Genomic DNA, 72,089 nt, shown 5'->3' on the forward strand with positions numbered 1-72,089 from the left:
AAAAAATCTGTTCAGGCTTTTCAGAACAATGTTTGAACTCTGGCATCTTAGTAATTTACTGTCACCATAACTGTTAAAGGCATGTTTTGTTCATTTTGGTCTTTGGAATCATCTCTGGATCTTGTTCATTGTAGACTTGTTTTTAGGAGGGGAAGAGTCATCCTCTGGAAGTGCCTGTGTCTCTGTGTTGACCACAGAAAGAGTCAGTCTGAGACCAGCTAAGACTTGTATAACCAGCTTCTGAGTTAAGTGAGAAAAATATACATTTTTATGGCTAGGGAAGCTTTTAATCCATCACAATTGGAATTTTCCAAAATCTCACTTTCCTACTTGACATTTTTTCTTCCTTAGCAAGCATAGTCCCCTTAGTTTTAAACTTCTCCTTATGGACCTTCTCCTTTTCCTCATGGAAGTAAGAAAAACTTTCTGTTGTTATTGTTTACCTGGGAAAAGATGTTCTTTGACGTCTTTGTAAATTGTCATTAAGTGCAGAATGGACCTAAACAGGGAATGCCCGTAAGACGGCACCATTCGTGATCCTGTGCCATGCCCTGCTTACCACTTTTACAATGCACAGGCATACACCAAATCTGCTTTCTATCATGACGGCAGATGACTAAATGCAGTTGTGAAATAGGTTGTCTACAAAGCAATCCAGTAAAGATCAAAGAAGATCTTGGGCTGGCTTTGTGTTATGAAAGCTCTTAAACACATTCCCTTTTGGCTGTGTGTTCAACCTTACACAGACTTCTATGATGCAGAAGTCTGATGACTTTTTAATTATATCTGGGACTGAATTTCTAAGAAAATCATCGTTCTAACAAGGCCAAACCTCAGAAAAGAGCTTTCATTGTCTTTTTTCCAGCAATAATCTGAGATCATTTTCCTTTGCGGCACCACAGCCGTTCTTCCATAGATCTGACTTTTGGAGGCCATATGTCTAAGGCAGTTGGAAGCTACCGAATTTCCTGGCAGAACTAATCCCTGCAGATTTATATGATAAGGTCAGACTGTGTCCTACCGGGAGCAGAAGTCACTATTGGATGTGTAAATGAAAGATGATAGACAGTCTCTTCACTGAGATAGTAGCAATGGTCAATGAACAACTTGTATACCTATGGCTACACCACTGACATCATTAGCTAGATGTTTTCAAGGTTGTTTGAACTACAACCCCTGTAAGCATAATTGTTAGTGTTTCTCTGTGATGTTTAAAGCTGTCAACCTGCTGATCGTCCCATAGCAGTCTTCTAAGCGACACACAACAACACAGAGACACATAACTCAAATTTACACTGCGTTCACGCCGGGCTGATGCGCACCTCTGAGGAGAAAGCAGCATGAAAACGCAAGCTTATGCTTCAGCATCAAAAAGCAGCTCTGTAAGAGCCACTTGGGCCATGTGGTGCAAATAACCTCATCCTCTGGTTACGTGCCACTCATCAACTCCCTTCAGAAGGTGGTTTAAGAGACTTGGCTGAACATATCCTACTCCATAGTCCATATAACCCTACACGGAACCCCAAGCTGGCTAAAGAGATTGCACCATTTCCAATTAGAGTGAATTCCTATTTTATAGGCGGTGCCTAGCTTTACTTTACAATCCAAGAGGCTGAAATAGTAATTCTAAACAAAGGACAGGTGGTTAGGTTTTATTAATTACTAAAAACCTGGTTTCCAACAAAGAACGAAGCTCAATCTAATTTTGGCACAGAAAATGTACACGCAACTATTCATGCTCCAAATATTCCACTAATTTACATATATTGGAAATGAATCCGAGAAAATCATGACAACAAGAAAGCACTGAAGAATTTAATAAAGGACACAAATCAGAACTTAGTTAACTATCTGTGATGGTGCAAAAAATAATCAACTTTTAAATATCTAATAACCTTTCACTCGATTTGAAAATATAAACATTGATTGTTATATTGAAAAAGGCTTCTCGTTACACATAAGAATGTGGCCTCAAGGAGACCTACACGGGTATTACTGAAAGCTACAGCTGTAGTTCTTAGTCAAAGAGGTTGACGCAGGGAATATACCTACTGCCTACTTTCTGCCTGAAAAGAAATGCATTACAGCTGATCAAGAACGTTTCTTCAAGATCAAGCCTGAAGAGGGCTATGGACTATCTACTAACATGTTCTTATCTCAGTAATATTATGCAAGCCATACAGAAAACTGAAATTTAAAACTAAGTCTAAAAGCCTTTGAAAGGAGTTAGGCTAAACTGCCATCTCGTTTTTCACCTAGTATCCAAAATTCAGTGACAGAAATACCACTTTCCCTCCCAAGTTCTATAAAGAAATTGAAAAATAATCCCACACAGAAGTTTATTTCTAATGACTTACAGAATTACATCTCCACAGACTTATCCTCTAGGAACTAGTCCCTCTGAAGGCATGGCATATTAGTTAAAAAACAGAGACCCAATTACTATTTGCTTTTGAATGTGGGAGCCAACGGCATTTTAGTACGATTTTGGATGTCTGAAATAATTAAAGATATATAGCCAGCTTTATGTAAAAAGGTCTTCAGTTCTGCTGGCTTGCCAGGGTGGTAGTTGGGTACCTCCCTCTGCCATCCCTAAGTACATCAAACTGCCACAGTAATTCTGGGGCCCAAAGGAAGGAAGAAGCTGAACAACAGCTAATCTAAGAGAGCATTTGTATAACTTAACAAAAGTATTTATCAAAGTTACACTATTTACTTTGGGAGAAAAATATGGTTGACTTTTTCTTTCTCGATATTAAGAGAGCACTTAGTACGAAATTTAGTAGGAGAGCTAGTATGAATATATATTCTCTTCTTATTTTCTATATGGGTATTTCTTATGCAAGCCCATAGCTTTACTTACGCAGCAAGTTCCATTTCAGTCAGAGACTAGAATATCTATGTGTACACAGAGCCATCAAGGCCTTCTCTTGAGAAGTGTGACAGGTGTAACTGTACATAATTAAAATGATTTAGATTTTCAGAGCATCTTCCGCCTCAGCATATAAAAACACCCTCAGGCATGACTAATCTATGAAATAAATAGTTCCGTGAGGGAAGTAAGAAATATTACAGACATGGTGGAAAGGAGTAGATCTTGTCAAATGCGAGGAAGATTTATAACAAAAAAAGGTGGGTTTTTTTTCCTATTTTCCTTTCAGATTATAACATACAAATTTAGCAATGTTTTATGTTTCAGAATTTTTGCATTAGCTCAAGGACAGGAATTTAGTTTTCCTTGAGAGCAGAATCAAGATAATAACAAAATGTTTTTCTGAGCTGTCACGTATATTAAGTGTCTGTCAGTTATTTTCCCTAGAACCTTTTCATCATAGATCCATCATAGATACGAAGCAGCTGTAAATAGAAATAGAGCATATAACTGTTGTAGTAATAGTTGTAAGTGAAAGAACTTCACTGTGGGTGGCTGAAGAGTTGGTAACGCAGAGAGGTCCTACAAGGGGCTCTTCTCCATACAACTCTGCTCAGTAGTTGTATGAACCTGAAGCAATATACTAAAACTGCTGAGGTTTTCAGATGACATAAAAATTTGAGGTGGTCTCCCTTAAGAACACATATGTAAATTCAATGAAATGTGAGAACATAGGAAGTATTGACTCTAATAAAGATTTGTAAAGGGTCATGATGCACTAATTAATTGAACAATGTATCCAACGCTATGTTAGGATTACGAAAAAGCACATAAACCTCACATACATAGGCAAATACCGAGTAGAACAGGGAACATATTTTATCACTCATTTGACTAGAAAGCTATATCCATTTCTGGTGTTCATATTTCAAAAATACATATTGATTTTGAACACAAGGGAAACAAAAGAAAAAAAAGAAGAAAACAAAAGAAAATTAAATGGGAAAAGGAATAAAGGGTATTGAAAAAGAATGAGAACATCTGAGGTGGAAGAAAAGCCCAGACTCCCAGACTCAGACATGCTCAAAAATTACATCACCAAATAATCTCTGTACCGTGACTCTGAAGGAACTGGCATGGGAGGTTCCAAACCCAGTTGCAAGTAACTTGAGTGAATCTGTCCCACCTGGGACAGTCCCACAGGAAATTGGGAGAACTAATATAAATATATTTCATAAAGGAGAAGAGAGAGCAAATCAGATCTCAATAATGCACAAGGAATTCAGAGTAAAAACTGAAACAAAGATTAAGTGAAGATAGGGACAAAGACTGGATAAAAGCAAGATGGATTTACCAAAAGAAGCTCATGGTAGGTGCCTTTTATGCTAAGACAGAAAAATGTAAAGAAGAAAAGAATGTAAATGTAAAGAAGAAAAATGCAAAATATCTAATTCTGTAGTTGTCAGCAAAACCTTAAGCCCAGTGGAAAATGGAGAATTAATAGTTAAACTGCAGGAAATGAAGAGTGTTACAAGAGCTGGACTTTTGACTCTGCCATCCAGTCGGCAGATAAGTAGCTAGCAAGCTGCCTCGGACAAGGCATTGTCTGAAGGTAGTTATTGAGCTGTTTTCTAGATGGTTTTTGGATGAAGTTTGATGAATATGCAAGGGATTAGACCTATAGGTGGCCATCTAGAGGTGAATCCAGATTTTCTATATTTTTAGTGACTGTTAAACGTCAACTTCATTAGGGCTTTGCAGACAGAAGAATGAGGAATAACAGTAAGCACAGTTCAGCTTAGTGAAGAATTGCTTGTTTGCTTTTTAGTTTTGAGAAAAACTTATTAATAAAAATGAAGGGCCATATTTGAACAAGGGATGGCTGATGACAAGATTAACATGTAGTATATGATTAACCAAAACAAACAGACGTAAAGCTATACATTTTTACCCAAGCTGGGTCTGAACTTCAGCGTCTTTAGTCTAGCATAACACAGGTAGCTTCCAGGAGTACCGGAGTGAGGGACACATTTTTGAACAGCCACACACTTATGCTTACATTTGCATTAATAGAACACCGTGCCGATCCACGACTGGTGGTATGAACACGGGCTCATCCCCACCTCTGCAAAAACATTCACCCAATTGCAAAAATGCCACAACCATCAACTTTACTTCTTCTTTTTTCACTTAATATTGTGAACCACGCAAATTACCATGCAAATTTAAGATGCGTTATGTGGTGAGCTGAGAGAAAAATGAGACAGCTTCTGGTCAGAAGAGCTTTTTCTTGAAAAAGCAGAACCAGCTTTGTTCTTGTGTGTTTTCCTAGAAGAGAATATTCTCAAAAGATAAAATAAATAGCTAAATAAATGCAAGACAACAATAAATATTAATGTCCCTCTGCATTTGATGGATATCAGTCCATTCCTGTGCCTCCTTTTCCAGCACATCATTGTGAGCATTCATGGAAAGGAAAATGAAGCAATGTTAAGAAAATAATATCACTAGGGAGAAATGCAGTAAACTGCTGTAAGAAAAGTACACAAGCAAGAATACTAATATCAGTAAACCATGTATAGGCTGAATTATACCACTGTTGATGAGCTTATAATTTTTATTGCCAGAGGACATGGATAGAAATAGGAAAAGTATCTTTTGTAGGAAGGGGAACAAATTGCAGTGTCCTTAATAGTCTTTTGACTGATGTGAAGCCAATCAGTTCCTGAATAGAGTGAAACATAGAACTAATTACAACTAACTAACTAACTAAATTAAAAGCTAATAACTTGCAAGAACGGGCAAGCCTGCAACAAATCTGTGTGGAGTTACATTGTTTTGTTTCTGGTGTATGCTGTAATAGATATTTTCCCCATTGTTCTAGTTTCCCCAGCATTTTATCATATGACTATATCAGACCGAGTAGTCTATGGTTATCATCAGAGCAAATTTCTTCCTGTTCACTTTTCAAGAGTACCAGAGACACCCACAGTGGAACAAGAAACGTAACGGCAAAACCAATTTCCTTCACCTTTGAACTATTTCAGAGAGGTTTTTGAAATTATTTAATTCCATGTGGATGACGGCTTTCAGAGCCATTTCAGAGCTAAATGGATGCTTATAAGCATGAGGAGTATAAGAGGCCCCAACTTTCAACATGTATGCCCAAGTATTTGCTCAGGAAGTGATGGTGTGCTGACTGGGGACTGGGTTGTGGTCAACAGGGAAGAGTCTGGATTGAGGCCTGTCACTAGTGGTGTTCCCCAGGGGTCTGTGCTGGGACCAGTCCTGTTTAAAATATTCATCAATGACCTGGATGATGGGACAGAGCGTAACCTCAGCAAGTTCGCTGACAATACCAAGCTGGGAGGAGCGGCTGATACGCCAGAAGGCTGTGCTGGCATCCAGCGAGAGCTGGCCAGGCTGGAGAGCTGGGCCCAGGGGAACCTCAGGGAATCCAACACGACCAAGTGCCAGGTCCTGCCCCTGGGGAGGAACAACCCCCCGCACCAGCACAGGCTGGGGGGGACCTGCTGGAGAGCGGCTCTGCTGAGAAGGCCCTGGGGGTGCTGGGGGGCAGCGAGGTGACCCTGAGCCAGCACCGGGCCCTTGGGGCCAAGGGGGCCAGCGGTGCCCTGGGGGGGCATGGAAAGGAGTGTGGCCAGCAGGGCGAGGGAGGTTCTCCTCCCCCTCTGCTCTGCCCCAGTGAGGCCACTCCTGCAGGGCTGCGGCCAGTTCTGGGCCCCCCAGGTCAAGAAGGGCAGGGAGCTGCTGGAGCAAGGCCAGGGCAGAGCTGCCAAGGGGATCAGGGGCTGGAGCATCTCCCTGGTGAGGAAAGGCTGAGAGACCTGGGTCTATTCAGGCTGGAGAAGAGAAGGCTGAGGGGGGTCTCATCAGTGCTTATAAATACCTGAAGGGCGGGTGTCAGGACGATGGGGCCGGGCTCTTTTCAGTGGTGCCCAACGCCAGGCCAAGGGGCCACGGGCACAAGCTGGAACACGGGAAGCTCCACCTGAACATGAGGACAAACCCCTTCCCTGTGCGGGTGCCAGAGCAGGGGCACAGGCTGCCCAGAGAGGCTGTGGGGTCCCTTCCCTGGAGACATTCACCCCCCGCCTGGACGCGGCCCTGCGCCCCTGCTCTGGGGGTGCCTGCTCACAGCAGGGGTGGGACGGGGTGAGCTCCAGAGGTGCCTCCCAACCCCCGCCACTCTGGGATTCTGTGATTCTGTAAATGCTGCCATCTGACTCCTCTGACCATTCAGAGCTAAGCAAGATGTTTTGGATTTTAAATATTCATCAACAATGCAAGTAATGGCTATATAAGCACACCCAAGTAATTAATGGGCTAGGGGAAGCTGTGGTCTGTCTGTGGATGTTCTTATGAGGGGGAAAAGAGGCAAAACACTTATTAGAGTAAAAAAAAAATATGGGAATTATTTGTTCAGCTTTAATCATTGTAATCATTATCAGGCCACAGTTGAATGACACTCTTTCTCCCAGTTACAGACCCACAGGCAGCTGTAGTAGTTTCATCAATTGCTTTCTTTCATCTCTTCACTTCATCCTGTGGGACCCATGACTCCATCTGTGGGAGTTTTGAACATATGGAGAGATATCAACCCCCCAGACTGTTTTCTGTGGCCCTTCACATTTTTTGCAATAAAATTCAAATCTTTTTAGTGTTTTTTTTTTCTTGTCCTGTTGGGGCTTTCATCCATTTGGCTTCTTGTTCCAGTTGTGCCTCCTGATCTCTTCAGACTCTGTGAACCCCATGTTTCAGGGACACACTGTACCTGGTAAGACCGTACTTTGCCGTTGGCCAGCCACCCTGATGTACCTATAGAAAAATGGAGGGCAAGGGGAAGGGTGCAGATGCCCAGGCCCTTGCCTGGAGGCAGCACCTTTGGGCATGGGGCTGCAGGTATGCCCAGGAGAGGGGCTCCCATCCAGTGTTTGCACCTGAAGACCCCTCAGGCTGGGCCCCCCCAGCAGTCAACACATGCAGGATTGGGAATAATCCACATTTCATGGGGCAGTTGTATGGATAAGGCAAGGACCTGGCATGATTCTGGTGGAACATGTTCATGGGAGTCATTGCAATAAAAAATTCTTTTAAGACTGAGATCCCTCAAATATTTGCTATAACTTGTTAAGCCCTCAATAAGCATTTCGTATTTTATTTCACCTAAAGAAGTGAAAAGAAGCTAGGCCCAAGACTTCAAAGGGAGTTTGGCTCTACCTCCTCCTGAAATGAATGGCATCTGGTCCTCTGAACAACTTTTATAATCCAGCTGTACCACTGAGGTTATCATTTTAGTTGTATTCACTTGCTCCTCAGCTAAAACTACTATCAACTTCAGTATGTTTTACTTCTAAATAGGTATTGAATCCAAACCATCTAAAAGCTTTGAGATTTGGGCCGTCTTTGAACATACGTAAATACCACAGACAACATTCTGTTTGACATACAGAAAGCACAGTACTGCAAAGAAAACAAAAATTATAATATTGCAGCCTGGATAATAAAGATAGTCTCAGCTGTTTGAAAATCAGTGCGGGAGTGATGTATTCTTTACCTGTTATAAGGGAAAATATCAATACCTTTGATTTAGAATGTGCAGCTATGAAACAAAGCTGTAATAAAAGCAGGTCTTTGGGTAACAAATCTGTTCTGAATTTAGTAAAAGGGGTTTTTTGGAACCCAGAGCAACAACGTGGGATTTACTGAGCATTTTCAGTGCTCATTTGCATTGCACTTGGTAGGGGAATGTTCCTTTTTGGAGGCTGAAAATATTTGGCAGCCCAAACATGTTTAGCAGCTCACATGTGGGGAAAGAATACAAAAACTTTGAAACACGGTTAAAGACACATTTAACTGTTTGTAGAAGGATATTTGTTTTGTTGTATGTACTGTAAGGACAGGGAAAAAGCAGTTTCCAGATTAAAGTTTCCAACCGTGAGTTAGAAGCCTAGGGCTCCACTTACAGCCCTTTCCATAAGTTATTGTGTGACACCAGTTAAATCATGTAGGAACCAATTTAGCAAAACACTTAAACTGGGCTTTAGTTCTCCTCTCTTGAGGAGAGCCTAAAGTTCTCCTGCCAACACCACTGAAAAAGCCTGTATGTATGAGTACTTTGCTAAGCGAAGTCAAGGTTTGTAAACGGGTGGTAGTAAGATTTCCCTCTTTGACAAGATCATAGTAAAAGTACACCAGCTGGTACTGGTACAGCCCATCGCCATTTGTCCTGACAGAATGTGTTCGTGTTTGTACCTGGATATATTTTATACCTGGAAATTATTAAAGGAAGGTTGGAAATGAACTTCTGAATCAAAGAACAAAAAGCTAAGTACCTGATTATGATGCCCATTTTTTTTCTGAGTACTTCTGCCCCAGAACTTAAACTAAAGCATACGTAAAGCTTTGCCAAAAATAAGCTTCTCCCTCATCACAGATGAATTCACTGTCCCTTGTGGACATTGTGGACTGGAATATTATTCCAGTATTCAAAATCTGCATTTAGCTGCAGTACTTACAGCATGTTGCCTGAGGAACCACCCAGGTCTCCCTCCCTATCACTACAAGCTCTTTCAGAAAACTGCATGGTTGAGTCACGTGCTAATCTGAATTCATCTCTTTCAGTTTTGGAACCCAAATATGGTGAATTATAAAAATCAAACCTCACCACAGGAAGAAGAAACTGAAAAATTCTTTATGTCTGTGGGACAGCATTTAAGAACAAATGTTTATCAGCATCAGGTGAACATCCAGGACTTCAGGATAAGACCTGAAGGACTCCTCACCGTATTAGTGCAGTTAGATCCATTTCAATTAGTGGGGATGCTTTTGTGGGAAAAGAGAAAAAAAGTCAATCAGGATTTCACCCAGCAAAACTCATGCAATTAATCTTCTGGCATCATGCCACAGTAGCTTCAATTTTATCAGAAAAGCAGTCAAAACACATTTCTGGTATGCATAGCATGTTCCACTTCTTTAGTGGGGCTTCTTCTAATGAAGGAGAGTTCAAGTCTTACCCCAGGCTAAGCTAAGTCCAAATGTCAGTGACAAACTCCTAGGCAAAACCAAGGATTATTTGGTGGAGATCCATCAAACCACAGCTCTTTTTAAGATAGTGCCGTACCAGAATCCTGCCATTCCCCGGTGATTTTCAGTAATGCATGTTACCTTGCACACTGCTCACATGATCCAAAATGTAAGTTCCCTAGGGCTGGTGCAGAAGAGAAGAAAAAAAGCAGAAACCCAAAGCGTGGACTGGAAAAGGCAAAGGGAGGTGCGTAAAGAAATGTGAAGTTAAGGACCTGTGCCCATGCCTGTTGCGTCAGTCTGAAGCAAAACACAATCAAAGGTAAAACATTACAGAAAACCATTAGTATGAGAACTACTGTTACCTCACTAGCGTTCCTAAAAGTTAGTAAATCTGACTTTATTATCTGTCTAATTACCATTGCTCACTTTCACCTTGTACTAAAAAAGCGGGTAGACTGAGAAACGTGAACATAATTGCAATAGTTGCGTGTGTACGTTGGCCAGCTGGGGAAAGCAGAGGGCGTGTTCGCTCCTGTGAGCCTTTCTGCCACGAGCCTGGGAAAGAGGAGGATGTTCACCTCTTCCACGGTGGGGCAGGGAAAGTGAGCAGCGAGCATTTTCACACTTGTGGAAAAAACAGAACCAAACCTGTCTTCTCAAAGGTCATCATCCTGTATATAAATCACTCAGCTTGAAACAATATGCTATCAATCCTTCATTCCTGCAACGCCCAGAGAGACGGAAAGAGTGTTGTTATGAGGTAGCTGGTTAAAAGCAATTGTGATCAAATTTGCCTCTTTACTTCGCACTGTCCTTTTACTGACTTAAAAATTTCCACTGTAAAAAGTGTTCGTATATGAACGTATCAATAGTAAACTGCACTATCTCAAAGACAATCTTCTAGGTGTCTTAAACACTTTGCTGCCCTCTCTTCTCCTGCTTTACATCCAGAGCAGCTTCTTGGTGAGAGCTGTGCCAGTGCTGTTCAAAGGCTTGTGGAAAACACACCATACAGCTACATATATAGATATAAAGACTAAGTCTTAATATAGTGGGGGGAATGAGTAAACTCAGTAGAATTTGAGGTTTTCGTGAACTTCATTAGCTATTTTTTTAAATTCTTGAGGTTTCGCAAAACTGAAAACCAAATGTCTTAGGAAGACAAAAAAGCCCTCTCCCCCCTAGCTTGGCTCAGTCCCCTGGACCCTGTGAGAAAGGGGAAGGCTCCTTGGCTCCTGCTACGCTGCACGGCCAAGGCCAGCCAAGTTGGAAGGAGCTTCCATGGCAAGAGGAAAGGCAGCGATGCTTGCGTTGGCATTTTCTCCTCTAGTGACAGATTGAGACTTTCAAAGTCTTCCGAGTTCTGAAACATCAACACCTTTTTCTACTGGAATTTCAAATGGTGATGAGCAAAGTTGATTACTTCCTATGCTGTTTTTACTTTATCCTTTTATTCGCCCCCCCCCCCACCCCCCCCCCCATCTGTGGTGTTTATCCACCTATTCATTTGACAGGGCTCCGTTTCTTGGGTTCTGCAGGCAACTCAGCCAAATCCACACCTCTTTGCTTCAGCTGCAGGATCCTTCCACAGATATGCTGCAACTCCAGTTCGGGCCTCAGCAGTGGGGATCCCGGACTTCTGAAATGTTTCCGCGTGTCAGGGCAGGTTCTGTGGACCCACCGCATGGTTCCATTCTTCTGCTCCCCGCAGCGCTTGGTGCCTTCAGCCATGCTGGCTGCTCCTCAGCAGGGCTTCTGGAGCCCTTGCTTGTGGAGGTACTTTCTAGTCCTCCCAACGAGACCGGCAGCAGTGTGAGATTTCTTGCGTGCTGCTTTCATTAGGCTGAGGCAAGGCTCCCTCCATCAAGAGTGTGTCTAACCAAGCCCACTGTGCCTTCACTGAGACCAAAGGGGATGATTTAATACATTCATCAATGACCTGGATGATGGGACAGAGCGTAACCTCAGCAAGTTCACTGACGATACCAAGCTGGGAGGAGCGGCTGATACGCCAGAAGGCTGTGCTGGCATCCAGCGAGAGCTGGCCAGGCTGGAGAGCTGGGCCCAGGGGAACCTCAGGGAATCCAACACGACCAAGTGCCAGGTCCTGCCCCTGGGGAGGAACAACCCCCCGCACCATCACAGGCTGGGGGGGACCTGCTGGAGAGCGGCTCTGCTGAGAAGGCCCTGGGGGTGCTGGGGGGCAGCGAGGTGACCCTGAGCCAGCACCGGGCCCTTGGGGCCAAGGGGGCCAGCGGTGCCCTGGGGGGCATGGAAAGGAGTGTGGCCAGCAGGGCGAGGGAGGTTCTCCTCCCCCTCTGCTCTGCCACAGTGAGGCCACACCTGCAGGGCTGCGGCCAGTTCTGGGCCCCCCAGGTCAAGAAGGGCAGGGAACTGCTGGAGCAAGGCCAGGGCAGAGCTGCCAAGGGGATCAGGGGCTGGAGCATCTCCCTGGTGAGGAAAGGCCGAGAGACCTGGGTCTGTTCAGCCTGGAGAAGAGAAGCCTGAGGGGGGATCTCATCAATGCCTATAAATATCTGTAGGGCGGGTGTCAGGGGGATGGGGCCGGACTCTTTTCAGCGGTGCCCAACGCCAGGCCAAGGGGCCACGGGCACAAGCTGGAACACGGGAAGCTCCACCTGAACATGAGGACAAACCCCTTCCCTGTGCGGGTGCCAGAGCAGGGGCACAGGCTGCCCAGAGAGGCTGTGGGGTCCCTTCCCTGGAGACATTCACCCCCCGCCTGGACGCGGCCCTGCGCCCCTGCTCTGGGGGTGCCTGCTCCAGCAGGGGTGGGACGGGATGAGCTCCAGAGGCGCCTCCCAACCCCCGCCAGTCTGTGATTATGGCAGCATCCCACGAGGAAAGAGGGACCGGGGTGCGGCGGCTCACTTAGGAAGCTGCTCCCGTAAGCGCTTTACAAACGGGGGGGGGGGGGGGGAGATGACTGAGAGTGTCTCGTTTAAAAGGAAAAAGTATAGAAATGAGAGGATTCGGTCCTCGGGAAGGCCGCGTTCTGCCGCAGCGGCGGCAGGAACATCGAGCTCTCAGCCGGCGCTGTTTCGCGAAGCCCCGGGCCGGAGGGGCCGGAAGGGCCGGAGGGGCCGGAGGGGCCGGAGGGGCCGGAGGGGCCGGAGGGGCCGGAGCCGCACTGCCCGCCCGCGGGGACCGGGCCCGGCAGGCCCCGTTGGCGGGTCCGGGCCGCGCAGGGAGCCCCGCTGCTGGGGCCTGGCGCCGCCTCCCGGGGGCTCTGCCGCGCCGGGGCGGCCGCGCTCCTCCCGACGCGAAACCGCGGGCAAGTCAGGGGCGCGACGGCCGCTCCCGGCCGCCTCCCCCCGCCCCTCCTCCGCTCCTCTCCGCGCCGCTCCCTGCGGGGCGGCCCCGGCCGCCGGGCCCGCCTCCCGCCCCGCCCCGGGGAGGGCCCGCCGCCGGGATGGCCTCGCAGGTAGGCGAGTGCCGGCCGCCCGGTGGGGAGGGGGCGGCGGGGGGGTTATGTCACCGCCGCGGAGGGGCGAGCCGGGGGCGCGCCCCGGCGCCGCTGATTGACAGCGGGGCCCGGCCCGCAGCCCATAAAGGCGGCGGCGCGGGGCGCGGGGCCGCGGAGGGACTTGCGACGGCGGCAGGGCAGCGCGCTCCGCTCCCCACCGGCATCGCCCCGGCAGAGCCTCAGCGCCCCGTCGGCTCCCCTCATGCCAGGTGAGGCGCAAGGCGGGAAGGCGCCGTGCCCCGCCGCGAAGTCCCCCTCCGGAGGCCGCCCGGCGGGGCCGGGGGGAAGCGGCGGGGGCTGCTCCGTCTCGCCGCCCGGCCGGAGCTCGGTGTGCGCGGGCGGCCGGGTGGGAGCCCCGCGCTCCCGCCCCCCGCGGGGTGCTCGGGGGGTGCCCGAGGGGGAAGGGACGTGTCCCGGGGAATGCCCGCCGTGCCCGCAGCCCCGGCGGGGGCTGAGCCGGAGCCGCCCGCGCTGGGTCTGAGAGGTGACAGAGGCTTCCCGGCGTTTGCCGGTAGTTGGTGTCGGCGGTGAGACGTGGGAGTGACAGATAATAATGGCAAAAAACCAAACCATTGGCAGTAAGAGGTGGCATCCCTGCGCCTCTGCAGACACGTGCGGAGTTAGCGCAGCGCTGAGGGGCCACGGCTGTGTACTGGGGAATGGATGGCTGCGCGGTCCGCTCCGTCCTTGCGGGCGCACACGCATGTGGAGATGCAGTTATGGGCTTATAACCGCCTAGTGCTGCAGGGCGAACCTGGCTTCACGTTAAAAGTCGCTTTAGCCAGCTGTGGGGTTAGCTCTTGGGTACAGCGGGTCGTAAGAATGGGTAAATGCTACGTATAGGGCTATATCCAAGAAAGAGAGAGGAGTTTGTGCGGTGGCGCTGAAAAAGGTACTGAAAAGTCCCCCTCACACTCCGAACCAGCATCTGCTGAGATCCCCTTATCCTACAAAGAACTTCAGCTGAATATCGTTCTCCAAAGTCAAGATGCAGTTACTGGTGTGCTGCATCTCATGTAGTGTCACGTGGGTCCCTATGCCAGCCGCTGGAAAATCACGGAGGAAATAATAGCATGTGGTTTCTGTACGTTTTTCCTCTTCGTTATTAGGGATATTTGCATAAAAAGGAGCTTTATTGTCAAGAATTCCTATTCCCTTCACTTGATCTCATGTTGTACTTCTGGCATCAGGAGTAACCCCAGAACAGGTATTACAAGAATCAGACAAGATAGAAGTTCTGATTTTATACACACAGGTGCTTCTAATGAGAGTTCTGTTTATGGCATTTCGTGAGGTAAATTAAAATACTTGTAGTTGATAAATATTATTTCCCTAATACTTACTACTTTTGGATTTATTCTTAGGAGTTATGCTGCAGAGGAGTGGGCTGTTGTGGCTTGCTGTGTTGATAACCCTGTGGGTTTCCTCAGATGCTCAGGGTAAGTTCTGACACTTCTTCATTAGATATAGAGTAACGCCCAAAGCTAAAAGTTGGGGTAAAACATTGGCTTACCTGAGCTACGGCAGGCAAAGTAATCACCTCTGGTTTTTTTTAGAAGTGCCTGGAATAGCAGTGCTGGGGTTTTTTTGGAAGATACATCTTACTTAGATGAAGATGCCCCAATAAAGAGCAAAAAATTGTTTTCTTTAGAAATTGTTGATCAAAATGTGTATAATCTCATAAATAATTGCTGTTATGCTTCCCTCTGCAGTGGAAATGTATGGTGAAAGTAACATAAACAGAATCATTGAGTGGGGTGAATGTTTTAAAAAGACCGAGGTAGAGAGGTAGACCTCTACAGACCAAATATAAGTAGGCATGGTGCCAGGCCCTCTTTTACATCTGACTTCTTGGCCTGAACCTTTAAAAAGCTAACCTCTTGCTTCCTGTTGCCATGTAGCCACATGGCTTCTCATAATTTGGTTTTTATTAGCTGGAGGTCAAAGTATAGAAATTAGCTCAACTTCCTTATCCATTCATATCTATTAAAAATATTTAATGGTTACATTGTTACATGCAGCCATGCATAGGCATGTACAGGAACATACAGCATGTATATATATAAGTGTGTATTGTATATTGCTATAAAATAGCCATATGTTTAGTTATGTAATTAAACACGTTTATACCTACACACAGAGAAGGCCAGAGTTGTCACGTAAATGAAAATGGCAGGTGGAAAATACGATTCACTTGCATGCTAGCAGGGGCAGTTCTGTTTGTGGAAGTAGGAAAGTACTGGGTTTACTCTGCTGACCTTCACGTTGGTCGTATCATTGCAGTTACTAAGCATAGTGTGCGGAGTTGTTGTTTCTTATAACACTTTTCGTAGACACATTGTCACACACTGTTAACTTTTTCAGATGGTGACAAGGAAGAGGAGACTACCTTTGATTTACTTCAAATCAGTAACATAAACCGAAAGACAGTTGGAGCAAAATTGTTTCGGGGTCCAGACCCCGCTATCCCAGCATATCGTTTCATTCGGTTTGACCACATACCTCCGTGTAAACCAGAGAAATTAAAAAAAATTGTCAAACTTATACGGCAAAATGAGGGCTTTATCCTTTCAGCCACCCTGAGACAGGACAGGCAATCTAGAGGCACTATCCTTGCTTTAGAGGGTCCTGGCATCAGTGAGAGGCAGTTCGAGATCATTTCCAATGGCCGGGCCAACACCCTGGACCTTATCTATTGGGTGGATGGCTTCCAGAACGTGATTTCCCTGGAGGATGTGGACCTTGCCGACTCGCAGTGGAAGAACCTCACCGTGCAAATAACAGGGGAGAACTACAACCTCTATGTTGGCTGTGACCTTATTGACAGCTTCATCCTGGAGGAGCCCTTCTATGAGCAGCTGAAAGCAGAGAACAGCAGAATGTATGTGGCGAAAGGGTCCATTCGGGAGAATCATTTCAGGGTAGGTAACCTGGAGGAGCTTGGGTCACTGGTGAGGTAAGGACGTAGCTGCAGCTAGTTTGAGAAGATGCAATAGATGTAGGTTTGTTCTCCCCACGCCTCTTGGATTTGGTGGGGTCGTAGGTGTTCCCAAGCAGAATTTTAATTTTAGTTTTTATTCTGTGTGTTTTTATTCATTGCTGGATCCATATGGTGTGAATTTGGGGGTTCCTGAAAACAAAGGACTAGTAAAGCAAAGTCTAAGGCCAGGAAAAAGGAAGAAAACCAGTTTACAGGCTTTCCTATGCAACCATCTGCCTTCTTTTCCAGGTTTAAGGCTTCTGAACATGTTGCATTTTTGTGGTGGTTTGTAGAATTCTTTGGAAATTTCTTGAAGACCTATTTTTCTGTTGAAATACATCTGTTCAAGTCATAGGAACCCGTCAATATGTGTTAAATTTTATTTGAAAAAGAAAGATGGAGGAAAGAAAGAATTTTTAATGGAGCTGAAGCATGTGGTGTTGGCCCATCCCCTACAAGAGTATCTTGGTTTGCCGTTCTGAATAAACTTTTATTTCAAATTAAAAAAAAAAAGGAAATATTTGAAAAAAAAAAAAACAAACAAAATGTTATGAGTCCTGTAAATGAGATTTTTTCTTTTTTTGGTGGAAAACATTTATTGTTTCTCTTTTGTTTTAAAATGAAGCAATTAGAAACTTTCTGGTTTTCCTATAAAATGAAAATTTCTTCCTACCACATACAGTGATGTGGTCTGGCCCAAGTGCTTTAAGGGTGTCTTCTTTTCACTCACAGCTGAAATCAGGCTTGAACTCGTGGCTTCAAAGATTTGAAAAGCCCTTTCTTTCTCATCCTGTTGTGCCATCTAGTTGTCAGCCAGAGTGTGACATGCTGGAGTGCGGTTCCGTAGGGTGACCAGTTTTGGCAGGAAAGGCAGAAGCTCTTGCCTACTTCACCTCCATTCCTGCCTCCCTTCCTTGTGCTCTTAGAACTGGTTTTGGAGCTGTACTATTAAGTGGGTCACTGAAGTAATCTTTTTAAAGTAATTTTTTTCTTTTTTGAGAGTTTTTTTTTTTTGTTTTCTTTTTTTAAGCAAAACAGAAACTGGTCTGGTTTTATAGTGTTGTCTCAGTGTAGTGCCAGCACAACTGAGGTGACAGTGAAGTACAGCGCATGGCAATGACTGGCTAAGGACGGAAGTGCGATGGGGCAGGAACTTCAAAAGTTGGCTTTGACCTCATGATGAATGTCTCCCAGAACTACAATCTAAAATGAGCTCTATGGAAATGGAGACCTGAGCTCATTGCTCATCAGTATCTGTTTTATTATGACCTATTTCAGAACATACCTGATTTTATTGTTTACAATATTGAAATTGTGTGTAGCAAAACTATCAACAGATTTTTTTTTTTTCAGTGTGTGTCAGGTTGAATGCTTTGCAGATTATTTTTTACATACTTATGGCTAATCCAGCCGGTAGCGTGGGTTTGAGACAGACTAGTTATTGGTTAATCCTTAATTGATCTAACTGGTTTCTAATTTATTTTTTTAATTATTATTACAGGGTCTTTTGCAAAATATTCAGTTAATCTTTGATACTTCAATAGAGGATGTTCTGCGTAAAAAAGGATGCCAGAGGAGCCAGTCAAGTAAGGCTTTTTTACCTCATTAATGCTATTCAGTTGACTCTGACAATGAGAAATGACAATGGCGACATATTATCCTAAAAGTATGCAACAGATCCCTCTGAAATGGTAGAGGAATCTTATTTTAAAAAGGAAAATAAAATTCAGTTTCTTTTTGGTGGTAATAGGAAAATATTTGTTAGCTATGATTTCTACTCTCTAGGCTGGTATTTTATTTCTTATTGCTTAGGTTTGTAACTCTGAGCCTCTGTTTTTAAGTTGGGAGAAAAGCTGTTCAAGCAAGAAATTATTAGAAATAGAAGGAAAAATGCATATGTACGAAAATATCGACATTATTCCATGAGATGTCCATGATTTTTTGAGCGCAAGACTGGGAACTTTGCTTCTGAATTCGGCTCCTGACTCTCAATGGGCCCATGAGCAAGTCTGCAAGTCTTAAAGATACTGAGTTCCTCGACAATAAGTTTGACTGAAAGAGGCTTTGGGTTTGAAACCCAAAGTGTTGTTAACCAAAAAAACCTAAGGAAAATAAGAAAAAACCCAAGAGACTTATGGAAGGCACATATGTGACAAGCTGCCCTGTGTTCTTTCTAGTCCGGTTCATGCTGACCTCACCAGGAGGGGAGCCCTCTGTGTGTGGGAATATATTGGATTCGTCATGAAAGAGTTATGAAAATTTGTCAAGTATGCACTAAGATCTTGTACTTCAGCTCATGGGAGGTGCTGGCTGTCTTACTTTCCAGTGTCTGTAACTGGCAGGAGCTCAGTCAAGAATCAGAGACAGCTGATTCCACCAAGGAATGTAGGTACGCCAGGCAGTCAGGACTTTGGGGTTTTATTTGAAACTCCTGCCATCTAAAATGCCATTATTTCTGTCACTTCACCAAAACGTATGACATAGAGTAAATCAGTTAAGCAAACTTTTTTCCTTATTTATGCAAAACCCAATAATTAAGCAGTAGCAGGTCTTAACTTCTTCAAAGGAGGCCAGAATATTGAGATTTTGTAACGAAAACTCTCTATAAGATATATAAATGTGTGTATATATATGTATATATAAAAATGTGTATGTATATATCTATATAGGGGGGTGTGTATATGTATGTGCACAAAACATTTAGCTGAGCTTGCTAGTCTGTTTTTAAGTCTCGATAAAGGATATTGGTTGGTTATTTCATGCGTCCCAGAGGTGTGCCCTGCTGCAGGACCTCAGACACAAGTGTGATGATGCGTTAGAAAAGAGTCATGATGTGGGCTGGAATGAAAGTGGCCTTAGATGGCATAGGCAAGAAGATACGTCTTCATTTGTTGGTTGTCGTCTACCCCAGCCAAGCTGTATTCTGTACTCAGAAACTACTGAGAAACTGCTGAGAAGTACTTATTACTGGTTTTCTGGTTTTCAGCTTTGTTAGTGGGAGGAAACGCTTGAGGAGCGGAGCTGCTGTGGGAAAATAGAATGTGTATTTAGGTTTGATTGTAACCTGAATAAAAGAGAAGGATGGCTTCAGGAAGGATACAGTTCAGCTATCCTGCTTCATTTACCAGTGGAAACAAAATTCCCAGATGTCAAAGTAGAACCTTGAGGGCACATTCAGTGATCAGAGGCAGAACAGTCGCCTTCAAGAGGAAGAAGTCCCTAGGTATAGATAGACTGAACCAGCAAAACCAGCAAAAGAGGGTGTCTTCAAATGTTTTACATTATTATTGGTTGATCACTACAAAGGGAAATTGTTTGGCCAAATGTTTAGAAATATCATCAAGTAAAAATGGGAGGTTACAGACTTCTGCTCTAAAGAGGAAGCCAATGGGAACATAAAGGGATAATTGAGTCCTGCATGCTGATACTTACCTTATACCCTTCAGCTCTTGCAGCTAATAATCAACAGATGATTTTTTTTAATGTATTTTTTATCACATCTGTCAACTACCAAATTTTCAGGTCCAATAAATTATATAGGTTTAGGGTTTTTTTTGTTTTATCCTTCTTGGGAAGTAGTAGCAAATAGTTAAATTCACAGTATTTTTACTTTTACTTTGCAACACCAAGAGAACACTACAAGATGGAAACTCCTTGTGCAACAACAGAAGAGGGCTAATGGCACACTGTGGCTTGAGGCCATCAAAATGACTTGAGCGGCTTCTTAATGCATGGCTGATTTTCTGGCATTGCCTTTCCAGCTTAATTACCACAGATGAAAAGCCAGGGGTGATACGTTACTGACCACAAGGTACATAAGTATGTTTCCATTTTGATGGCCCGACCCTTGAGCTGTGGTACAGACGCTAAGATGCCATATTTACATGTCAGTGTCCCACATGGCAGATGTTACCAGCAAAGTGCCCTCAGCTCTGAGGACACAAAAAGCCTGCTGCTTTTTCAGAGACAGGACTGTGTTTTCCTACTCTGTCTTTAATCCTAGTATGAGAACGTGAGGTATGGCGAAATGGTAGCGTGGGATTGCTGTTGGGTTGAGGGTAGGAAAGTATCCCTGTAGTGTGGTGGCTGCAAATACCTGAGGCAGGACTTACACACAGGGCTGGGTAGGAGAGATGACAAAAACATGCCTAAACAGGCACACCAATAAAACCCCCTTTTTCAGCTAGATCAACAGAATGACATTTGCATATGTGAAAGGATGCACATTCTGCTCTTCTGGTTTCTCGTTTTAAGGATAATCATGTGGTCCTTAGGAAATTAGCAGGAAGCCAGCAGCAGAGAACTGATTTCCCAGTGATCCCCAGGCATCTTCTTTCAGTCACTGCCAAGTATCGGTAGGAAGTGTGGATTTAGTTCTTCTAACATAGTTTTGGTTTATGTTTCCTGCTGAGATTGCAGCTTTATTAATGTCCTCAGAATGTTCCGGTCAAGGCACACTCCATGTTGGCTTGAAAAATATGAAATTAATGACCTGAGAAGTGCTATGGGGGAATCTGAGAAACCTAGTCTTTCAGTGCGGTAGGAAAATTGCGTTCTTTCCAGGGAATCAAAAAGCAGCTGAAGTAAACAGTTATGACACAGAGTTCTGGTCCGCTGTGTGGTATATCAGTTTTCTCCTATCCTGTAAGTGAAGCTGGACAATTGGTTCCACTCTGGAATACTGCAGACAATTTATTGTAGACCTCGGCTAGCGGCAGATACTTCACAGCTAATTGAAAAGCACATCAAGCCAATCATTTTAAGTATGACTGAGAAGTAATTATTTACGGTCATCTTATGGGTTGGTCCTTTGTTCTTTTATTTTTAGCCCTCTAAATGAATTAAGAATACTCCTGCTCCCATATTCATTGCTTGTACATTTAAATATTACACTTTATATTGGATAATCAAGCCCTCAAAAATTTTAAAGCGTTGCCACCTTCTGTGTCATGTCCCCACTGAATGGTATTGGGGTGTTTTGAAGCATATGTGTTATGGGTCTCATTCCTGTGCTGATTTCTTCTTTTTAAGTTGCTATATCCTTCGCTTCTCCTTTCTGTTTGGTAACCTTGAGTTATTACAACATTACTAAGTCCGATAAACAAGTCTTTATTGAGAGGCAGGGTAGGATGGACTTCTGTATACCTGATACCAAAGTTGAGTGTACCATGGAGTCCTCAGAGAAAGTTTCCATGGAATCCATAAGACATTTACTATATCTGTTCTTTTTTAAATTAATTACTGCTGATGCTGTCTGTTATATTCCTCTTCAAGAATTTGCTATAGACAGGGAGGTCTTTTAAACTGATATTAGAACAAGTCCTATTCTCCATGTATAATGCATGCAAAGTTCAGTTTTAATTATGATATGCCTGATGGAGTGTTTAGAGTGACAAATCAAGTATTCAGCCTGATCTGAGCTTGACCTCCATTTCACTTTAGAATTAAACTGTCATTATAGCAGCTCCTCTGAGTTTAACGCCAGGCAGTGGAACACAGAGCAGCCCAGAGTTTGGTATAGATTGAATAATGGTCTGAATCTGAGCCAAATAACCATGGAATTTATAGGCAGAACAAGGACAATGACTCGCTTCAGGGAAACCCTTTCTTCTGCCTTTTTCTCTGCATCAAGAAAATGTGATAGGTCATGAAAAAATCCGAAACCTGTCAAGGTTCTGAGTGGATAAAATGTGTTTGCTTTTTTGATACTCTGTCCTTTCACTATGTCTTCTTCATAAATTGATATGTTGCAGTGCCAACAATGTTTTAAAGTGAGGGCCATGTGAGACACAGCTTGGCCCTTAATTTTGAAAAGGGAAAGCCTATAATAGGAACCAGCTGACATCCAACCCTCTCTTTTATTCATGGGTATAATCTACCATGAAGCTCTGCCAACATAGATGTGTTTAAACCCTACCCATGGGTGCCAGTCTGTGATTTCAGCAGGAATCCATAATATGTGGAAGAACTTTGTATATACATCTCTTCTTTTTTCCTCTCTCGCTACCAGCTGAAGTGAACACCATCAACGAGAGCACTGAAATCCTTCACTTAAGCCCTGCCGTCACAACTGAGTATGTGGGCGAGAAGCCAGAGAAGAAGGCTGAGTTCTGTGACCGTTCCTGTGAAGAGCTGGGAACGATGTTCACGGAGCTCACCGGCCTGCGCATCGTGGTGAACAACTTAGCTGATAACCTTCAAAAAGTGGTAGGTACCTGTAAGTCTGAAGAACCAAAAGGTCTGTTGTACAGTACTCTTTCCTTCTTTGTTTTATGCCACGGGCAGTTAATAGATGTTTCTGTATATATGCGTGCATACCTGTTGGTATATCTACATAATGTAGAGATGATCTACGTTTTCGGAGTGAGTAGGCAGGTAGCTCTTGAGTATAACACTTCAGTGAAGGCTTGGTTTTGACAGACTGGGTTTAAAAGAACACATACACATGCACTCGTACACAGAGGAAATCAATCCTCCTAAAGGTACTGCAGGTTTGGAAATCGAAAGCTAACAAACCCAGCCTTGCCTGTATAATGCTGGAGCTTGTTACCATGCTTTTACCATTTGTGAATCCGTCAGCAAGTGGCTACGCAGGGTACCTAAACTGTGAGTAAATGTCTGGGGTTTTCATACTTGAAGTAAGATGGTGACATGTTACTGAAGTCTGTTGCTCTTCTTGTTCAGAGCAGGTTAATCCTTTCTGAAGGAAATTTATTACTATGCCGTGTCTCAGGACTAGAATCTTCCCATCTGAAGATGAGTTGTATTGGAGGAGAGCTAAATTGTGAAGAACAGATTTCCCTTAGTATTGTGTGACAGTGTTTGTACTATTAGCTGAGTGATTGCTATGCAGTATTGCAGTACCTGAGATCTTCTACTTTATGGACATAAATATGTAAAAAATACACTTTTTTTTTTTTAATGGAAGAATGAAATCCAGTAGTGTCTCAATTTTGTCTTCTTTAAAATGGTTTGTTTACAAAGTACACAATTTTTTTTCATTTGCTTCTTCTTCTAGTCTGAAGAGAACCAAATCATGTGGGAACTGATTGGCCCTAACAAAACACTGAAGAACCAGTCAGTCTGCTGGCAGGATGGCCGTGTCTTTGCAGATAATGAAAGCTGGATTGTAGATAGCTGCACCAAATGCACCTGCCAGGTAAGGCTTTGGAAACGTTCTTCTCTGCAAAAATGGATGGTGGGTTTGCTCCGGGTCAGGTCACACTTTACTCAGAGCTTGGCCTAGATGTACTGATATTTATAAAAAGTAACCCCCATGTCCATGACATTTAGAATAAATCAAAGAACTTCCACAGATGAAACTTTCCCCGTATGCTCACCTTTATGTGCCTCTGTATGTGAGCATAAGTCAGTAAGTTGATTTCTTTGCTTGTAGGATTCTAAAATTGTGTGCCATCAAATCACCTGCCCGGCAGTCTCCTGTGCCGATCCATCTTTTGTTGAAGGCGAATGCTGTCCAGTCTGCTCTCACTGTGAGTATTTGGCCAAAGAGAAAGATACTCTTTGGCAATATTTAAAATCACTACTACTGTGCTGGAGAGGTCAAAACAAGAGGTTGACTCGGGTAAGATCATATAAAAAAATCTATATGTATACAAGGATCTTGTGAAGTAACTTGGCTGCTTGAAGTTACCTTCTGGAGGAGTTCTCTCTTCAGTGACTATATTGGTTGCTTAGAAGTAAGCTGATAATTTGCCTAGCTAAGTTGGACACTAAAGGTTAGAGGCATACCTCTCCCTCGCCGAGTTTTCCCAGGCTGGACATTCTGATTTTTGTTGGTTTGCAATAGCACTGTGCACTATTATTTCTTTTCCATATTGCCTGGTTAAAACAGACTAACATAGGTTAGGATGTCTTCTTGCCTCCTTGTGGAGCATGTTGAAGCTCCAGAGGAAAAGTTTCACGTGGTTTGATGCAATATTTATTAAAAGTGCAAGTTACTTTTTCTTCTCTGTTGTTGTCACTCTATTACTCTGTTTTATTTCTTCTCTGTCATATATCCTCTTTTGGTATAATGCTTTATTTATGTGGAATAGATTGTCAAGGCATTTAAGACATCATTGCAGGCTATGAACTAGACTTTGGAGTGACAATAGTGTTAGTAATGTCACTAATTAAGTGACTTCAGTGTGGATTCAGTACATTTCACTCCGTACTAGACAGGTCTATTACAGAAGAAAACAGTTACTTAGATGTTCTAAATAAAAATGCATTGGAATATGCTCAGAGTTTTTTGCCTATTCAAGGGCATATTTTTAAAATGTGCTCTTGAACGTGTTCACTGTTACGTTGCATTCAGAGGTGGGCCACATCTCATTGTACTGACCTATATTCTGAAGTCAAAGGCAGTTGGAACTCAAGTTTTTGGCTCAGCCTATTCTAGAGATAAGCCCTTCTTCTTCCTCCAGTGGTCAGCGCCTAGTGCCAAAGCCCTGCATGCAAGTTCATGAAGATCCAGGATTCTTATCTGTGCTAACCTCTTGTTGCATTAAACCATCATTCCCTAACTTCAGTGGCAGCTTGGGAAAGCAAAATTAGACAAAGAAAGGATAAAGCATACGTTCTACAGACAAAGAGAAGTTAAAATCATCTGAGTAGGATAGTAGAGCAACTTTCAATGCTAAATACCTTTTTGCACCGTTTGCTCTGCAGCTGATGACAGTGAGGAAGGGTGGTCACCGTGGTCAGACTGGACAAAGTGCTCAGTTACCTGTGGCTCTGGGACTCAGATGCGAGGAAGGTCGTGTGATGTCACCAGGAGCGCTTGTACAGGCCCACACATCCAGACAAGGATGTGCAGCTTTAAGAAGTGTGACCATCGCAGTAAGTAATAAAATTTCTTACTTTTTTTAAAGCTTCTTCGAACTTCTCTAAGCAAAACCAAGCTTAGCCTGGATTCGCTATGAACACTCACTAAATCAGACCAGTATGTATTTGAACACTCATATATGCATAATTAAAGTAGCTATCATTAGATTCTTTGCTGTCTCCCCCTTTCAAGTATTTTTCGTTTTCCTGACAATTTAATAGGTATGTGGATTCCAGGCTCAGCCTTGTTAAACAAAAGGCTAGTGAGGGATCTTTTCATAAACATTACGAACGGGGGTCTCTTGTTTAATGTCAGTTTGGAGACAACACTCGGTTCATAATCATGATACATGGGGCCATGTTTTGATCTGGAATTAATTCATGATTATTTGCCCATTCCATTAGTATTAGTATTTTTTAGGAATACAGTGATCATAGAAGACTTTTGCAAAATATCAAACTGCTTTTATATTTAAGGCACATAGAAGTATCATAGTCTTCTCCAGACCTGTAGTTAATACTATATGCAGGTAGCTGCTATATCTAGGCTGCTCTAGTACCTAAGGCTCTTGCTGAAGCTGCTACATGTCCAAATGTGCATTTTAAACAAGTATTTAATTGGAACACGTTTGTTTTTAAGTAAATTATCTAGCACGCATGTTAGTCATGTGTTGGTCACTGAGATTCTTAAGCAAGCTGCACTTGAATGTATGAGCTGGAATTCTGGGCTTTGTAAGTGACAGCGGTAGGAAAGAGATGGGACATTCGTCAGGTGTGGCGAGAGGCTTATTAGAAGGTTGACTTCACCAGTGAGTTTGTATTACTGCTGCGGGTGGGCTCCTCCTTCAGTTTTGCTCTTTTCTCTGGCAGTACGTCAAGATGGTGGCTGGAGTCACTGGTCTCCCTGGTCTTCCTGTTCGGTTACCTGCGGAGTAGGAAATATCACCCGCATCCGCCTCTGCAATTCCCCTATCCCCCAGATGGGTGGGAAAAACTGTGTGGGGAATGGGCGTGAAACAGAGAAGTGTGAGAAGGTTCCATGTCCAGGTATGTCTGTCGTCTTGAATCCAAGGTTGCACAATGATATTCCAGCTGAATTTCTTCTCTTTTCTGTGATGGAAAATATCATTTGTAGCTTTGGGGTGAAATAACACACAAGGGTGCTTTTAAAATTAAGACAAGAATGCAGTCAGAGGTTTTTCTAAACCTCCCAAGTTATGATTTGGCTTTAAATATTAAAAGTTTGAGATATTTTCATTTTATAACTTAGTGATTTATCTCTGTATATCAAAAATATAAGCTTTCTATCTAAAAGGAAGCTGATACCGTACGTGTTAGTAGACATACAGTCCCTGAACAGTCAGGTTCTTTGAAAGTATGCATGCATATTTTATACATATTCAACACATTTAATTGTTTCTTCCTCATCTACACTTTTTAACCTTTTAGAGACCATTCATTCACTCACTTTCACTTCCCTTTCATATAATTTTCCTTCCCTTTTTCCCTTTGTATATCTTTCTTCATTCCCTCCTCTGTTCTGCCTTTCCTTTCTACTTACAGAATAAAAGCTTAAAACTGATGTCAAGCTTCTAACCCAATAGTACTTAAATAGCTATACACACTTCATCTATTTTTTGATCTACTTGTGCATGCAAAGTTAGTGAAAATGTTATTTATTTAAGGACATACAGCATTGCCCTTACATTTTTTTTTTTTTTGCAGTACCAAGAGCAGACACAGAGTTTGCTTCAAAGATGTTTGTATTTCAAGAAAATTCAGGGTTGATGGCAACAGTATCGGTAGAGTTGTACCAATGTGAAACGTGCAGGAGAATCATTGAAATGCATTACTTACACTGGGTCAAGCAACACTATTGAAGAGTGTCATGATTTTAGCTGTGGCTGCGTGGCACCTGGTTGCTGACTAGGGCTAAGCCATGACAAAGAGACACTGATGAATGGATTACAAAGCAAGAATAACAGCTGCAAGCTTACTAAGCATACTGTTGCCATAAAAACAGCCGTAAAGCTCAGGTTTAGCTCAGCAGAAGTTTGTATCCTGTGGTCACACCCTGCTTTCCCTACAAAATGAAAGCTTAGAGGGGAGCTTTGAAGGCACTGTACTTAAATGGAAATGCACCATGCCAGTGGGCACGGCATGTTGTTTCAATTATTGGCCAAAAAATGCCTATAAAGCAGTTGGGTATTTTTTATTTGTTTGTTTGTTTCTGAAATATTGCTCTCTCAGGGTAAGGCTTTGCCAGCATCTTTCTTCCTATGTGTGTAGTAAGAAACTGTCTCCAGTCAGGGATCTGGAGAAAGGGTTGTTGTCATTGGCGTCAAATGTTGTCCCCACTGTGCTGCCTGTGATGCCCTTCTCCCCTCTTCTGCATATCCTAGTGAACGGCCAGTGGGGTCCTTGGTCTCCGTGGTCTGCCTGCACTGTTACCTGTGGAGGAGGAATTCGTGAGAGGTCTCGCCTCTGTAACAGTCCAGAGCCACAGTATGGAGGAAAGCCATGTGTGGGAGATATCAAGCAGCACGATATGTGCAATAAGAAGGATTGCCCAATTGGTTGGTATTTAGTCATTCTTTAATCAGCCTGAATAATTATTATTGCTGTCGTTTCTTTAATGGATAATTACAAATCGACACTACAGAAGTCTATTAATTACACCTTGGTTTCAGGGAAGCACATTTGACTGTTTTGGGTGCTGGTTAGGTCAGTGGGATTTTATATATATATTCTTAATACTGACTTTTCCTGAACAAGGATGTGTTTCTTAAACAGGGCTTCAGTATGCTATTATGTATTCAACTGAATGTAGCAATCTGTAATATTTTCATATTAAATTAATAGTATATTAAATACATGTAATAACGCTAATTCTAGGGGTTTTTATTAGTCTGTTGCATCAGATGTGATTGAAGCTGATGAACACAGAATACCTGTTTCTGAAATGAAGTGTTGCATGCCTTTTAGGCTCCCAACTTAATTTACACTCTTATGTGTCTTTGCCAGATGGGTGTTTGTCAAATCCTTGCTTTCCTGGAGCAGAATGCAACAGTTACCCAGATGGGTCTTGGTCATGTGGGCCATGCCCAGCAGGGTACCTTGGCAATGGTACTGTCTGTGAGGATCTCGATGAGGTATTGACTTTGTTTCCATAAACATCAGGAAATCAGTGTGAAATTTTCATTATTTGGGAATTACACAGCCACCTAATTGGTGTCTTTCCTTCTTTCTTTTCCTGTAGTGTATTGCTGTGTCAGATGTTTGCTTTAAGGTGAATCAGGTCCATCGCTGTGTGAACACGAATCCGGGTTTCCACTGCTTGCCATGTCCTCCACGCTATAAAGGAAGTCAGCCCTATGGGGTAGGGCTGGAAGTTGCCAAGACAGAGAAGCAAGTAAGTGATGTCGAAGAGAATTTGATTGCTTTGGAACTGAGTCATTCTCATCTGAAAATTTCTGTGAATGAAAGCAAACAAAGATAACCTGAAATAGATAACCGCTGTTCCAGGGTACACTTGGTTTGCGTAACAAAACACTGAATCTTGGGTTGGTTTTTTTAAGGGTTTTATTCTCTCTAGGCATCTGCACAGTTGCACCAAATGAATGTAAAATGGCAGAATCAAGCATTCCCAAATCTGGACAGGCCGGATGAATGGGCCGAGGTCAATTGTGTGAGGTTTAACAAGGTCAAGGGCCGGGTCCTGCCCTCGGGTCGCACCAACCCCAGGCAACGCCCCAGGCCTGGGGCAGAGGGGCTGGGAAGTGCCCGGCGGAGAAGGCCCTGGGGGGGCTGGCTGACAGCCGGCTGGGCATGAGCCAGCAGTGCCCAGGTGGCCAAGGAGGCCACCAGCCCCCGGGCTTGTGTCAGCACTGGTGTGGCCAGCAGGGGCCGGGCAGGGATGGGGCCCTGTGCTCGGCCCTGGGGAGGCCCCACCTCGAATGCTGGGCTCAGGTTTGGGCCCCTCGGGACAAGAAGGGCCTTGAGGGGCTGGAGCGTGTCCAGAGAAGGGCAGCGGGGCTGGGGCAGGGTCTGGAGCACAAGTGTGCTGGGGGGCGGCTGAGGGGGCTGGGGGGGTTTAGCCTGGAGAAGGGGGGGCTGAGGGGAGCCCTTCTCGCTCTCTGCAGCTGCCTGAGAGGGGCTGGAGTGGGGGGGGTTGGTCTCTTCTCCCAAGGAACAAGTGACAGGATGAGAGGGAACGGCCTCAAGCTGCGTCAGGGGAGGTTTAGGTTGGATATGAGGGAAAATGTCTTTAGTGCAAGAGTGGTCAGGCACTGGCACAGGCTGCCCAGAGAGGTGGGGGAGTCACCATCCCTGGAGGTGTCCAAAAACTGTGTAGATGCAACACTTCAGGGCATAGTTTAGGAGACGTGGTGTTGGATTGACGGTTGGACTTGGTGATCCTAGAGGTCTTTTTCAACCTTAATGATGCTATAATTTGCACTCATTTCTCTCTGGTGTATATACCTACTCTGGGGATTGGAAACCAAAGAATCAGGAACATTCTATCCATAAATATAATGCTGTTAATTTGGGTGTCTTCAGACATATGTCTGAAGTTCTCACTCCCTAAATTCCATTGGGCCAACACCTATCAGTGGTGAAGGACAGGAAGAAGTGGAAGTGATATTGAAGACCATGGTTTGATAGACAAGACAAAATTGTTAAAATGGATGTCATGGGATGCCTTCTCTTCGTTGCTGTTGAATCGATCTGTAGTTAGTTCAACGTGTGAAGGCTAAATGTAAAACATCTGTGTAAGATTCTCAGATACTGTCAGTGAAAATAAGCAAAGCGATAACAAAGAGGTAACAAAAACGTACTTGAGTGGAACATGAGAATTCATTAGGGTCTCTTTGATTTAAGAAAATAAGATAGTCCTTGCATACTGGCAGGCAGAATGCTAAAGGAAAGAGGTGAGTACAGTCTGCTTTCTGTTGCAGTTAATTTCTGGGGATGAATGACATCTGGAAGAAAGCAGATAAGAGTTCCGAAAATGTTAATCACTTTAATTGCTTTTTGAATAATGTCCAGTTTTTCCTGTGGTTTGTTTTAATTATTTCCATTGTACACATTGTCTGGAGTTGTGGACTGTCTGAGCAGTATGACTTACTGACCACAGTTCAAAGTTCCTATCTTTAGGCATCTAAATAACTGGCCTGATTTTGACAAAGCTGAGGTACACACAGCTGGCTGCGAACATCATCAGGTTTCAGTGAGTATGTTCTATCTGTTACAGGTCTGTGAACCTGAGAATCCATGCAAGGACAAGACACACAGCTGCCATAAGTCTGCAGAGTGCATCTATCTGGGCCATTTCAGTGATCCTATGTACAAATGTGAGTGTAGGACAGGTTATGCTGGTGATGGACGCATCTGTGGTGAGGATTCGGATTTGGATGGCTGGCCTAATAATAACTTAGTCTGTGCTGCTAATGCAACATACCATTGTGTGAAGGTAAGTAAAAAAGGTTGATAAAAATGCCACACCACAACCAAATTTTCTTTTTTTTTCCTAAATAGTTGTGAATAACACTTTTCAGCATCAGGCTGGTGGTCGCTGTGACTTTTACAGCATCCTCATTTTCTAGGAGGTGCTGTGAAATGTGTATTCACTTAACACTAGATCCAGCAAGGGATTCTCAAAATGAAATCCAGAGTTGGGATGTTTGTGAATAGAGTTAGCACACTGAGCAGGGGCTGCCTAGAGCACGGGTGTGGAGCACGCAGCTAGTGAGAACTGAAGAGGAATGTTGGGGCGCAGGTGAGTATGAAATCCTGCCTGAAAGGCTTCTAACAAGACACTGACAGCCACATAAGGTCTACAGTTCTAAATGCTTTCTTGAACTACCCTTTCCTTTTAAAGGGTTAAGCAGGTCACACTCTCTGTGAAAACTGGATTCAGAGCCTGACATAATTTTTGGCAACAGGAACCTAAGAGAGGAATGAGTGAGTAATTAGACAGAATTGTTCTGCTTACTGCAAAAGCTCAGTGGGAGAGGGTGGGAGATTCAGCCTATCTTACCCTTCAGAGATGGGGGGTCCCAGCTCTCACCCTCCCAAGAGCAATGATCTGCCTGCCACCATTGGTTTTACACCTGGCAAGGGGAACTGTTCTCCACCCTTGCTGCTGCAGCTGTGCCCTTGCAGTGAAAAATGAAACATTACTACACCAAGGAGAAAATAAGCATCAGGGAGCCTAAAAATAGTGCGATGTATGTTTAGGAGTTGGTGTCCACCATGATATATTCCCTGGGATTTGGGCCTGTGCTCATCTGAAGCACGTTACAAGTCCTCTTCAGCTCTATAATCTGAGGTTCCTTCTTGTGGAAATTGCTCAGCAACCGTGAGCATGCTTGGATGTCTCATCCTGAAGGAGTTACACTGCTGTGCAGAACCAGGCTGAAAGTTGTTCCAGGTCCACCAGGTTAACAACGGCCCAAATAGCTGGGGGGCGAAGGCACCCCCTGGACAGGTAATTCCCTGGATCAGTTCTGAGTGGTGGCCCCACTGATGGTTGAAGGACAGGCACAATACAGAGACGCACACACTGCAGCAGCAAATTAAGCAACTGGGGTGAAGTGAGCTTTACATGAGTAGAAGGCATAAACAAGTGCTCAGATTTAAACACATACCAGTGGGACCACTGGCCACACTGGGTTACCTACTTGCTTTCCCTAGGGCATGTGCTCACGTATTTTGCTGAATCAGTCGTGGCTGCAAGGTCGATGCTTTCTCCTCTGAGGTTTTGGGATTTTTTTCCCCCAGACCTGAAACACTGTAGTTTCTCCTTCTCCATGTTAGTGATCTACCTCTAAACTGTCATGAAGTTCTAGCACAATAATTTCAGATTAAATAATGCGGAAAGAAATGCAAAAATGGCTGAGTTCTACACCACTACAGTGGTTAAAAAAACAAATATGGATCAAGAGACTAGGAAAGTTTGAAGTCAGGCTGTTGGGGAGAATCAGAAGTCACTCAGGTGTAATCCAGTTGAAGTTGCAAATCTGGCCTTTATCAGCAGAAGAGTTTCAGATGTGGAGGGAAATTTGAGCCTCAAATGTTGAACTCCCTCACTGTAGCTGATGTCTGTTTATTGCGGATCCAGCCAATTCAACAATTGCAGTTCATGTATTCTTTTTCAGTTCCTGTCATCAGAATTTGCACATGTTGACTCAAGATGTAATGCAAATGTTCGGTTTTTAATGAAAACTAACCATGCTGAACCCATTCAGAAAAAAACTGTTTTCAAAGGTTGATTCATGGTTTCTATAATACATGTGTTGTTCTAATAGACACAAGTGTTTCATTTAAGGGGAGAAAAAAACCCACAAAACTCCTTAAAAATACCATGTATTGTCAGATCCTTATAGTCATTATGAGATACCCTACTTGAGTAACTTGATTTAAAAAAAGCAGACCAAAGCTTCTTTCCTTGACCTGATAATGGTTGAAAGTTAACTTACTGTCTAAGCAAAGCTATATAAATTAAGCAAGTAGTAATAATAAAAAAAATAGTATCTTAGCAATAGCTTTTAGTGTAAATTTCTTTTTCATTCACATTAAAATAACCTTTTTTTCCCATAAGAATTATCATACCAGTAGGTGAACCAAAGAAGCCTAGCTTCCAGTGGGTTGTGCTTCAAGGTTCAGTTCCTAGGTGGAGGGTGTGATATCTAGTAAGTCCTCTTTCTAATATTTAATATGAGACTTTTCGAGTGCACTGGTAGGATCTCTCTCCTCTACACCAGTACCTCTTTGTAAAAAGTTTATAGGAACTTGCTACCCATGAGATCTCCACCCTACTGCAAGATTTGTATGCAATTGGACTCAAATCTATAGAGAATACAGACAGACGGACAAAAATACAAAGTCATTGAACAAGCTTCGGCTGATTTCTTTCATTGTTTCAAAAAATTTTAGTTGTATAAATACAACTAAACTGATAAGCAGTGTTGAGTTGGACAGTCAAGGCTGTTCACAGGTGTTTGGTAAAAAAGTGCCACAAAAAATTTGGAGTTTCATTGGGGTTTTGATATTTATCACGAATTTGCCAATTTTCTTTTTCTTAAAGTATCTATACTGTTAGAACCACTGAGATTGAAAACAGGGCTAGGAATGTTACTGTAGTATTAATTTTCTTAGGGTACAAAAAGGTATTTCTGCACTCTGGCAGCTGTAATTTTAGCCTAAGGTAGATACGGAATGTGAGAATAATTGAGCGGGGTTTTATAGATGTATTTATTCTTAGCCAGTGGTAGAATTGCAATCCATTTTTAGCTGATTTTAGTATTTTAAAAAGGAATACATGCTAAAAGTTTGGCAGACTATTCCCCTTTTTTCAGTGTAATCTGAGACTTGCTCATTTAAACTAATAATTCTTAACAAAGCTGTGATACAAAATAGATGCATTTGCCTTCTATTTTCAAAGCCATGGGGGCACAGGAGTGCAAAGGTACTGTTTTGCAGAACAGCATAAAGGCATGTTTTTCAACACTGCTTCGTACAGTGTTCCCCTTCGTTGCAATGTACTACTTCATTCCAGTAATTTTCCATATGAACCACCATTTCTGAATACCGTCTCCTGGCTCGTATCTTTATTTTTCTGGCAACCAAACCCGGTCGGTTTATATGTAATCTTCAAACATACTTCATGAGATGTCTGTAAAAAGTCGATGTAAGAGTGCATGTGTGTGCATGTGGTGTGTTTGTTCTCTGCTGGATAGTTTCATCCAAAACTTACTGGAAACGTCCCTTTAACAGAAGGAGAGCTGGGAAATGGAACGATTCGCAGATGCACTTAACTCGCTTTACAATCTGAAAGCAGCAAATGAACTACTATCTTTGGCAGCAAACAAACAGGCACTTTTAAAAGTATTTGTGATCGATTGTTCTTGTTTTATAGCCTCTGGCGTACTGTATCTCCTATTCTGCCCAGGGAAGTCGTTCTGACATAATGTGAACATAATGTATTGACTATTTCTTTTGGCCAGGATAACTGCCCTCTTCTGCCTAACTCTGGCCAAGAAGACTTTGATAAAGATGGTAAAGGAGATGCCTGCGATGAGGATGATGACAACGATGGTGTCGAAGATGACAAAGTAAGATGCATTTCTGTATCTTCAGTACATTTGACCTAAACATCTGGTTTTAAGGAAAACCATTACAATAGATGAGAGCTTTATTGTTCAGAGCTTCAGCTGAGTTTTTCTGCACTGCCTTTCCTGAATGATGGTTGGTGCAGAGCAAAGCTGTGTTCGGTCAGAGAGTAGCACGGTGCAGACAAAAGCAGCCTGCGGAGCCTGGGGCTGAGTGATGTTCTTCATATCAGTTCTGGGTTCAGTTGCGTGCATGAAAACAGTTTAATGGAAGGTGGTATTGGGTTTTCTTATTTTGCAATGGAAGAATGATGGGTCCATTGTATTTGAAAAGCTGGTAGATATTATATCTGAGGTATGTTGGAAACAAGTTATGATGAATAATAATAACTATAAACACAGCCAGCATCAAGGGAAAATGATGGGAGGAAAGTTATAGCCTGGTTCATGCTTTCATCCTTTAGATCACAAGACTGAAATTCATTTACCTCCAGAGCCTGAAAGGCAGGCAGTGAGTCTAAACCTGTTCTCCCTGTACATTCAGCAAAAGGACAGAGGCACCTCCGGAGTGGGATTCACCCTGCCTTTTCTGAACAGGTTGAGGACGAGTGAATTCGTTTTAGGAATTTACTGTTCATCTTTGTTCCCTTCAGAGGGAGCCTAGATGCTCTAGAACTTCAGATGGTTAAAGTTGGGTTAGAACGGTGTTCATAGAGCCTCTGCTTAGACTATTTAAAAAAACAAAGAATCATTTGATAAAATAGTACGATTTAGTACATATAGTTGAAAAATTGTAGCCAGAAGTTCAGTTTTATGAGCAGCATGAAATTTTGACTTGCCTCTATATCTTGTCCTTGAGTGTATAAAACGTATTTCTGAGGAATTTAAAATGTTGGGCTACAGAAATTATTATTTCCTTATGGATGGTTTTTGCTTTAGCAGAGAAAAAGTAATTTAAAGATTTTTTTCCCAAATGATCTCCCCTCAGATTCCATGATGCTTTTGTCGCCATCACTCCCACTGCTTTGGTTTGGTTTGTTCTTTGCTTTCAACACTCAGTGCTTCCTCGTGCCTGTGCAAGAGTCCATGTGTAATTTGGGGATGTGTGAGACATAAGAATTCTTGTTCTGGCAGACCTTCAAATTAGGGACTAAACTGAAATGAAATTTTCAAAATTCCATTGAAAGGAATGGTCTCAGGGAAAAAGTATTTTCAGTCAATAAGAGTATTTCATTTTAACTTTGCTTTTTGAAACTTTTAACCTTTTATTATCATATGCAACATAACACAACCCACAAGAAAGTCAATCCTTGTTTAAATTGAAAAATCAAAATATGTGGTTTAAAAGTGAGAACATCGATTCTAGTTTGTTACAAAAAAGTCAGAGTAACAATCCTATTTTTTTCGAAAAAATATAGTATGCAGCTGAAGTTGGCCTGATTTTACAACACCTTCTGATTATATTTTTTTAAAAGCACATGTGCCAGTGATACACTTTCATTGAACTATCTGAGTACAGATCCAATTTTAAAAGTCTGTTGCTCTGCTAGTGAGATATGGAACACGTTTTGCATGCCATGTACAAAAACAGACAGTGAGCCAGGCCGTGCAGATACCATCCTGTTACCACCAAGATCTTCAGTGTAGGTACAACTTGTCCACTGAAAAAATAATGCATTAATATTTTGATTTTTTGCCCCTGTCCAAGATGAATGGGAAGAGTTACCACTTCATAGTATGCTCTCATGGGTTGTGATTTATATTCTGAAATCTTCTATTTCTTCTCACTAGGACAATTGCCCTCTTCTGTTCAACCCTCGTCAGTTTGATTATGACAAGGATGAAGTTGGTGACCGCTGTGATAATTGCCCCTATGTGCACAACCCTGCGCAGATTGACACAGATAATAACGGGGAGGGTGACTCATGTGCTGTGGATATTGATGGAGACGGTACGCTTTCGGTTTTGAGATTTAAGTGCTGTTCCACAAGTACACTTTGTTCTATGTCCAGTAAGACAGGCTACCTCCTTTTACACATGGAATAAAATTGGGTCTAGCTGCTCAAAAATGCAGAAGAAAGAGAAGGCTGCGGTTCATCTGTCCTGTGTAGTTTAGTTGTCCGCAAAGTCCCTAAAGGACTACAATGGATATTATTGAAGAATGAATCACAGCAAGTCTTTTATCAGTGTAATCCTAACAAAAATTCTTTCCTTCGTCTTGTGTTCCAGAGTAATCACGGTCTAATATAACACTTCTGTTGACTTTTTTTATTCCTTTTTAGGGAGGGAAAAGAACATCAGAACATCCATGCGGTTAAGACAATATCTGTAGGAAATTAATCTGCTTTTCTATGAACATACTGCAAAGCCCACAGTAATCCAAATACACATTTTTTTATGTGTCTTAAAATATTATTAAAGGTCTTTATTTCATCTACAGTACATGCCTATATGACCCAGAGTTGGTCAGAATTCCGGAGGGGGAAAAGGCACTTAAATGCCATTCAAAAATCATATCCCTGCAGCATTTCAAATTTATGAGAACCCAGAAGTACTAGAAGTTGAAGGATTCTAGTTTTGGATTTCCTTCAGTAATGTCTTAAACTTCTGGATGCTTGTCTGACTTGAACTTCTCAACGTTTTAAAGTCCTCTCATCCTGATGATCAGGTTCTTAGTAGTGCTCATGGGAGTTTTGCATTTGAAGAAAAATATAATCATACGTTATTGGCTGAAAGATTATGCAAATACCCAGGGACCAGATAATGTGGGAGAGGGTCCTTGTACCTTTTCCAGACGGCTATGCCAACGTATCTTATTTTTGTTTCTTTTCACTGTAGTATAATTTTGAAGGAGATTGTCAGTTGTATAATAAAGTTTCCCGAGGGGGAACAGTTTCTTCTGAAAATTTGTCATGTTGTCCAATAAATGATGCACATGTTCTGGTGAAATGAAATTATTTAGTGCTGAGGCAGCTGAACGTTAATGCAGTTGTTCCTTTAAAAAACTCTTCAGAAATTCCACCATGTTATAGCTGTGCATTCTATCCCATTCCTTAAAGCGTCTGGGAAGAAAATCCAAGTCAAATTATTTAAAAAGAAAAAATACCCCACCCTTTTATCTGTTATTCTGTGAAAAAGGGCTAAATTCTTAAGACGTAATCTACCCTTACGCTGGGGAACTCCCTTAGTAAAATACATATGGAAGTCTATCATAGCAAGAAAAGTGGAATTGATACCATAATTTTTTCTAATATTAGTCTTTGCTGTTTCACGTGGTAGCAATCAGGAAGCCTGTGAGCCCCCTAAGAGCCTTGCTTCTTTACTGATGACTTCTGTGGTTGGAGGCTGTTGGTGCTGGATGTTGTATCATTCTGTTTTCTTCAATCTTTTGTTGGTTTTTTTTTCCCCTCATAGACATTTTTAATGAACGAGATAACTGTCCTTACGTCTATAACACAGACCAGAGTGATACAGATGGTGATGGAGTTGGTGATCAGTGTGACAACTGTCCATTGATGCATAATCCAGACCAGGTAAATGTTAGAGGCTGTTAACTCAATGGTAAAGTCAGAACGGGGGCAGAGAAAAGAACACAGGAATTGCTGTTGGTCCCCGTGTGCAGTAGAGCTAAAGAGGTGGAGCTGTATTGCTCATTTTCACACCTCAGGTTCTCAGATCTCTTTGTATCAGATGAAAGGGAAGTAGAGTGATGGTATCTTTAATCCATCTTCAAGGCTTTGGTGAACTGCTTTCTTCCCCCGTGGCAAGTGAGAACAGCCACAGGGCTGCGTTTGGGATGCCTCAGTTTGTTGGTCCATGCACAGATAAGTGACATCAAGCATACAGAAGCAATCAGAAAATGTGCTTCCCAGACTGCAATGAAGATCATAGCTAAAAACCTGCCCTGGAAATGTCTTGGGGACCAGATCTTATGCACTGATGGCAGAATAAGTAGTTATACTAGTTTGAAGTTATGTTTCTGCTTTAAGCACAGTTGTCATCATGATATTACTTGTTTCCAGAGTAGTCTTTGAAGAGAAATGTTGAGAAATTAAATACCAAGCTATCCATACTTTTGTGTTTAGTAACAATATTAAATTTATAGAATCATAGAATCGTTAAGGTTGGAAAAGACCCTTCAGATCATCGAGTCCAACCGCTAACCTGTCACTGCCAAGCCCGCCACTAAACCATATCCTCAAGCACCACGTCTACCCTTCTTTTGAATACCTCCAGGGATGGAGACTCCACCACCTCCCTGGGCAGCCTGTGCCAATGCCTGACAACCCTTTCAGTGAATAAGTTTTTCCTAATATCCAACCTAAACTTCATCTGTCTCCTCATCCTGGTCGGGTGGTCTATAACAGACTCCCACCAGGATGTCCCCCTTATTGGCCTTCCCCCTGACCCTTACCCATAAGCCCTCAACTTTATCATTACCGTCATTGAGTTCCAGACAGTCAAAACACTCTCTAACATACAAGGCTACCCCTCCACCTCTCCTTCCCTGCCTGTCCCTTCTAAAGAGCTTGTAGCCATCAATCGCAGTGCTCCAGTTGTGCGACTCATCCCACCATGTTTCCGTGATGGCGACCACGTCATAGCTTCCCTGGCACGCAATGGCTTCCAGCTCCTCCTGTTTACTTCTTCCTTTTTTTTTTTTTTGGTAGACTGATGCAGATAATGACCTTGTTGGTGACCAGTGTGACAACAATGAGGACATAGATGAAGATGGCCACCAGAACAACCAAGATAACTGCCCTTACATCCCCAATGCTAACCAGGCTGACCATGATAAAGATGGTAAAGGAGATGCCTGTGATCCTGATGATGACAACGACGGTGTCCCAGATGACAGGGACAATTGTCGACTCAGATACAACCCTGACCAGGAGGACTCTGACGGTAAGAATGTCATATGAATTTCGTTTAGTTCTTAGAATCCAATTCTGATCTTGGAGTGTTAGTATCTGATGACGATAAACACTTCTGATCAAACTGAGCTGCTTTTGACACTTGAGACACCATGGACTTCAGTGGAACTGCACTGGCCAGTTTGGTCCCGAGTTAGAGCATTAGGAAATCTCTTCGACAGGATCTCAGACATGCACATACTTATTTCTAGAAGAACAACTGTAAGAAATTTAAAAAAAAAAATCCCACACCAGATTACTTTTTCTTAATATATATATTTCTGATTTTCACTTTGAATTTTTGAATTGGGAATTCAAAGTGAAAAAAACTTTGGGAAGATATTCCAGAAAGCTTGAGTTTTAGATGTCTTAAAAATAAAAAATTAGTTGCTTTGTTTTCAAAACAAGTTGCCTTCTGAAAACTGAAATGGAAAAAAAACATGGTTTAGTGCTGTTTTATTTTGAAAAACAGACTATTTCTCCAAGTTTTTTAAGCTTAAAATTATTGTTATTTTAAAATTATTTTTGTAAAAAAAAAAAAATTCTTCTGAGCAGCTTCTCTCTAATTTGCTTTATAGGTAGCTTTAACTATGTCTTGATTATGTTCATATCACAGTTTAAGAAATGGATTGTTCTTTTCTACAGTTCAGTGATAAAACGTTGCTGGTCACTCTCAAACAGTCCCCTATGTTTGGCCGTATTTCAATAATGACATAGTGATAGTTTCACAATGATAAGTTTAATTTAGTAAAAATACATATGATCTTTCAAAAACCACTGTAATATGTCTACGAGTAATGGCCCTTGCAATAAATACAGGCGAGCAATTTCTGTTGTGAGTTACACAGCTTGCTGGAGTCGTTCCATGGCTATGCTGGTGAAATTGAAGGCAGAATTTAGTACCTCCACAATATGGTTTTATGAACGTTTAGAAAGATAAAATCCTGGGCCCTGACTGATTTCCTGGTAAGACCGCTGCTTGCAGAAGGAAGTTTCTGGCTGGTAGTCACTCGTAGTTCTTAAATTACTTAACCTTTCAGTCCAGTGATAGAATGGGAATATCCCTGTACTTGCCAATGTCTGGAATAGCCCTTTAATTTCAGAAATATTCCAGAATAAAGGTGCCCCCAAATTGGGGTAGTTTTTTATAGTCAGCTGTCACCTGGATCTTGTGAGAGAGGCTACATTTATGTATGGAGTATATATGCACGGTATGGAATGTATATTCCCCAAAAGAGTCAATTTAAATGGTTTAGCCAGCTCATCTCTGCAATGACAGTGGCAGGTCCAACAGAAATCTTGGAAAAGCAATAAATAAAGCTGAAAGATGCTCCTACGGTCGTGAAGATGGGATCTATAGCATAAAAATACGAGTCCCCGGAGAGAGCTGTTGGACATGGCTGGGTAAACAAATGCTTTCTAACTTTCCTTGACAGGGACCCAGTGTTGTCAGCAGCAGCTCACTCCCAAATGAACGTCAGCAGGACTTTCAGTGAATAATTAGATTCTCCTGTTACTCAAGAATTACCTCTTTGATATTGGCAAAGGGAATAAAATTGGAAATTCATTCTCTTTTTTTCCAATAAGTACTAAGACAGACAGGTGCAGGAGCGCACAGCTGGTCAGGATTTGGAGTTCTCCATGGCTGATTGCCACGGTGGAAAATGGGACCATTTTACCACATATCTGAACTGCAGAAAGTCTTAGAGATATTAGATGATTCATCTTTCTCTACATTATTATTGGCTCTTGCCTGAAATTCGTTCTGCTTTCTCTCTGAAAGCTTCATACTTGGATAATGCTGTGCTGGTTAGGCACAGTAACGTAGGTTTCCATTTGTCTGTGAAGCACCTAGTAGTAGGTCAATAATGAATGAGCTGGATCACTGCTATTTCCCATTGTGATAATTCCCATGTTCTTAGACCAGTCACGAACACTTAAATTAAAAGAAAGCAACCGCTCAGCTATATGAGGATAGAAACAAATTAGCTGCCAGTTCTGGTTTTACGTTACTAGTCAGTGTAATATCCAGTGGTTTCTGTCGTAAAAGTCAGAGCCATTTGCTAATTTGTTTCTGTACTTGTCTAGCCAAGTTTTTCGACTTTATTTTCAAGTGTTTGTCCTATTGTGTGCCACTGAACAACAGTGGCATTGGCAACGAGATATTTTTTTATTTACATGCCTCCTTTCACCACCTGCTATTCAAGGCACGTCACGTCTACTGGTTTCCACCAATATCATGGGTAAATGAAGAAAGGAAATATATTTTTTAAAAAATATTGAGCATAGTAAAAGTGTTGAGCAGCAGCAGCACAACTGTAGCTGAGCTCTATGGATGTATTTTTAGGCTCTCTAAAACACTTCTTGCAATTCATATAACAAAATCTAATATTTCCATTCCTCCAGGGCTAGTCCTGTTGGATACAGTACTTCTCTTTTTTTTTTTCTTACATTTTTCTGAAGCACTACATTTTTATAAGACAAATTGTTCTACCCACAAGTGAAAGGGTGACTGTGCACGTATGCATATTTTACTGCAATACTGTCCTCACTTTCTTTTACATAGATGTGACATTTCTGCAATCTGAAGCACTTTAGGTGGATTGTTGCCGAAGGAATCTTGAGGCAGAGATTAAAAAGTCTGAAAAAAGTTTAATATCTTCAATTGTATGTAAAGATTTTAAAGATTTAGTAATGTGCAGGAAGATTAAGATTTTAACACTATTGCTTAAATAAATTTGCACTGCACGTATTAAAATGTGGCGTTGTATCCACATCTGGGACAAATCAAACTGAAAATATAATACAAACACTAGTGAATTACATTGACATAGCGAATTTCCAACTTTTCCCACCCCAATTCTAAAGCAGCATATAGACTGGGCCCAGACTGATCACTGTCATAAACCACTGGCAGGGCAGATTCTGGCCCGGGTCTAAGTTGATGACTTCTTCCAGTCATTACCAGCAACATTTCAAACGGACTTTCAGAGAATGAAGCTTTCTTTGGAGTCATTTGGAGCAGTCTTTGAGAAACAAGAGAATAGCATACTTATATCTACCATCAATTTCTTGAGAATAGCTTACTCGTATGTATCACAAATTTCTTCCGTCAGTGGGAGAGCTGTTAGGAAGGCTGGACAAATTGCTAACAATCGCATTTGCTTATTCACGTTGCTTATAGGTGACGGCAGAGGTGATATTTGCAAAGATGACTTCGACAATGACAATGTCCCAGATATTTATGATGTATGCCCTGAAAACAATGCCATCAGTGAAACTGATTTCAGAAAGTTCCAGATGGTCCCCCTGGACCCCAAGGGAACAGCTCAGATTGATCCCAACTGGGTTATTCGCCACCAAGGCAAGGAACTGGTGCAGACTGCCAACTCTGATCCTGGAATAGCTGTAGGTGAGTATCAGATGTCGGCCGTTGTCTTTGGAAAAATAACCAGTGATCTGGTGATGGGGGGGGTGGGGGAGGAGTAGATAAACACACCCTTTTGGTGCTGCAAGCTTTGGACAGACACACAGCTCAATGCTGTTTGCCTTTGTTGACCATTTATCTCATCACTGACTGTAACACACACAAAATACCCCATTGAAGAACTTGATATAAGTATAGCGCCTGCTCTCCTCAACACCCCTTATAAACAACTTATTTCTCTCCAGAAGCCTCCCTGCAATAGGTGGGCAAGTGTAATTACCTCCTCTCCTACAGGTAGGGAAACAGAAAGAGATAGTTCACAACTCCTGGCAAAACTCAGGATAGAGCTGGGACTTTTGGGCATGCGCAGCTGGACCTGGCATTGGAACTCAAAGGTTTGTCTCTTTTGTCCTCTTCTAGGCTATGACGAGTTCAGCTCCGTTGACTTCAGTGGGACCTTCTATGTTAACACAGACCGAGATGATGACTATGCCGGATTTGTGTTTGGCTACCAGTCCAGCAGTCGGTTTTATGTTCTGATGTGGAAGCAGGTCACTCAGACCTACTGGGAGGACAAACCCACCAGGGCTTATGGCTATTCTGGTGTGTCGCTCAAAGTTGTGAATTCAACAACTGGTACTGGTGAACACTTGAGAAATGCTCTCTGGCACACAGGAAACACCCCTGGACAGGTGAGAGACTTAAAACTTCAGGCCAACGATGTATGACTAATATTTTAAAAAGAAGGGAGGTGTCTTAAAAAGAATTTCCTTTCACACCTCCATTTTTGCAGATGTTTATCAGCTTTTCTTCAATTCCCACGTTACTGGTGTCAATAATAAGATTTGCATTGTGTTTCAAAGAAAACATTACACGTATAAAAAATTATGAATGGAAAAAATTACATGTATAAAAGGGAAGATGTGGTGTGGTCCAAAGAGAAAGGAGTGAGAGGTCTCAGTTATCCACAAACCCTTTGTGACCTCTGTATTGGCACTTGCTTCTTCAGCGTTCCAGCTTGTTCAGATTATACGTGGTTTGGAGTTCAGTAACCAGTGACAGCCAAAGAGAAAAGAAATGAAAACAAAGAGAAAAAAAACTGGTGCTGTTCCAAATAGGGCCCAGCCATGGAAGAAACTTGTGCCTTTGGAAATGAATTCAGTGGGGCTTCACACGCGGATAGGAATTTTGCACTTCAGAGCTCCTTACGGGAACAAGACCTTGACTGAGTGCGAGAGGCTTCAAAGAGCAGACCACAGGCAGTAACATCAGTGCTTGTCAGGCCACACCTGGAGTGCTGTGTCCAGTTCTGGTCCCCTCTATACAAAAAGGATGTGGACAGGCTGGAAGGGGTCCAGAGAAGGGCCACCAGGATGATCCAAGGGCTGGGCAGCTGCCATATGAGGGTAGGCTGGGAGAGCTGGGTTTGTTCAGCCTGGAGAAAAGGAGGCTCAGAGGGGATCTCATCCCCATGTACCAGTACTTAAGGGGCAGCTACAGAGCAGATGGAGACTCCCTTTTCACAAGGAGTCCCATGGCGAGGACAAGGGGGGATGGACACAAGTTGCTCTTGGGGAGATTCCGATTGGACACGAGGGGGACATTTTTCACAGTGAGGACAGTCACCTTTGGAATAATCTCCCCAGGGAAGGGGTTGGCACGGCCATGTTGGGCACCTTCAAGAGTCGGCTGGACAGGGTGCTGGGCTGTCTTGTCTAGGCTGGGCTCTTCCCAGAAAGGTTGGCCTAGATGGTCCCTGAGGTCCCTTCCAACCTGGGATTCTGGGATTCTGTGTGATTCTGTGATCTGTGCAAGCTGCAGCCCCGCTCCTTCGGTGGAGCCACTCATACAGATAGGAAAAGTAGCACTGACTGGCAGCATGGGTGTGTATGGGCGAAGAGGGGCAGGGCTTCCGAAGGGGAGTTGGGTTCAATGCTGTAACAGTCTTCAGTGCCTCCAGCTATGAACCTACAGATGAGTAACTCGTTAATAATTCAAGGCAGGAATTTTCATTACTCTCACCCTGTAAAAGAGGCCTGCTGATCATACCATCAAATGTTAAACACTGTTCTCAGTTTCATGTCCTGCAGCAAATAAGCTTCGGCTGCCTGTACCGCTACTATAGGGGATGTACAGTTGCCGGAGCACAGTGTGTTTCTAATACGGCATTTGTATTCCGACTGTAGGTGCGCACTTTGTGGCACGATCCCAAGAACATTGGCTGGAAAGATTATACTGCTTACAGGTGGCATTTGATTCATAGGCCTAAAACGGGATTGATAAAGTAAGAAATGTTTCTGCACTTCTATGTTTTCTGGTAGCAAAACTTTTGTCTCTGTTGGTACAAGAGCTATGTTATTAGTTTCTTTGTTAGTTCTGCTAATAATGATACTTGTGTGACAGTTTGTTTCAATATTTTGGGGGGCATTTTGTTGTCTTTAGAATAAGTTATTTTCCTTTCCAGGTGTATTTAATTTAGTGTGTATGGTTCAATATTTACATCAGCTAAATATTCTTAAATTAAAGAAAAAATTCTTTCTCAATAGCTCTTCTGTAAAGGGACCAAAAATTCCTGAGGAAAACTCAAAGCAAGATTAGAACACGGGATTCCTCCCCAGTCTCTGGAATCTGAATGAATGAAATTAATTAGAAACACCAGAATTGCCACAGGGAAGTAGGCCTGTCTGCTTCAGCATCCTGTCTCCCATCGTGGCGTATACAAATACTGCAGGAGTAGCCATGAGCACATCTGTAATGCACACGAGCTATGGCATATGACTTTCCTTAGAGCCCAGCTGTTTATCTGACCTTCCAAGGAAGGAGCATTAACCGTCCATGTCAATTTTATCTTCTACTGGCTACTGTAACTGTAGGGGACATTTTTCATGGGGCACACTCTGGCCTTACCTCTTAAAGTCTCGTTTGTGCTTATGAGCCAGGGAGTTTCATTTGGCTGTGGAAGGCAAAAGGTAGAAAAATTTGGATAGTCTAAGTTATCTGTTTCTTCGAAAGAAAAGAGTTTCTTTGTGCATCAAAGTATTGCAGTGCAAAGCATTGACTGAAACAGGTCAAGAGGAAACTTGAGGTTTTCATTCATGTTGCTGTTACCTGTATCTTCCTTTGAGAATCTACTTAGTGTCAGACAAAGCATATTTCAACTTGTATCCCATTAGATTAATCTAACATGACAAATTCTATGGTCCAGGGCATTAAATTCTTTCATTCTTTAAGGTGTTTTTATGAAACTAACTAAATAAAATAAATTTTTTCACTAATACACTCATTAAACCATTCATTTCTACAGAAACAGCAATTCAGTATTAACATGATTAGAGCTGTGTGAGTTGTGGTTTTTTGGTGGGATGAATAATTTATTAAACTCCTCCCATGAGTTTTGGGTTTTTGACATTTTGATAATTCAGTTAAATAGGGTTACATGAACATGAAAATCTGTCATTCTTTTTGCTGGCTCTTCTTTTTACCATCCATTAAATACCGTTGTCAGGGAGCAGTTTGATACTTGTCTTTGGGCACCTTTCAGAAAATAAAACGCCTCAAGGTAGAGCAAGTTCTGGACATGCCTTTCTGCCTGAGTAGGAAACCGCCCCTAACCCTTGAGTTACAGGAAGATGGCCAAGTGTGTTCATCCTCACGTGAAGCCATCCTGCTTTGTATAACTAATGTATTGTCAACTCAAGCATAATCTCTTCCTGCAGAGACTGCTCTAACAGACTGTAGAATCACTTCTCATTTGGCCCAAAGGTTATTTTAAGAGACTGAGAGCCTAGGAACCTTGACTATCTCAAGGTCTCCCACGAGAAATGGAGAATCCAAGTTCAAGGCACTGCAGTCTATCTGACAGAGAAGGAAAATTAAAACACATCTGTGGAAGTCTTTCGGCTCCAGGATGGATGCCTGAAACACTAAAAAGAACCCAAACCAAACAAAAACAAAACAAAAAAACCCCAACCCCCAAAAACCCGCAGGACCTCCTTCTTTTCCAATTTATTATCAGTCTAGCTGTTTGCATCCAAATCGTTCCAGCTTTCATTTAGCTGTTAAAATGTCTGCCATTGAGATTCATCATGTCTGCAATTAATATTTTGTTTGACTCTAAAGGGGTGCTTCTTCCAATTTCTGATGTTGGCACTCGCACCCAAAGATAAATAAATCAGCCGTTCGCACAGCTGTAAGGGCGACTTTGCGAAGTGATGTGGCAACGTCTTGTGCTAACCCCTGAGTTCACAGGATGGGGCTTATCAATGAATGCTAGTACACGACATAGTTCATTCCAGGAGACATGACTGTTCTAAATAAAGAATTGGGAAATCTTTTGCAGATGGTGTGCTTAAAATTACTGATGGAACAGCTCCACTGCTTCTGATTAATGTGTTATGGCCGCCAGCCAGGTGGGCGTGAGATAGAGATGAGAAGCGATCCTTACAGTGAAGTTGGGTTGTCTGGTGCCTTGTTAAAATTAATCGTTTCTGTTCTTGGGAATTGTTACCAGCCCTTAGCCCTGGACACTGCATTATCGTCCTTGTCTAATTCCAATTATGTTCTGCTTCACAGAGTTTTAGTGTATGAAGGGAAACAAGTCATGGTGGATTCTGGACCGATCTATGACACGACGTTTGCTGGTGGACGATTAGGTCTTTTTGTCTTCTCGCAAGAGATGGTCTATTTCTCTGACCTCAAATATGAATGCAGAGGTTAGTTACAGAAAATGTCTGGAAAACGCTGAGGTCTGTGATAACCTGTGGAGCAAGCATGAAATATGGAAATGAAAAGTATCCTCTAGTTACTGAAAGCAGTCCGTAACATCATAGCATGGAGTAAACCTTGTTGTGTTGAAATACCACGAATGCCTTTTGCCCCTATAGAAGTCTCAATCTGAATAACAAAACACAGATGTTTAATACTACCCACCTGGAAAAAATGAGATAGAAATCTCTGGGCGAGATACGCGCTTAGAATTCTCTCTGTGTATCCCCTTTTCTTTGTGGGCTATTTCTGTGTGTCCTGCAGGCAAAGAGCTACTTCTGGATCACCCCTCTTTCAAGAGGCATGAAGGAGAGAGCAGATACTTTTAACAAGCGTGTCTGTCTATAGTGCCTTGTCCAGAATGTTTTGAAATACAGAAAAAGCTTTCCCAGGTTTTCTTATATATGATTTTTGTATTTGCATTTAAATGCACGGGTGCACAATCACATACGTGTGTCTCTATCTGTATCAGCAGATACCTATTTTTGTATAAACGTCCTCACACTTGTAGGAAAATGCAGAACAGCAAACATTGGACTGCGTCCTGATGCTGTATCGTGAGGGAGCTCTGTTCTTGCATGATTGACTTCCTAACCGAATAAAGCAACCATAATTAATATATTTTTTCCCAATTTCTTTCAGATGCTTGAGCAATGGTTGCTGCATTACCAGCAAAGTACTGTAAATGCTATGCAACCTAGACACCTCAGTACATCCTGGTACTCCCGGTTTCTATTTCTGTGTACCTCCTGTCCTCTGTCCTCCTGCTCCGCTCGCCAGGTGCTCCCCTGCTGCCCGGAGTGCCTCAGCCATCCCTCCAGCCAAGTGCCTTCTCACAGCCAGGACTAATGAAACCGAAACGTGAGCATCCGACCCACCACTGAAGCAAAAGCAGATTGATACGTTAGAACACTTTTGTAGAGTGAAAACTTAGCAAAACATGTTTATTTGTTTATTTGTCTTTTTTAAGGAATGACGTTTACATATAAAAATGTAATTACTTAATGTATTTATATATATATATGGAGAAAAAGAGGGGGGGTGATGATTATTAGTCATTATCTTTAAGTGAGGAAAAATGTGTTTGAGTAACTTCTTAGGTGCGTGGTTGACACTTCCTTGCTCTGATCAGGACTGGACTTCAGTAACGCAAAGCCTCTGGGTCTAATTTCAGCGAAGTAATGGAGGGCCGTACCAACAGTATTTACAGGAACAATGAAAATGCCCTTGGATAATAAAGTAAAGGTCAATTGTGAACATTTCTTGATCCAAAAAGATGTTCTTTAGCTGGCAAGGATGGCCTTAATAGCACCCATTAAAATTACAGTTGGTAGAAACGTCAAATTTGCAATGTAGAGCGTTGTCTAGTGGAGGCTTAATTCAGGCCAAACAGAATTGAACTAGAAACTCCCCTGTGAAAGGGAAGAACAATTCATTTGAACATCGACAGCTATCGCTATTGTCTGACTTTCAAAAAAATATTCCCCGTTGTTCCATTTCCGTCATATTTTGCATTCCCTTGAAATAAAGAATATACCGTGACCATGTGGAGCAAAATGGACCCGAACCACTTTCCTGCCTCTGCTGCAAGAAGCACTTTGACATCCTGAATCCTGACGTGGGCTTTTGAACAGGTGGCGACGCCACTCTTACTTAATTTGGTAACGTATGAATTTAAGGTTCCATTTATAAATATTTTGTTAGTATTTATTATGATTATCACACCGAGCTACCTTCTCTGATAATTTATTTTAAAGCATGTCATATAATGCATCAGTAATACACTCACAAATAACGATATTTTAAAGCTCTTTTTAAAAGCATATCACAGTATGTAGATATTGTCAAAGCATGGTATACGCTTAAGTATAGGTTCATGGGTTATATTCATGTATGCTTTAAAGTTAAATGAATAATAATAAGGAATTTATAAATGGAACCTTAATATATATCCAGTTACCCTAATTTTAATATCTTGTATTGTTACCTATGTCTGCTGTATATAGAACTTCTTAAATAATGCTGAAGGGATACCAGTGTTTATTCTAAACAGATACAACAGTTATTCAGATATACAATAGTATAAACATGTTTAACTTTTTTTTTTTTTTAGTTTGTTTAAGTTGTATGAGCTTTGTTCACAAACAACACACGCTGGTGTAATTCTATTCATAGGTGGGTTAACTAATGGAGTAATACAGTACCTCTGCCTTCCTACTGGGCACAGCGAGCTAGATGTTGCATCAAGTTTTTCTCCCGTGAAATAGATTTTATTGCCATTTTCATTAGAAAGGAATCTACAGTTGCTGGCTTTATTGCACATTTTATAGTGTTTATATTATCAAATCTTTTTGTTTGTTTGTTTCTGGGGGTTTTTTTTTTTCAGTTTTTTTTTTCCAAGTCTTCTTCATGAGGTTTCTAAATGTTTCAGTTTCTTTCTTTTGGTGGCTCAAATTGTATCCCCAAGTCCCAAGCAGAAGGGAGGGTGACTTCATTAAATGTAATGATTGTAATGGCTGTGTAGGGTTTTTTGTTTTGTCAGAGAGAGACATCAGTGTGGGGATGAAGATGTTAATATTTGGACTGTATCATAATTTTCCTATTCTATGTAAATTATTTATGATGGTTTTTTAAATTTCCTTTTCTTTTTTTTTTCCTTGCAAGTGTGTGTGAGAGAGTGAGATCAATGAAATTTCATTTTGTTTTGCCAAAGATTGTAAATAGTTATTTATTTGTTTACCTGGACGGAACTTTATCATTTAACGTCCCGATTCATTTAGTCAGATCCTCATTTTTATATATATATATATTTTAAGAAATTAATGATAGGAAATAAACTGTAAAAAGGTTTTTATAAACAAAATTCTCCTTACCTTTTTTATAGTTAAAATGTTTCTTGAAAGAAAATATTCCATTCCCTAAAGCCCCCAGTTAAATAAGTCTCTTGCCTTGCTATAAACCAGTTCATTTCAAGCAAACCAGCAAACCTGTTGCCTGGTTACAGATCGCTGACTGTCTTCTAAGGTTGAGAACAGCAGGTTTCCTAGTCTCTCTGACAAGAGGACACATTCCCCATGAAGTCCGCCTGGCGAACTGTCCCAAGTTTTATTTATGACATTGCAACTGAGAAATTTTGGTGGCTTTTTTTTTTTTGTGTGCTGGGCTCATAAACACCCTCTGTATTGTGTCTTGGCCGAAGGGTTTGAACAAACCTGCGACCCTGTTCTGTAAGTGCTTCTGCTGCGAGTCCCATCTGCGTCCCTGGGGCGCGCCGGTGCGAGCGAGGATTGCCTTCCCGCTGGAGAACGTCAGGAGCCAGGGAACCGTCACTCACCAAACAGAATAAAATAGAGGAAAAAATCCTTAGCCTGAGAGGTCTTTGCCATGAGTATGAACTGCTCCCAGGGAGGGGAATTTCAATTGGGTTAGGAAAAGTAAGAATGCCCGGCCTACGAAAATGCCAGTTTTGAGGTGTCAACTCAAGTCATAGTCTCGTAGGAATATCCCAACTATTCACTTTCCTTTGCCTTACGAATATCCCAGCTCTTCCCTTTCCATGGCTTTTGGTTCCAGTGCGAGTACTCAGAACGTGCCACAAGAAAGCTATATTCTCTTCAGCACAATCTTTTGAAGACTCCTTTAAACTAATACAAACATTGAGTCTCGTAGAAAGGTGGGTTTCTCCTATTTATGCTGCCGGGATGGCAACGATCGACACTGTTCAGGTAATAGAGCGATCAAGATCTTGTTACCCGTGTTCTCAAGAGTCCCATTTAAATCTCTGGTGTGGATCTGCAAGAGAGTTTTGAGCAGGAACACTTAGTGATGATTTGAAGAAAAAAAAAAAATCCCTCATGGCAACCAACCAAAACCCCGCAAAATGGACCCAGGGAAATAAAATGACCGGAAACCTGTGAAACCATAACTGCAGCACTTCACCACTAGCACAGGGTGCCTGAGAAAAACAGAGAGGGAAGGACTGAAAAAGCAACTATTATGCTGTGAATGAGCAGGTTCACATAAAGCAATGACATCCTCTGACCTCTCTCTGTCCTAACTCCAGGCTTTTGAAGATATTCAGGAATATTTAGGCAATTTGGGGAAAATACATATTTAAAGATTTTGCAGCCTCTGCACTTCTGGTTCCCAGAGAGATACGGGTATGGAAGAAAAAGGCCTGAGGTCCTTGCGGAAAGGCTGTTCTTCTCACAAGGGAAAGCAGAATAGAGCAGGCGCGCTGATTCCCCCACTGACCCCTGTGTGGTATCAGGCAGGATTTGTTTCATTTCCCTGAGCATCAGGCTCCCATCTACTAGAAGTCAAAGATAAAATTCCTCCCCTTTAAAATCCTTTTGATAACTTTTACGTATCTTACTGTTTCTGGGTCAGCCAAAAAAAGGGGAAATACTGAAATCCTGAAACCTCCCTGAAATTAAGTTCTGATGAGGCTTCCTGACCACTTTTAAAAAGATGGGTTTTTCAGATAAACTTTGGATAAGCCTCTGAATTCTGAAAAGTCAGGCTGAAATCACAGCATTTATAGATCTGTCCGTTGTAAGAGTAACACGTTAACCATTGTTTCTTCCAGAAAGGAAGGAAAAAAAATCTACCCAGGGGTTGTACCTGTGATTTTGCACATCAGGCAGCCCAGCGTTAGCATCACGAATGCTGACGTCTGTGTCTCTCCTTGCTAGCTACACCATGGGGGCAGAAGCTGAACAGGCTGTCACAGTCAGTGGGGCAAATCCCCATCTTGGTCAGCTCAGTGGGAGTTTTGCTGTGGACTTGAGTGATATCTGGATGACATTCAGGGCTCGGCTTGTGCTGCAAACCTCCATGGAGGAAGAGCTCTAAGGCTCTCATGGGTACATCTGCTTTCTAAAGCCATATGAAAAATAAATAACGATGTAATAACTTGGCAAGGTCTTGTTCCCAGTGTGGAGAAGACCACCCTTGTAGATCAGGAGGGGGGACTCTGAAGCCAAAGAAACCTGGGACTGATTAGACCAATGGTCCTTCTAATCCATTATCCTGCTTCTTGAAAGCTGCTTGTACCAAATGCACCAGAAGGCGTGAAATCTTTATCTTTAAAAATCATATATCCACATGCCTAGAAGGGGAACACCATTCCTAGCCCCAGGCAGTTAATGGGTGGTTGCTGCCTTCATGCCTGCACGGCTTACGTTGCACCGATATAACTGCAAATTTTCTTGTCATTCATACAAATATCTCAGGTTTTTAATCGCACTTCTTGACCTATTGAGGTTTCTGGAGGTTGATTATACATGATACACTGTATAAATTTCCTTTTACCAATTTCAGGTCTGTTACTGCTTAAGTTCATTGACAGGCTTTATTTCTCACGGACTTTGGGAAGGAGTGAATAGTATATATTTCATCGTGAAACTGCACGTTAAGAACAAATTTTCTGCTCTGCTTTTACTGCTTGTGTGCATGTATCTGTTACGGGTTCATGCAGTACATCAAAGGTAGAAGAATTTCCTCTGCCTACTGAAAAGACCAGCTGGCGTGTTGCAGTTCTGATCGGGTGCAGGAAGCTACCCATGGTTATGGCCTTCTCCAAGTCTCTCTGTCTAGCTCTTGAGTAGACATGTCATATACACACACGTGCGCGCGCACCCACACACACAGAAAAATACACGTATTTTGCAAAGGATATAACTCACTCGCTGCTTGTGTTCATAACGCTTCCCCTCGCCATCTGCTGCTGGCCACAGTTGGAATCGGGCGAATGCGTTGGAGAGATCTTTTACAACCTTGTATCCTGCCACTGCTCATCGATCATTACCCATCCACCTTGATATTTGTAGGGCTAGACGTGAACCTGTTTGGTGGTGTTCTTTTGGAAGCAAGGGGCTTTCTTTTCAGACGTCTGCCGACACTTCTGGACTCTTCAGCTCTGCTCAGTGCACCAGTCTCTGGACGCTGGAGGCGTGCGTTGCAAATCACACTTCAAATCTTAGCGACAGCTGTAACTTGGGACTTAGAGATTGTTTTAGTCATTGAGATTACATAGCCATTCAGTAACTTTTAGGAGATGCCGTCTTGACACTCCCCTTGTGAGTGGATCTCCTCTCTGAATCATGCTGACACAAAAGGGAAGGGAGAGGGTGGGAAGCTGCAGGCACTGTCAGCTGCTGCAATGGATAATTTTTGACCAATTTGTGAAGAAAATGAAACACAGAATTTTCAGTTTCGTGCGAGGAAGGTTTCTTTCAGAGAGTCTCCTGACGCATCAGCCAATCCAGTTTTATTCCTGGAGTTGCTGCTGCTGCAGTCTTGGAAGTGGCAACAACATCCAACAGAAATTTTAGGGAAGGACCTGCCTATGATAAAGAGACAATGATTCGAGATACGGAAAACCAATATCTCAGCTTGCTTTAACAGATATTCAGGAGCAGCGGCTACCAATTGTTAGGCCATTCCTTGCTGGTGAGACTCGAGTACTTTAGAGTTGGAGCGTGGAGCCCAAACAAATGAGCCTGTCCTGATTTCTGACGATTCAGCTGCAGCGTCCCTGCTCCAGGATTTTGCAGTCGGAAGCAAAGGCCCACCCAGCTGGTCATGGATGTGATCCAGTGCGTTGAACTGTACACAGTAGCTCTGCCTTGATGCTGAACAAGTGGGGACAATGTCTGGAGCTGAAACCGGTGACATGTGGAAGATGAGCAGCTTTCTCAAGTGAGATTCAGTTACAAAGATATTGGCAATCGCTGACAACAACACTTCTCCATTTAAAGAGAGAAGTTCCAATGTTTGTGAAGGATATCAGGAGCAGGGAGAAAACCAGAACATGGTTAAATGTTCAAGATAAGATTTGCACAAGAGACCACATTCTTTATTTTTTTTCTTCTTGGAATTTCTTCTTTTTAATTAGGTGCAGGAAAAAAAAAAAAGACAGAAATAAAGAGTTATTCTGTATTCAGTTTTTCATTAATATGTCAATAAAAAGCTCCCACTTGTCTGAGAAGGAAGCATGCTCTACTGCACACAGAGGGAACTGAGAGGACTATTATTTGTATAGCACCAAATCCTTCCATAGGATTTAATTTCTTGCTTTCAGCTGAAAACTTTATAGTTTTCTTGGTTTATTCAACGATACTGAAACGGTCTAATATAATAAATTACTCTCCTGGATCATCTTACATGATGCCTCTATCAAAGACTGGTGTCCAGAGCTTGAAATAGACAGATCAGCATTATCCATTCAACGGAAGGAAATTAAGCCATAGGAAGATTGCCTAACCCTGAGTAAGAACTGTATCTTCCGTCACTGGACAATCAAAAACCCTATTGTTCTTCATGTCTAGCATCGCTCTTCCCTGGGGTGCGAGAAGATAACATTGGCTCCCTCTTAAACATGGGTGAGAGGGAAGCTGTGGCTGAACAGAAATGAATCAGAGGGCTTCCAAGCACTAGGTCAATGCCTTTATCGCAAGACCATCCCTTTCAAAACAAGCAGGCACAAGTCATTATGACAGCGATATGAAAACCTCAGCTTGTTATTTCCTGTTTGGACTTTCCTCTAAGGATTAATTAACCTCCCTTTAAGAGAGATTAAGACTGACAATCGCAAGATTTATCTTATTTTAATGCTTCCATCTTTCCTATTCACATTGGAAAATTCTGATTATTGATCCAACCATGGGGCACTACGTTGGAGAGGTAGATCAGGAGAATTCTCTTCTGCTAACTTGTTAAATTTGGCACGTTGAGACCTATACGCTGGAAGGCTCAGACTTTCAAACACATCTCCAGTTTTGAGTACAGAAGAAAGTTTCATAGCTAATGGATACTTTAACAAATGGCCCAGGTATTTAATATTTTATCTGAGTTTATTAGTAAGAGAAATAATATTTTCAAAAGGGGGAGGGGAAATATTTACATTTGAAAATGAGTGGATAATACCCACTTTTCTGCAGTGATTGGCGGGTCTTCTGCGTAAAAGCTTTCCAGATCTCAGGGTTTTTTTTTCCTTCTGTTTCCATCTTTGGTAACTTTTTGTGAATAAAAATGAGAAGCTGATTTTTGTTATTAGCAATTATTCTTAACTGCATGGAAGACCCGATGCCTGGTTAAATTTTTACTGAAATCACATGTCTTGGGAAGGAAACTTCTAGCCAGAACCACTTCTCTCTTCTGCAGAGAGGAAGAGCCGTTGTCCTCCAGCGGGCACTGACTGCCTTCCGACGAGAGGAATAGTACAACTGAGGTACCGACAGCAGGAGCTGGCACCTGCGGCCTGGCTCCACTTGACCCCTTGCGACAGCCAAAGAAATAGCCACGGTAAGAAATCGTGCTCGCAGCTATGGCTGGGCACGGTCGCCTGCAGCGGAGCGGGGAGGAACGCGCGAAGCCCACGGAGGGTTACTCCAAACGCCGACGCCGGCAGAGCCGGTTCGTGGCTGCTGTGTTGCCTGTACTTACTAAAAATGCTTTCCTCTATCCTCACGCCAATGCATCAGTCTACAGTCTAGTTCCAGATTTAACACCTGATGGCTCTGCTTAAGTTTTTTTTTTTGTCTTGATGATGCATATAGACTAAAACTAAAGTTTTACTTGCTTATTTCTGGAATATTCATGCCAGTGTTGTTTTTTTTTTCTCCAATGAACTGGAGTTTCATAATGCTCCTGTACGTCCCAGAGGATGAAATAACATTTTGAAAGAGTTCTTAAAAAAAACTCCAGTTCAAAGCATTGTGAAGGATCATTGCCTGTGCCTCTTCATTCCAGCCCAGATGAGTTCATAATGTGGGGGCTGCTATTTCTCAAAAACTGGGCATTGTTCAGCTCCGTAACTACGTATATACTTTCTTCCCTGGGTTGTTCCTCCCACAGAGCATGAAGTATTGTGGTTTAGCAAGGCAGGTCGTAAATCACAACCTACTCCGTATCAGCTATTGCTTCATATCAGCTATTTAGGTCCTGCCCAATTCCCAAATCAGAGTAGAGCCACTGTCCTTTTTGCAGTACTTTCAGAGATAAAAGATTACAAGGAAAACTACTGCATTCATTTCTGTAGCTTCCAAAGAAATTAGTGCTCCACTTGCACATATGGCCTTATTATAGACAGGAAGTTGACTTTTCTGCCCAGTTTTGATTAAATATTAATATGAATTTTAAAATGTTGACACTTCCAGACAGATATGGAAAAGATTGTGTTGATGTACATTTTTGTGCCCGTTCCTGCAATATTCTAGAAAGGTTTTAGCCCTGCAAAGTGGCTTGGAAAACCTTTGGGCTGTGACGCCTAAACAATTCAAGATGCAGAAGTGGTGTTTCTCAAGAAGAAAGATTAATTTTTACAAGAAACAGTAAAAATTTCACTGCTAAGTAATTAATAAGTAAAGGAAGAAATGGGAAGTATCTGAGACATCTTTACCTCTTCTGTTGCTCAGTCTTCACCCTGCATAGATGTGTCCATGAGGGATAGACCGATGTTGTCAATGTGCCTTATTAGGACTGCCAGTTTTTCATACACATGTTTGTAATTTTGGGGGACATACATCAACTTTTAGCAAAAAGCCTGACGCTTCTTATGTTGCAAGTGTTTTGCATTAGAAATGTAAAATAAAACTGAAGCCATGGAAAGAGTTATTAATTCAAAAGGAAACGATTTCAGAGCATTTTAATTTTCTGCTCTATGGATTTTTTTGTGTCTCATCATCTGGGGCTTCGACACGTGTTTATGCTCTGCACTGTGATGTCCCCATCACATGAGAAGTTGTTCCATTTCTCCTGGGGATAACCTATATGAAAGAGAGAAAAGCCTGCCTTTTTTACCGTTCTCGGAAGTGCACAGCGACGCCAAGGCGGCGGGGGGCAGAGTCTCCAGCGTCACACACCAGCAGGTGCTGAGAAGGAAACTAGAGAAAAAGGCTGATAAGAGGAATGTGCACAGCTATTTGCCGGGCCCCACAACATCAAATAACAGCCCCTGATGGGGGCTTTTAAGGGCTTCTAAATTTTCTTCGGCTAAATATGACTTTCCCGAAGTGTTTTACGCCAAAGGGGTGTTTTTAAAACCTGTCTAATAAGAAAACGTAAATGCCAAATGTATTTGTCACCGGATCTATCTAAGGTTTGTTTGGTTTTCTTTCCGTTCCATTGATGATACTTCACTTCGATATCGGTAAAACTTCAGGGCCTACATTGCAAAAAATAAAATCCTCCCTACTTTTATACTGGATGAAAGACATTTTGTATACTCCAAAGAGAATTGTTTAACTGTCAAAGAGAGCTTTTTTTACTTTTTCAGAACGAGGTGGGGAACCTCGCAAGTGCCCGAGGTGCTGCCATGGGAGGAAGGGAAAAATTCAACCCTTGTGATGAGACAGAGATATTGCAAGGTGAGGAGGGGGAAGGGCATCTGAATTTGTGTGGTTTAACTGTGAGGCACAAAACCTTGGGGAACCCTATTTAAAAAATCTATTAATAAAGCCTTTCTGTTGATTACTGGGTCAGGGGTGTTACAGTTGCTCACCCTGGGTCAACAACAAAGCATTTGTGCCTATATCCGTTTTTAAGTACACTTGCATATAGCCAAACCCTTATATAGACATATACAAAGTAAGTGCTCGTATGCACAGGGGTTTGCGTGTAAGTCACAATGAAAAAGTAACCTCTTGCCCAATTCCTGTTAAGAAAAGCATAGCCGCTGATTCAAAATAGTCATAGGCAAAAATATCAGTACTAAACCTATTGGGTCCGTGGCAGATGGAGACACATTGTGATGATTTGTGCTGCAAATGGGCCTCTGTTTTCTTTAAAGCACCTATGTCAGTATCCCTTTACTGAAGCTGTTGGAAAGCCAGCAGAAATCTCTCAGAGCCAGCAGAAATCTCTCAGATGGAGACATGTAACATACCAGATGTGGCTGAGAGGAATGAGTGCAGGGAGAGCAACGGCAATAAAATTGCACAAAATTTTATGGGGACTGACAAACCACTCAAAAGAAGTGGACGGGGGAGAAAAACACTCTGCTCAAAGTCATAATCGGTGCTTGCAGAAATGTAGGCTCTAGCCCGCAGAGCTCATCGGCCAGCATCTGAACCACCCAAGATGCCTGGCAGGATCCCCTGGGGAGCTGCTGTGCTGTGTGCACCAAAGGCCAGCTGCTGGTCTTTCCTTGTTGCTGTGTATTGTTTATTAAATAAATTATGATATATTTTTATGAAATAAATTATTATGTATTTTATTAAATAAACCAAGAGCCAAATTCTTGCTTCACTTGTGCTAGGGCAGACTGAAGTATTAGACATATACATAAAATACAGAAGTTACGTTCCTCAGAGTGAGCTTACGGGGGTGGTATTTTCCACTTACATAGTTTTCATTTGGGGGATTTCTCTTTTTTCTGTTTTCTCCATCCTCTCAGAACAGGATGAACCCCACTGGTCCATGCTCGCAGCTAAGAAATACCAAGTCTCCTTAAAGATGGAAACAGGAATGATTTGAGATTGTTAATGGTGAGCTGAGGGCAACTGTTAAATCCTATTTCCCAAGGGGATACTGGTCGTAAAGGATTGGCCGTTTGGTCTGAGTATCGCAGTGTCCCGTTTGCAGCTATGGCTGTAAGAAATGCTCCATTTCCAGATGTGTGGGACAGATGATAGTCTGGTAAATAAATGAAAAAAAAAAGACCCAACAAACCCAACCCCTAAACCAGAAATGGGATTTAACCATCTGAGATGTAAATATCTATACCTGGTCTAACTCTTTATACTTCCTTTTCAGTTAGTGAAGAAAACCAGGCTTTCCTGGAACAATGATTTTATTTTAATAGAAGTTTATATAATAGGACAAATAAATCTGAAAAGCTCAAAACCAAGCCAGAAGAGGTATGGACTTACAAAGCTATCCTTTCGGTTGCAGAAGGACAGTATCTCCTGTTGTGCTCCACTCACAAGTGTGAATATCTATAGAGATATTCAATATTTTTCTGGTATGGTCTTGTAGTGAGAACATTTCTCTTATGCACTCTTCGTGGAGTACAGAAAAAAATCATTCCATAAAGGTTTTTCAAGGTGGACTTAATTTTATCCAGGCAAATAGGGGAAGTGTTTGTTTCTGCCTATGCTGGTTCAGAAGGATTCATTACCTGTGTTCACTCAAGTGACTTCATCCAAGTTGACCTTTGCTTTACTCACACATCTGCAATGAGTCCTTTGAATAGGATGACTTATTTCCGAGCTTAAGCAAAAAGACTCTGACCTGACAGAAGGACCCAAATGGCTGTGATTCTGGATCCCAGCAGCTGCATTCGCTTGACATTACTAATTCTAGAGATATTAAAAATGCTGGAATAGATAGAAATTGTCTCCTAAAAATTTAGGAACACTGCTGTGATATATAGACCTTTGGTGGGATATAAGAAACCTCATCACTAAACTGAAAATCAGTTCGGAGCAACAGCTCCAGCTGGCCCTTCTTGGAGCAGGGAGGTTGGGCTAGACGATTTCCAGAGGTCCCTTCCCACCTCAACCGCTCTGTGACTCTATAAAAGATGATGGAAAATTAAAAGAGTTCTTACATAGCCTGCTACAAGCACCAGATTCAGGTGCTTCATCATTAATGGCAGAGCTTCAACAGCAAATTAGACCGAGCAAGAAAATCTGTGAGTAGGTTGGGATTTCAGTGGTGAACTTAAATCTGACTTTAAGAAAAAATAACAGTGATATGCGTGAGGCTGTACAGTTAACTTATATTTAACTTACATTTAGTCCCACATGCAGGACATCGAATTACACAGATCCTGAGGGAAGATAGAGTCCTGACTATCAGACAGATGCAGAAGTCAGTGTAGACCTATTTAGATGAGCAGATGTCTAGAGCTGGCACTGGGTTTAACCATTACCAGAACTGCCTGATTGGTCCCAAGACACCTGCTCTCCATCAGAAAATCAGGCGATTTCAGAGCACCGTGATGCTGATGCTTCTCAAGGGCTTCCATCTCTTTATTCCTGTGACTGAAAAACATTTCGCTTGACTGTAGTCTAAATAAGAAAAATATAAAGTATTAAAAAAAAAGGAAAAAGGAGAACAGTCAAAAGAAGTAAATGATTGAGGACACAGAACATGATTTGTACCTACTAGACCAATTTTACAGTGAAAAATTAACTAGGAACTGAAGTAGGCTTTTTACTAGTCCTGGTTTCTCAGAGAAACGAAGCCGGCATGATCACGATGTCCATCTGTCTGTCATCTGTCAGTAAATCACAAACAGAACTTTTAAGCCCATTGGCTGGTTATAATTGACTTGACAGAGCTGAATTTGACAGACAAAGGTTATGAAGTACACATGAGTTTTGCACAGATAGGATTGATTAGTATGTCTCTTCCATGCAGATTCTTTTTTTACTAGTAAGTCACAGAAAGACTGAAGTATTTTCTCATAATTAGCAGATCTCTAAACCCTTTCTCTTTGATCTCAAATAAGGGTAAAGCTTATGAAGCAACATTCACGTAATTCAGTGAAAGGTCAGCTAAAAGTCATAAATTGGAAGCCAGTCACTAGTTCCAATACCCATGGAGTTACTTGTGGCACTGGTGATACTGGGAGAGCCCCCGTATGAGTGGCCTATTTACAGGAATTTAAAACAAGCAAATGAAAACAAGTTGCTGTTGTAATTTCTTTGTTCTGTATTAGTACTGAAAGCCCCAGCCAAGCTTCAGGGATTACTTGCTGGGCACTGCACAGGCAGTTTAAGATGCAGCATGTTGTCCTGGAAAATCTGTTAGGTGATCAAGATGGTAGACTAAAGCTACAGGTGAGCAAGCATGCGTGGAAGTCATGAGCGGAGGGAAGGGCGGGTGGCGAACGTTGTAACGGGCAGGTGAGGGGGCTTCCCCAAATTTCCACAGAAGGTCAGTGAGGAAGTGAGACCAAAACACCATTTCCCCAGATGTCACTTTTTGTTCTTTCTCATTAGCACGTGATGTGAAGTCTTAGGCACGATTTGAAAAGGCAAGAGGTATGAGATTAGTTTGTCCACTAGCACCTAAGATCTTTTAGACTAATTGTCTTCCTCCATGTTATTGGACACAAATGTTGCTGCTTATGGAGGTATGGATAGAAGTAACAATTATGCATCCAGGGAAAAAAAGTTGGAAAATATTTAGGAAAAAAAAAAATGTCCTACCACTTGGGGACCTGCTATTCTTTATACTACAACAAAGACTTGTTTGAAATAGTTAAACAGCCTGATAGTTCCCTGGCAGACCTTTATACGGTCTTTCATCCCATTTTTGCTCCTTATAGCCTCTTAGACAGCCATGGTATTTTACCTTCCTTCCTTTTTGACATCCTGAAGAAAACATACCCCCAGTCAACTAGCCAAAAATGTACAGAATTGCATGGTTATTAACGGATTTTTGCGTATTTCCCAGAACCTTCAGCTATCTTGATTGACTAAACTTTGGTTTATTGGTTGACAAAGGATTTTAATTCAGAAATAAGGAAACTATCCCATTTAACTCTGTGCCTGTATCGATTCCAGTATTCAAATACATTTAACTGTAGATAATTTCATTGGATAAAAGGCTTTATTATCCCACACTAGCATTTACTCTGAATGACCCGACTGAATTTCTCGCTTCTCATTGGTACACGAATTGCTAAAGCACACAACGACTCTTCCCTTGGTTCATGTCATTCTATGAAAGAAAATAAGCACAAAGCGGCTGAGCATATTTCCTAGTTTCTCACATTATATACTTCTGTTAGTGTTCCTCTGGCTGATCTTTTACTGTCATTACAGTTGTGACTGAAATAACACTCTGGATTTGAAGACTGCTATTCAAGGACTGCTCAGATGTACTGCTCATGTTTTGTGACTCCTAACATTGTCTGGAATTTTTCCTACTGTAAGGAAAGGTGATTCCGATACATGGTTTGTGAAAACCAGCCACTGACAGGATAATGAAGTAAGTTTATTTTGCAGAGTAGTTTTAACACTGAAGAAGACAGAAGCATCGCGGAGGGTTTTGAAGATGAAATGTCAGATGTTGACGAACACAGAGAAAGCACGGAAGTCAAGCAGGGAAAAGACCCTGCTGGTGCGCTGTGGCAAGCGATATGGGTCGTACCACATGGAGAATAAGTGGCTATGAGCCAGGTGGATGGTGAGGGGAATTAGGCAGAACAGGCACATAAAAGTGAGGACAAAAATCTTGAATTGTATATTGCGAGAAAGAGAAGATCAAAGAAAGATCGTTTAAATTGAAATTTAGAATAGTAGAATAAAAACTAAAGATGAAACAATGGACAGCAAGCTTTTTTAACAAATATTGTTTGTGTAAAGACCGCTCCAAGGCATGGACCTCAGCCCTTTTTATATTACATCAAATCAGTGCCATAGAGTAGGAAAGAACCATGGTCCAGGTCCATGCTTCCTCCTCAAGGCAGCGTAACCTCTACCTAACCCACTCCTGACAGATGATTTTCTTGGTCTGTTCTTCAGGATAGGGATTTCACAACTGCCCTAGATATTCCCCTTAACTACAGTTACAGAGAGAATTATTTCTCTAATTCATAAAGTATTTCTAGCTGTTCTCTGAGCCTATTACTTCTTGTCCTATCCACAGTGAACATACAAAAAAGCCACTTCACTGCCAAACTCTGTGGCAATTTCTTACATATTTGAAGACCTATTTTTCTGAATCCCTTCCTGCCAGGCAAGCCAATATCAATCTTTTCTCATAAGTAACACATTATAGGGCCTGAAATACTCTTCTTGTTTTCCACTGGACTGTTTTCAAGTGTTCTGTAATTTTTACATGCATTGGTCCCAAATCTGATTATAAACTGAGCAGAAGGATTCCATCTTGTGTCTTGCAAAACCATGGTCCAGTTTATAAACATCAAGTATGAAGGGGGTTTTGGGGGATTTTTTATTCTTTTTCCCCCAGAAGTTTAGTTCATGATCACCTCTGATGTACAGATGCTTTTCTGCACAGTGCTTCCCAAATTTTGTGCCACTTGCTTTCTGTTTGGACTGTGAGTTGCTTTTCCACTTGTCTCTATCAGGTTGTCCCATCGCAGCTGTACTGGCGGAATGGTCAGCCCAGTTGAGAGCGGGATTGACTGATTCTTTCAAAACCTGGATGTCCTTTGCCACTGCGATCCTACTCAGTGCTGCGAAATCCATTCTGGACCAGCATGGATGTAGGTTAATGATGCAGATGTATACAGTGTTGATGCCCTTTCTATTACTGAACTTAACAAAGCCATTGGGCTCTGCAAGCAATGGTGGAAGCTATTCCAGTCTCCACCGGGATAATTAGGTAAGGACATGGCTACAGATGCTGACTAGGTCTCTTTTGTTTCTTGAGGTCCATGCTTTTGTTTGCAGAGTCCCTTTGGTACAAGATTGAAGAGATCAATTTGATTTCTTTAACAAAATTTGGTTAGAGAGATCTGTTTCATCTAGATGACATGTTCAGTTACTGCTGTCCTAAATACACACCCTTTGAGAGTCATAGTCCTTTCAGGATAAAAATGATAAGGGTGAGCAGAGTTTGCTGGACCAGAAAGAGTGGGGATGAATCCTGAGGTGGGGATGAACTCGGGAGGAACTTCTGCTCCCAGTGGTGGGGTTTCAGATGGCGTTAGTTGTACTGACTAGGGAAGGGTGTCGGAGAATAAAAGAGAAAGGAAAACAGCATCTTCAGGTACTTCTTGCAGTTTCTGAGATCCTTCCTTCTAAATAAGTACTTTAAGGAAGAAGTAATTCTGTCTTAAAGTTGGGCAGTGTTTCAATCCAGCAATCCCTGTGTGGAACAGCTTATCACAAAGAAGGAAGCTCGTTTGCTTTATGACTCTGGACTAAATCTGATTAACGAACTTTCAGGGAACAGCTACCTAATTAGAACTGTTGAGCTAACTACTGCATATATCAACACATTATTATACTGGGAGAACATGAACGCTGAGAAGAAACTGTGCTATTATACCTGAACTACCCTTTACAGTTTTGGCTTCACAGCAGGTGGACATGCAAGAAGCAGGAATGTCCCCAGAAGACACTTCTGGCCAAATATTTCAGATTTCAACCCCATGCTGTGTACTCATACCAATACACATAAAGGCAAATACTCGAAGTGGAAATAAATGTTTCAGCAGTCACACTTCGTAACAGTAGTGAGAATCAGAACCTCATGTTTGCAACTCTTCATCACTTCTGTGTGGGAATATCTGAAAGCCTTAGTTGTCCATGGGCCTAATCAAGAGGTGATGATCACTCCAACAAAGTGCTGAGAGCTCTCAGCTGCCGCTGCAGAGTCGGGGGATGAGGATACTCGGTACTTCGCAGCAGCAGCAGCATCCTGCCTCTCCAAACCCGTACTGTTTTCTGAAGGTCCTAGCTGAGCACAGTTGTTGTCACCAAACAAACACTAGCAGCTCAGCTGGAGTCTCAGCTCCTCTCAGGCTGACAACCTCAATTCCATGGCTCGGCTTTGAAGAAATCCATTGCCGATGCTGGAGGAGAAACAAGGCGACTCACGGAAGACCATTACTTCCCACATCCTCCTGTGCCTTTCATGTCTCCACGAATTGCATCTCCTACCTCCAGCGTGGAAGGAAAGCCAGTTCTGGTGATGTCAACAGGACTCCTCCAAGTGGGCTACATGTCATCAAAGAGCTGCTCTTTGGAGGAAACCTAGAACAGCGCCTAGAGAGAGCGCAGGCTGCCAACCCTCGGAGAAACGTTTCTGGTATCGAACAGGGCCAAAGGGCACTGGTGGCCTGTCCTTCTTTTCATCAAATCCATCAGGCACCAAGGAGCAATTCCAGCAAACCCGTCCAAAGCAAACACTGTGATTTTGAGAAGGATAAATGACACGAGAAGCCAAAGGAGTCCTTGAAAAAATGGTGCGGTAATATTTCATTAGACCGCCTACTGCCATAGTGAAAAAGCTCCATTATGTGCAAGCGTAAGGTGATGAGGTCTTGAGAAGTGTGGGAGCCCTGCAGGAAGGATGGGCCATATTCTCCCTTTAAAAGCAGACTGGAAAAGAGCTTCAGAAATCCTGGCCCTGAAGCTTGTAAAACAAATAATGAGGCAAATGTATGGATAAAAATGCTTCAGGGTGATTGTTCTTTCTGCGTGTAGGTTGATATTGGTTATTTTGTTGTTGGTTTTTTTTTTTCTTTAATACACAACAAATCTTTCCTAAGGCCAGGACTCTGATAGTAATATCCTAAATCCCATAAACAGTGCCAGTGTGACCAGTATATTATTTTCATTTTTACTGGTAGCTAAGCTGTTTTGCAACTTGATGAAAGGGATGTGTTTTTTAAAGCTACTTTCCTTTTGAGCTAGATTTATTCAGAAGAGTGAGACTGTTTGAAAGCTAAGCCTTCATACCGCAAAATTCACGGTTGTCTTGAAGTCCTAATGCTTGCGGTCCAAATCTTTGACTTCTCTCTTTCTGACAGTGTGGTGATTTTAAGGGGTATTGTAAAGTTAAGCAAACAAGATTCACATGTCTCTTAACAGAGGCATCAGTAAAAAGGAAGAGGTTATTGAAAGGGACTGCCTGGTTCCCCCTTTAATCGTCAGCAAACCTAGACATTATTCTCAATTGCCCGGGGATAGGCTGTGTTGAAATGAAGCTTCAGCTTTGCTGGCATCCCACTAGAAATGACCTTTGGCTTCTTCAGACGAGTTATGCTAATGATGTGGGCCAGTCTGGTGGAGGCTTCATCCTTTTCTTTCAAGAAGTTCCTTTATGGAGAAACATCAGTGTTTTAAAAAGTCATTTAAAAAGCCATTAAAAGTTCTTTTCCCATTTTCATGTCACTCATCTGTGCTCTTACTGGTGCACACCCAGAAATAAGACCTCACCCGGCAGCTCTGTTTGGATGGAGGGAGGGACCTCTCTGCACCCCTACTCACCCTTCGAAAGGCCTGTGCATGAAGCAAGGACTCCACAGCAGACAGGTGCAGCTGCAGATCAGTGGTCTCACTGTGCTCTCAAAAGTGCAAAAAGCCTTTGTAATACCCTATTCCCAGTGCAAAATACGGTTAATTTTGAAGGTGCTTATATTTACCTTGTTAAATTAATACATATTAAATAAATGATCTCATAACACGTGGCCTAGGACAATTTTGCCCTGCCCGGTTTCTGTGAGTCAGTCCCTACCTATCAATACGGTTTAACAAGATGTTTCAACATCATTTATAGTTTCCTTTTGATATGGCAAGAAAAGCTCTTAATATGAGCGTTGACAGATAGACAGCATGGCCTCAGATTATGGAACCAAAGAACGGTGCGGGTAGGGGCGGAATTGGGGTTGTAGGCACTGGAGCATCAGACAGTGGAGAAACCTGTCAGGGAAAACTGTCCTTGAATAGCTGCTATGTGTGAGTTTTTGACAGTATTTAGAAATAAGTGGGTCATAGTAAGTAGGAAATGCTTTAAATCTTTTACTAGATGCCCAAAATCACAGATGCAGACAAAGGGCACTAATTATTTTTTTTTTTTTTTCAAATAGAACTAGTTTAAATGGAAGGTGGAATCACCTACATATGCTTGCAAAAGTCGGAGGTGCGCACCACACATGGCTTTCTTCTTCATGTCAATAGATGAATGTTCAGGTGTTTCACACATTCATGAACTTTACATGACATGTACACATAGATGTGCCCATATTATTACATGAATTTCATAAACAATTATTTAAATGTAGACAATATGGCTTGAAGTTAAAGACATTGTAAAAGAAACAAAGGGACAGGAGTATTTCCCATTAGAATGACGCATGATACATATTTGCTTATTATCGTATAGGCATATTAATCATAACTGGGTGAATGGAAAAGAATTCAACGGTCATTTCTAGTCCATGTTTGGGTACAAAAATAAGTGTTGTCACACCCGAGGCAGGACTAACTGTGTTTGTATCAGTTCTGGTAGACATTTACCTAATGTGGCCTTAAAAATATTCAGTGATGCTTATTCCCTAATCTCCCCATTCAGAACACTGAATCCAATACTTTGCTATACAAATAACAGCTTTTTTCTGTTTCTGCTTCTCCAGTCCATGGGGGGAAAAGTCTAAATCTTTTAATAAACAAGCCATTCAGGACCGTTATGTCTTCCCCTGTTTTCTGCCAATACATTTGTTTAATCTTTCCTTTTAACTCCCGTTTTCCAGGCAGCTGATCAGTTCTCAACTGTTCCAGTTAGTTCGTATCTTTCTTGAAATACAGAGCCCTGACAATTACATAGCATTCTGTTAAGCAACGTCTCCACAGTGCAGCGGAAAGCAGAACAACTTCATTTATTTTGCAGGCTGGGCTCTTATTTGAAGATGCAGTCGTGGTTTGACTGAGGGGTTTTTGCAGCTGTATAACAGTGCTGACAGATGCAGCTGGTTACCAACTGTTAGTCCCACATCACACACTTTAGTTTTCTTCTCTCCGTCTTGCATTTGTCAGCTTGGTTATTTCTTTCAGAGATTACCTACCGCTTGTTCTGATGAATTTCATCCTGCTTTTTTTTTTTTTCAGAATAGACTGTATCTGAGATATATAAGTATTGAAATTAGTATGGTTTGCTCAGCATCCTCCTTGGGTTAATCGGGTTTCTAAAAAAGCGTGTAAAAACACACCAGCTACAGCTGTGGTACAAACAAAAGAGGTTTTTTTATGACTTTTGAAGTCACAAATGCAGTTTCAGCTGTACTCTTTACTATGCAGACGGGAAAATGTTTCTCTTTTCCAGAGTTCCTTGGTCTGATTTGCCACACTTTTTACCCTCAGTCTCATCGAATCATCGAACCTTTAAGGTTGGAAAAGACTTAAGATCATCGAGTCCAACTGCTAACCCATCACTGCCGAGTCCACCACTAACCCGTGCTGGTTCCACAGTGTTCAACCTGAGGTATTCTCTTCGGCTCCAGAACAGAGGGCAGCTCTCGGAGAGCTTCATCATGGAACGGGACTTGCCTCCAAGGACAGTGAGATTCGGATAGCTATCTAGATTGAGAGTTTTTGCAAAAAGATGCCCTGAGGATTTCACAGCTGGAGCAAGCACTGCATAAGTGCTTTAATAAACTTTCTGGAAAGGGGAGGAATGGCTACTGTCTGCAGACACATCTTGTAACTTAACCAGTCTGCAGTACTGGGTAGAGAAGAATGGTACATCTGGGTTGCTGAGGGGCCCTGGGCCAGGATGTTCTTCTTTAAAATTCTCTGCTACCAGTTATCAGGACATGCTTTTTTACATTATCTTCTTGTCTTGAGGGGATTAAAATTATGTGGAGAATCTGTAGTATGCGCTTGTACTCATTAACTTCCCAAGCTGGTTCATAAGCGTACAAGCACATCATACTGCGAGCTGATTACACAACACTGTGCATTAATTCATGGCAAGGCTATAGTCTCAAGCATAATCTTTGGGAATCTACCCAAAAGGTGTAACCCTTGTAAGACCCCAGAACTCTTTTCTCACGACTAGCGAGGGTTAGATAAACCACAGTGGGTTCTGTTATGTATCTATCTTATATTTGCTTTATTTACTGATTTTTTAATTCACGCCCTTTCAGAATGAAATAGTACTGCTTAAGTAGAAGAAAAAGAAATGCAAGCCAAGGTTAAAGGAAGAAAGAGGAATATTTATAGTTCAGACAATTCTGTAATTGTTTTGTCTGGGTCAGGATGATCTACCAGAGCTTCCTTGGCAGTGAAAACGCGAACGAAACATTTTGGTCAAATCCAATTACATTTATGCAATAGTGATTGAAGAACTACATCCTTCTGTAGACAAGTTCTTCTCTTTTTGTGCATTATTGCTTTGCTTGTTGATTGCAGTGCAGTATTCCTTGGAGGTTCCAGCGGCCATTAGGGCCCATTCTGAAAGTAGAGGGCAAGAGACAGTCTTCTCTTAAAAGTCCTGCAAAGGAAACAGGAAGGCTCAGGAAAGGGGAGAAAGGCATGGCAATGATCATTTACTGATCTGTTGTTTCAAAATTATTATTTTTTCATTATTCCAGTTTTTATCCACCGATGACTTTTAATTGTTTTGGCTAGAGTTTATTTACTGTGTCTTTGACAGTATATCAAATGTGAGCTAGAGCAGTGGTGGGTAAGAACGATAAAAAGACATTAGATGAAGCAAAGACTGTGAAAGTAGGAGGGAGGTGAAGGTGAACTGAAGGAACTGCCTCTCTGGTCAGATAGGTGATCTTGCTAAGGAACAGAAGGAACAAGTTAACTAGGTAGAGAGCGTAGTTTTATAACCATATCAATTCCTGAAGATCCCTTGAAAAACTGTTCACTGGTGGAAGCAATTCTCAGTCCAGTTATAACACAGATTTTTCTCTCTACTACCCAACTGCCTGACAGAGAGAAGGGTACAGTAAAGCCTAGTTCCTCTCCCAACCTTCCCAGTACAGCTTCAGCGAGGGAAGGAGAGAGGGACAATTGCTGTAGAAGATCACTTTATTTCCTTGTGCCTGTAGCGCTGCCGGCACTGCCTCTGCTGAATTTCTCAAGGTGTACATCAAAATGCTATGAAACGACCTCAGACTGAACTGTATTGGTGTTTTAGGTGAGATCAGGACTGTGCTTTTGATGGGAGTCTCCTGATCACCCACTCTCTTTGTTGTGCTTTTTGCTGCGGAGCCATCCTGGAGTGTGTGAACCTGACGCTTTTTGGACCCTAAACTAAAGCAGCAGATGTGCTTCAGACGCACATCCCATGCCGTGCAACTGCCGGTGAGATTTCAATCCAGAAAGCAGGTGAAAAACAGCATGTCCTGTCTGCCCTCCTTGAAACCAGTGGAGTCATGTGTCCCTCCCTGAAATGGCAGACCTGTCTGTCCTTCTGCCACACTTTTGTCTGCCTTTAAGCTTCGAAACAGAGGTGGTGTTTCTCTGAAGAACCCAGTGGGGCTGGACTCAAATCTTTCATGCTGTGAGCTGCCTGCTGGGCGCCTGGGCTTTTGGGTCAGGGGGTCAGAAGTGCCCAGATGAGAGTACTGTCACTGTCAGTGCTTATTGCTACTGGTGAAAAAGCTTGCATGCCTCACACCAAGCCAATATAACTGTGTGGTGCTTACAGGTCGTGAAAGTAAAACTATGGAAACCTGCAGAGATGGTAAAATAGTGCCCTTATATCCCTCTGGTTTAGCTGTAACACGAAGCTGAAAAGTATCGTGAGAGTTTCCAAGTCCATCCTTAAAACAAACAAACAAAAAGCTTAAATAAACTGTAAAGAGCGAGTTAGTCACCACCGGAATAAAATTACATTCTAGCTGACATGAAATTTAGCAAAAAATAAAAAAGAAAAAATTATTCTCCTCTGAAAAGTTCTTCTATAGAGCTTGAGCTGTACAGAGACAAGACTTTGCATATTTTTTTTCCTCTCCTCTCATGGTTACTGCGATGACATTGTCTTTCTCATTTACTCTAAAACTTAAGATTTACTTGGAAAAAACTTAAACTCACTCTGTTGTACAAGGCAGCATCAAAATAATCCAGGCATTTTTTTGAAAAACATGTGAAAACCAAAAATTGTATCAATCACCACCTTTGCTTCTCTATGAGTCTATACTTCAATCCATTTCAATATAAATATGCAAGTTAGTAAAGGAGTTGCATGATTTCTTTGATGTGCATAGGGAGATTTTGTAAAAAAACAAACCCACAAACACAACAGTAGTAAGTAAGTGCAACACGGATTTTAGCTTTAGCCTATTGTGCCAAAAGCGGTTGGCCCTGACTCCTGGAGCAGGGCTCAGCTGGTAAGTATTCAACAAATGCATTTTTTCCTCGATTCTTTTCTTTCTCTAGTAGATATTTGTGCTCTGGTTTTCCATTGAACCTTATCCCTGTGATAAATTTTTGGCGCACTCCTTAAAATTTTATTTTGTCAGAAAGATTTTTGTTTGCGCTTAGGTCAAGACTAGAAAAACACCCATGTCATTTTCACTTTTCTAAATCTGACCAAAACAAATTAATCGATATCTTTACTGGAGAACACAAAACTGTGAATTGGTGGGTAACCTAGTGTGGGAATTTGCCAGTGATATATTTTACCTTGGCTAGTCGGCCTGTGCTGCTAAGCTACATGGCCAAATCTGATCAGCTATGAGAAAATATCGGTTTTATTAATTGCAATGTAGGCTTGCAGCTTTCAAAGTTGAAATTGGCCAAATGAACTTTACTAGCAGTGACTGCCCTGCTGTATTTATATAGAGTGAGGCCAGTTTGTAAGCCAGGTGGAAATGAGGAAGGAAAAGAAGAAAAAGCTTGGCTGAAGCCTGAAATAATGTGATATACTTGGGTAAGGCATGAGGCGGAGCCATGGATTTCAGGATGGGAAAAAAATCCTCAGTATCTACTCTGGGAATTTGTGTCTGAATTAGGGCAGAGATCATCATCTACAATCCCTCATCATTGCTTACTTCTGATGGGCTGCACAAGGCCCATGCGACAACTGTGTCTTTTACGTTCCCAAACACAAGTGGGGCTTCAGCAGGACTGAGCAGCATAGAGGCCTGTGTATAGGGTGGGTTTGGCCTTAGCAAGGTCATGAGCAAGTAGATGAGCTGCTCAAGAAAAGCATCAAGTCACCTGTCTTTCCTTTGTTGTTGTTCTAAAGAAAGGATTAAGTGTCTGGAGT

At 42.2% G+C, this 72,089-nt stretch overlaps 1 protein-coding gene across 2 annotated transcripts; it reads left to right on the plus strand.

The window, feature by feature from the left end:
* The first annotated feature begins 13,339 nt into the window (after positions 1-13,339).
* On the plus strand, positions 13,340-50,070 carry THBS2 (thrombospondin 2). 2 transcript variants are annotated; one of them, XM_075089570.1, is made up of 22 exons: positions 13,340-13,367; positions 14,774-14,848; positions 15,774-16,330; positions 17,891-17,975; positions 22,400-22,596; positions 23,408-23,548; positions 23,786-23,882; positions 25,063-25,233; positions 26,089-26,265; positions 27,621-27,794; positions 28,243-28,370; positions 28,478-28,630; positions 30,473-30,691; positions 34,227-34,334; positions 36,123-36,282; positions 37,746-37,864; positions 39,002-39,236; positions 42,429-42,656; positions 43,092-43,363; positions 44,858-44,955; positions 47,244-47,383; positions 48,078-50,070. In XM_075089570.1, the coding sequence occupies exons 2-22, from the start codon at positions 14,779-14,781 to the stop codon at positions 48,083-48,085; spliced, it is 3,537 nt and encodes a 1,178-aa protein (XP_074945671.1). In that variant the 5' UTR covers positions 13,340-13,367; positions 14,774-14,778; the 3' UTR covers positions 48,086-50,070. The 2 variants fall into 2 exon arrangements, with proteins under 2 accessions (XP_074945671.1, XP_074945672.1); XM_075089571.1 differs by lacking the exon at positions 13,340-13,367 and adding an exon at positions 13,487-13,618.
* The last annotated feature ends 22,019 nt before the right edge of the window (positions 50,071-72,089 follow it).

Source organism: Phalacrocorax aristotelis, chromosome 3, assembly GCF_949628215.1.
Source record: "Phalacrocorax aristotelis chromosome 3, bGulAri2.1, whole genome shotgun sequence".
In the NCBI taxonomy this organism is placed as follows: domain Eukaryota; kingdom Metazoa; phylum Chordata; class Aves; order Suliformes; family Phalacrocoracidae; genus Phalacrocorax; species Phalacrocorax aristotelis.

Coding starts and splice junctions, on each gene's coding strand:
- THBS2 (XM_075089571.1), top strand. Junction 27,795..28,242: donor TAAGAAGGATTGCCCAATTG/GTTGGTATTTAG, acceptor TGTCTTTGCCAG/ATGGGTGTTTGTCAAATCCT. Junction 37,865..39,001: donor TGATGCATAATCCAGACCAG/GTAAATGTTAGA, acceptor TTTTTTTGGTAG/ACTGATGCAGATAATGACCT.